Below are 72,089 nucleotides of genomic sequence, written 5' to 3' on the forward strand. Positions count from 1 at the left end.
GGCAAAACAGTTATAATGGGTGACTTCAATCTACTTATAGATTGGGTGAATAAAAATTGGCAGGGGTGCTGAGGAAGAGGATTTCTTGGAATGTGTGCGGGATAGTTGTCTAAATCAACATGTAGAGGAACCAACGAGAGAGCAGGCTATTTTAGACTGGGTATTGAGTAATGAGGAAGGGTTAGTTAGCAGTCTTGTTGTACGTGCCCCCTTGGGCAAGAGTGACCATAATATGGTTGAGTTCTTCGGATGGACAGTGACATTGTTAATTCAGGAACAATGGTTCTGAACTTAAAGAAAGGTAACTTTGAGGATATGAGACGTGAATTGGCCAAGATTGACTGGCAATTAATTCTAAAAGGGTTGACGGTGGATATGCAATGGAAGACATTTAAAGACTGCATGGATGAACTACAAAAATTGTTCATCCCAGTTTGACAAAAGAATAAATCAGGGAAGGTAGTGCATCCGTGGATAACAAGGGAAATCAGGGATAGTATCAAAGCGAAGGATGATGCGTACAAATTAGCCAGAAAAATCAGCATACCAGAGGACTGGGAGAAATTCAGAGACCAGCAGAGGAGGACAAAGGGCTTGATTAGGAAAGGGAAAATAGATTATGAAAGAAAACTGGCAGGGAACATAAAAACTGACTGCAAAAGTTTTTATATATATGTGAAAAGAAAGAAATTAGTTAAAACAAATGTAGGTCCCTTGCAGTCAGAAACAGGTGAGTTGATCATGGGGAACTAGGGACTAGGGGAGAATAAGTGTTCGGCACGGACTAGAAGGGCCGAGATGGCCTGTTTACGTGCTGTCATTATTATATGGTTATATGGTTATATTATTGAATATACAGGCACTGAGAATATATAGTTATAGTCATAGTAATACAGCGTGGAAACAGGCCCTTTGGCACAACTTGCCCACAACTACACTAATCCCACCTGCTTGCGTATGGTCCATATCCCTCCAAACCTGTCCAATCCATTTATCTGTCTAACTGCTTCTTAAAAGTTTAGATAGTTCCAGCCCAAACTACCACCTCTGGCAGCATGTTCCATACACCCACCACCCTTTGTTTGAAAAAGTTACCCCTCAGATTCCCATTTAATATTTTCCCCTTTACCTTAAACCTATGTCCTCTGGTCCTTAATTCACCTACTCTAGGCAAGTTACACACACCTCAAGAAAATCATTCAAACCCATAAGACTTTGATGCACCAAAAGACACGTTTATACTTTGTTCATATATACAGTACAACACATACTCAAGCAGGGTCTCAACCCGAAACATATATGCACTGAAGCCTTTTAAGTAGTAAACAATTGTAAACAAAACTCTAAACAGTAAACAATTTAAACAAGACACTAAACAATAAACAATTTTAAACAGTAAGTTTAAATTTTAATAGTCCAGTTCAGTTTATGTTGTTTGCCACCACAAACTGAGACCTTATCAACTAATACGATACGATACGACAACACCCATGGAGGGAAATTGGTCTGCCGACTGTCATGACACACAAGCTACACGAAAACTTGAAATTAAAAGTAAATATGAAAAGGAAAAGACAAGTGACTGTTGGTTGGCTGCCGTGTGCACAGCACCTTCATTGGAACAAATGAACAAACAAACAAACAAACAAACAAACAAACACAGACTTACAAGGCATAGCTATGGGCACGCGCATGGGCACGTGGCTAGCTATGCCTGCCTCTTTGTAGGGTAAGTCGAACAATCCTTGTTTGAGGCTTATTGTGGCCCTATCCCCGAACCCTACCACCGCTACATCGACGGCTGCATTGGTGCTATCTCCTGCACCCACACACAACTCACTGAGTTCATCCATTTCATCGCTAACTTCCATCCGGCATTCAAATACACCTGGACCATTTCCGACATTTCCCTACTATTCCTTGACCTCACCATCTCCATCGCAGGTGATAGACGTGTTACCGACACCCACTATAAACCCACTTACTCCCATGGTTATCTGAACTACATTTCTTCCCACCCTGCTTCCTGAAAGCTCTGCATCCCCTACTCCCAATTCCTCTGTCTACGCCTTATCTGCACCCAGGATGAGGTGTTCCACACCAGGGCATCGGAGATGTCCTCATTCTTCAGGGAACGGGGGTTCCCCTCTTCTACCATAGATGAGGCTCTCACCAGGGTATCTTCTATACCCATGACTCTGCTCTCAATCCCCATCCCTCCACTCGTAACAAGAGCAGAGTCCCCCTTGTCCTCACCTTCCACCCTACCAGCCGTCACATACAACAAATAATCCTCCGACATTTTCGCCACCTCCAACTTGATCCCACCACTTGCCACATCTTCCCATCTCCTCCCCCGTCTGCTTTCTGCAGAGATCGCTCCCTCCGCAACTCCCAGCTCAATTCGTCCCTTCCCACCCGAACCACCCCCTCTCCGGGCACTTTCCCTTGCAACCGCAGGAAATGCTACACTTGTCACTTTACCTCTTCCCTTGACTCCAGTCAAGGACCTAAGCAGTCTTTCCAGATGCGGCAGAGGTTCACCTGCATCTCCTCCAACCTCATCCATTGCATCCGCTGCTCTAAATGTCAGCTGCTCTACATCGGTGAGACCAAGCGTAGGCTTGGCGATCGCTTCGCCGAACACCTCCGCTCGGTTCACAATAACCAACTTGATCTCCCAGTATATATCTCCACAAACCTCTCTGTCCAGTCGATAATATCAAAAGAAACCAAGCTGAAAATAAATAAAATGCATTTTCCCAAAATATGAACCAAACTGCAAATTAATTCCAAAGGAAAAACATTACAGGCTATAGCTGTTCACCTATTTTAAATAGGTTGAGTCAGTGAGGTATTTTTGAGTCCGAAAGAATGTTCCAAGGATTGCTTCATTTAACATTTGGCCTTTTGACAAATGTTAGCAGTGAATTAATTGCCATCTGTAGGTGTGACCAAAGAAAAGCTGAAAAACAGGAACAACAGTTTAATGTGATGATCATGAAAAAGAAATATACCAAAATGAAAAGCTGGAAGTAGTTTTTTGTGGGTTAGGTAGTGATTTACGGTCAATAATATTTCATCAGAATTAGTAATGTAAAACGGAGAATGCTGATGAAAGATCATTGACCTGAAGCAGTAACTTTGTTTTTCTCTCCACATAATCTACCTGATGATGAGGATTTCCAGCATTTTCTGATTTTGTTTTGGATTTCTGGCAGCTGCAGTTTTTTTCATTTTTTAATAATTAGAGACATCTCATGTACAACAAGGCAGGGAACAAAGGCTTAGGACAGAACAAGACGAAACATAGAAACATAGAATCGTAGAAAATAGGTGCAGGAGTGGGCCATTTGGCTCTTCGAGCCTGCACCGCCATTCAATATGATCATGGCTGATCATCCAACTCAGTATCCTGTACCTGCCTTCTCTCCATACCCCCTGATCCCTTTAGCCACAAGGGTCACATCTAACTCCCCCTTAAATATAGCCAATGAACTGGCCTCATCTACCTTCTGTGGCAGAGAATTCCAGAGATTAACCACTCTCTGTGTGAAAAATGTTTTTCTCATCTCGGTCCTAAAAGATTTCTCCCTTATCCTTAAAGGATATGGATATAGAAAAGGATATGATCTGGTGGAAACAGGAACTATTTTAATGTTAAATGAGAAGAATAATACAAATAAGTAATCATATATGAAGTAACAAAGAAAGTAAATCAAAAAGTAGAAGTCAGGAGAAGGAATCAAGAACAATGCAGTTCTTGGTTCCTTCTCTAGGGCGGTCACGGTGGTGCAGCGATATAGTTGCTGCGTTACAGCGAATGCAGCGCAAGAGACCCAGGTTTGATCCCAACTACGGGTACCGTCTGTACAGAGTTTCTACGTTTTCGCCGGGTCCTGCGTGGGTTTTGTCCGAGATCTTCAGTTTCCTCCCACACTCCAAAGGCTGGTTTGTAGGTTAATTGGCTTGGTAAATGTAAAAATTGCCCCTAGTGGGTGTAGGATAGTGTTAATGTATGGGGGTTGCTTGTTGGTGCGGACACGGTCGGCCAAAGGGCCTATTTCCGTGCTGTATCTCAAAACTAAACTATACTAAACAATATATTCGTGATTTTGTCCACTGAATTAATGGCAGTAAAGTTGTTACAGTGTCTCTGCTGCAGGATGTGGGAGGTCAGGGGCATTGCTGGTGCTTCCGATAACTACACCTATAGAAATTGTGTCAAGGTGCAGCTCCCGAATGAACATGTTAGGGAACTGGAGCAGCAGCTGAATGACCTCAGGACTATCTGGGAAAATACGAGTTTCTTGGACAAGACTTACAGTGAGGTTGTCACACTGAGGATACAGGAAGAGCGAAGGTGGGTGACAACGAGGAAGAGAAGTAAACATGGAGTGTGGGAGCCTCCGGTGGCTGTACATATTTAAAACAGGTACAACCTCTTGGGAGCTGTCGGAGCGGATGGCACGACAAGACTCAGTGGCAGCCAGGGCTGTGACTCTAACCCTGGTGATGAGCCTCAACGGGGAAGAGTGACTTCAGGCAGAGCCGTATTGGTGGGGTACTCGATAGTCAGAGGTGCGGACAGGAGATTCTGCGGCAGCAAGCGAGACTCCAGGATGGTGTGTTCCCGTCCTGTTGCCAGGGTCCAGGCGTCATGGAGCAGCCTCAAGGCAGCCTCAAGAGCGAGGGGGAGCAGCTGGAGGTTGTTGTGCATGTTGGCACAAACGATATAGGTAGGAAAAGGAAGGAGGTTCTGCAACACATGTTTATGGAATTAGGTAGAAGACTGAAAAGCAGGACCTGCAGGGTAGTGATCTCAGGATTGCTTTCATTGCCTCGTACTAGTGAAGGTACTAAGAACAGGAAGATAGGGGAAATTAATGTGAGGAGTTGGTGCAGGGGGCAGGGATTTACATTTCTGGATCATTGGGTCTCTTCTGGGGATTGCATTTTCGGTTAAGGAGGATGTCGCGGCAGTGATCAGAGGTGACATTACAGACGATTTTTCTAGCGAGGCTATATGGGTGAAGCTGAGGAACAATAAAGGGATGATCACTTTGTTGGGAGTGTACTACAGAACCCCAAATATCCCAATATAGACTGGGAAAATCATAGTGTGAATGGTTTAAATAGGGTGCAATTCCTCAAAAGTGTTCAGGAGTATTTTCTTAAACAGTAGAGGCCCCCACATGTGAGAGGGCAACACTGGATCTAGGATTGGGAAATTGGGATGGGTAAGTTAATGAAGTTTGTGGAGGAGCTTTTTGGGACCAGTGAAGCCACTTTGATTAGGTTTAAGATAGTTATGGATAGGGATGGAGAGGGTCCACGTGTTAAAATGTCCAACTGGGGTCAGGTCAACTTTGAAGGTCTGAGCGAAGGTCTCACTCAATGTGACTGGAGCAGGTTATTTGAGGGGAAAGGAACATTGGCACAGTGGGATGTTTTTAAATGTATACTGACGAAAGATCAGGATATGTACGTCCCCGTTAGAGTGAAGGGCAAAGCAGGCAAACGTAAGGAAGCTTGGCTGATGAGAGAAATTGAGGCGTTGCCAAAAACAAGAAGGATGCATGGGACAGGTATAGGCAGCTGGGATCAAATGCATCCCTAGAACCAAGGTGTAATCTATAGAAGGAGATCAGAAGGGCAAAAAGGGCCAGGAGATAGCTCTGGAGGGTAGCATTAAGGATAATCACAAAAGATTTTTTAAATACATAAGGGGGGAAAGTGTAGCTGGAGAGAGAGAGCACGGGGCCTCAGGGATCAAAGCGGTCACCTCTGTGTGGAGCCACAGGAGATGGGCAATGTCCGCAATTACTATTTCTCCTCTGTATTTACCGAGGAGAAAGGCAGTAGGACGGAGGAACTTGGCATTGTCTTGTCAATGGAAGTGTCTTGAGAGCACTCAGTGTTACCGCTGAAGAAATACTGAAGGTACTGTCATGTATGAAGTTAGACAAATCTCCAGGGCCTGATCAGATATATCTGATCACACACAGAAGGATCGCCGACTGCAACGCCATGGTATTCACTGAAACATGGCTCAAGGACAACATTCCAGACAATGCCATTGAGCTGGAGGGACGCACTGTCTTCAGGGCCGACAGATCAGTGGAGGACTCCGGTAAGACCAAGGGCGGCGGACTATGCATTTATGTGAATAACACATGGTGCACGGACGTTGTTAAGATTGGTAGTCACTGCTCTGCTGACCTGGAATACCTGATGTTAAAGTGCAGGCCCTTCTATTTGCCCAGGGAATTCACATCAACTGTTATCACTGCAGTCTATGTTCCCCTGGACACTAATGCCAGGCTAGCAATGGAAGAGCTGCAAGCTGCTATCAGCAAACATCTATCTGCTCACCCAGAGGGGGCATTTATTGTTGCGGGTGATTTCAACCACTCCGACCTTAAAACTGTACTCCCCAGGTTCCATCAGCATGTTTCCTGCCCAACCAGAGGAAACAATGTTCTGGACTTAGTTTACACTAATATTACTGAAGCCTACAAAGCCCTCCCCCTCCCCCACCTTGGACAGTCTGACCACCTCTCCCTGTTCCTGCTCCCCAAATACACACCTCTGATCAGACGTGTGAAACCTACCATGAGGACAGTGAAGGTTTGGCCTGAGGGGGCTGTCTCTGATTTACAGGAGCAGTTTCAGCAGACAGACTGGAGTCTTTTTGCTACTCAGTCCACCTTCAATTCACAAGTGGACATCAACTCGTACACCTCAACAGTTCTGGACTATATAAAATTTTGTACCAATAATGTCACTACCCACAAGGAGATAAAGACCTTCCCTAACCAGAAGCCATGGATGAGCAGGGAGGTCAGACTCCTACTGAAGGCTCGCGATGCCGCTTTCAGATCTGGCGACGCTGAGGGATACAGCTCATCCAGGGCCAATCTGAAAATGGGAATTAGGACTGCTAAACTCAATCATAAACGGCGGATTGAGGAGCATTTCCAGAACAATTCTGACCCCAGGCGCATGTGGCAAGGAATCAAATCCCTTGCCAATTACCAGAAAGTTAACACCCCTCCCCCAGACAACGCCACCCTCCCTGACGAGCTTAACCACTTCTATGCTCGCTTTGACCGGGACAACAAAACCCCAGCCATTAAAGTTGCTCCACCCCCGAATGAACAACCTCTCAGCCTCTCCACCTCTGCTGTACAAGATACACTGAGCAAGGTGAATGAGCGCAAGGCTGCCGGCCCCGATGGCATCCCTGGCCAGGTGCTTAGGGCATGTGCTGGACAACTATCCCCAGTCCTCGCCGACATTTTCAATCTCTCACTGGCCCAGGGTGTTGTCCCCACTTGCCTCAAGACATCAACCATCATGCCAGTGCCCAAACAGTCAGGGAGTCTCAACGATTTCCGCCCAGTGGCACTCACCCCTGTCATTGCTAAGTGCTTTGAGTGGCTGACCTTGGCTCACCTCAAAGCCTGCCTCCCCCCCACACTGGACCCCCATCAGTTTGCCTACAGGTCTACAGAGGACGCCATATTGGCGGCCCTACACTCTGCCCTGACCCACCTGGACTACAACAACTCCTACATCAGGCTGCTGTTCATTGATTTCAGCTCTGCCTTTAACACCGTCACCCCCGCCAGCTTGATCACCAAACTCAGTGGACTTGGCATCTCCACCTCCCTCTGCAACTGGACACTGGACTTCCTCACTAACAGACCACAGTCTGTTAGGGTCAATAACCTCACCTCCTCCACTATAACACTGAACACCGGAGTGCCACAGAGCTGTGTGCTCAGCCCTCTCCTCTACTCCCTCTTCACCCACGACTGCATCCCAAAGTACGGATCCAACGCCATTATTAAGTTTGCTGACTATACCCCGGATCCTGACCAACTTTTACCGCTGTACCATAGAGAGTATCCTGACCACCTGCTTCACGGTATGGTACAGCAGCTGCACTGCTGCGGACAGGAAGGCACTACAACGGGTGGTGAAAACCGCGCAGCACATCATCGGTGCCCCGCTCCCTGCCATGGATGCCCTCCACCGAAAACGGTGTCTGAGACGGGCCGGGAAGATCATCAATGACCCCTCACACCTCAACCATGGACTGTTTGCCCTCCTCCCATCAGGGAGACGGTACAGGAGCCTCAGGTCACGTACTAGTAGGATGAGGAACAGCTTCTACAACAATACAATCACATTGCTGAACTCGGAGTCCCGCCGATAGATTTCTCCGGTCCCTCCGTCCCCATTGTTTAATTATTCTGTATTTTTTGATTATTCTGTATCTTCCCTCTTTCTATTTTTTAAATTTCTTTATGCACAACTACTACGGACTGACGCAAAACTGCATTTCATTGTACTCATACTTGTATTTGTGCGATGACATTAAAGTTGAATTGAATTGAATATCTGAGGACATTTTATGAAATTAGAGAGGAAATTGTGGGAGCCCTAGTTGAAATTCACGAGTCGTCCTTAAATACAGGAGAGGTGCCGGAAGACTGGAGGATGGCAAATGTTGTGCCTCTTTTCAGGAAGGGCTGCAGGGAAAATGCTGGGAACTATAGGCTGGTGATCTTAACATCTGTAGTTGGAAAATTACTAGAGAGAGAATACTGAGAGAGAGTATCTGAGAGAGAGTATCTGAGGGATAGGATATTTGGATGGGCAAGGGCTGATTAGGGATAGTCAGCATGGATTTGTACGTGGGATGTTGTGTCTCACAAATCTGATTGATTTTTTTGAAGACGTGAGCAAAAAGGTCGATAAGGGCAGAGCTGTAGGTGTTGTGTACATGGATTTCAGTAACTCTGGAAGGTTAGTTCACATTTAGCACTTCGCCAATGGTCTGTCTTTGTCTTTTTCCATCTTAGTGTTTTTAGTTTGTTGTAAAATGTATGTTTCAGTTTATCTTTAGTTTTGTATTATGTGGAGGGTGGTGGGGGAGAGATGTGACTATTTCCATGTCGTATCTCCTTCTGCACTGTGGCCTAACATCGTGGAGTTGGCGGTCTCTTGTTTGGGACTTCTACAGCTCCAAAACCGTGGAGCCTGTGGACTCTAAGCCGCAGGAGTTTCGATCGCCCCGTTGCGGGAGCTTAGATCGCCTCGACGTGGGAGCTGGATCACCGGCTGTGGATGGTTCGACTTCCCCGACCGAGGAAGGAAAGGAGGAAAGAAGATAAGACTTTATTGCCTTTCATCGCAGTAGGGATTGTGGAGGAGCCGTTGTGGTAGATGTTTATGTCAAATTTTATGTAGTTGTGTGTTTTGTTGTTTGGTATGACTTTATGGCAAACCAAATTCCTCATATGTTGCAAAACATACTTGGCTAATAAACTACAATTATGATTGTGATGGGATCCAAGGAGAGATAGCTAAATGGATAGCAAATTGGCTCCATGGAAGGAAGCAGAGGGTGATGGTAGACATAAAATGTTGGAGAAACTCAGCGGGTGAGGTCGCATCTGTGGAGAGAATGAATTTGCGATGTTTCGGGTCAAGACCTTTCTTCAGACTGATGTCAGGGGAGGGGATAGGCCAAAGAAAGAATGTGGACGGAGACAGTTGGAATAGTGGGAGAATTGGGAAGGTGAGGGGGGATAAAGAGGGTGCAAGGGCTACCTGAAGTTAGAGAAGTCAACGTTAATCCCGCTGCGTCGAACAAGGGCAGGACATACACAGTAAATGGTCAGCCTCTGGGTAGTGTTGTAGAGTACAGGGATCTAGGAGTACAGGTGCATGGTTCCTTGAAGGTCATCGCAGGTGGATAAGATGGTAAAAAAGGCATTTGGAACTTTGGCCTTCATCAGTCAGAGTATTGAGTATAGAAGTTGGGAGGTTATGTTGCAGTTGTATAAGACGTTGATGAGACCGTATTTAGAATATCAGACGCTGGTTTATGCAACAAAATACTAATTTCATTAACATGACTTTGCAGTGTCCCAAACATTATGGTGCTCTGAAATGGGGTGTCTATGTCTAAACACTGCTGTAATTTCTACGTGGTGAAACCAAAATGTATAAAGATGGCCTTTATTAAAATCTGACAATGTGCACTTTAACCACATGTAATTTTTTTTCTATTACAAATCTCAAATTTTAGAGTACAAATGAGAATATCCTAGTTAAGTAATAATTGAAGTGTAAAATATTTTATTAAGTAAAAGATTGGCTAGCCTTTTTTGGGTTCTGAATAAGCTGAAGTTGTTATTCTGTAGTATACTAGAGAAGCTGTGGGAATCATGAAGTTAGAGGCCTGACTTCAAGCTGTTCTGATAGTGCTTCCTGGTATGCCCAAGTAAAAGACCATTAACAATAGTGAGAGTGGATGCGTTTCCTGGGGGCCAGGATTTTCTGTAAACAGAAATCTTCTTGCTGTTACTGATAGCGATGCTTACATTGTTAAGATGGAATTGCAAATGTTGGGCTTTTTACTTAGTTCCTGTTGTTTATAATGTGATCAACAGTTTGTGATTGACATAACTATAGTATGACAAGTGTATTGTATAGTGACAAGTATACTTCAAATGGGTACAGCCTGTGATTGATTTGTGTTAAACGTCATTGCTGCAACTCTGCATAAACATGTGGCTACATTTCCAAAATACTATAAAAGATGCTGTATGTCTTCAATCATTGAGTGGTAACTCAGGGAGAGTAAGTGTCTGTTGCATACTTGACTCTGTATCCTTGACACTCTCACCGGCTGATGATCAGTAAAGGTTGGGTTTGCTGATGATCAGTAAAGTGTTGATTTACCTAACCTATTGCAAGTTGGCTGTCTTTAAGCAATGAACCTTGAACATAGAAACATAGAAAATAGGTGCAGGAGGAGGCCATTCGGCTCTTCGAGTCAGCACCACCATTCATTGTGATCATGGCTGATCATCCCCTATCAATAACCCGTGCCTGCCTTCTCCCCATATCCCTTGACTCCACTAGCCCCTAGAGCTCTATCTAACTCTCTCTTAAATCCATCCAGTGATTTGGCCTCCGCTGCCTTCTGTGGCAGGAAATTCCATAAATTCACAACTCTCTGGGTGAAAAGATTTTTCTCACCTCAGTCTTAAATGACCTCCCCTTTATTCTAAGACTGTGGCCCCTGGTTCTGGACTCGCCCAACATTGGGAACATTTTTCCTGCATCTAGCTTGTCTAGTCATTTTATAATTTTATATGTTTCTATAAGATTCCCCCTCATCCTTTTAAACTCCAGTGAACACAGAGGCAAATAAATAATGATGGGTCTTTGGCCCAAACATTATGGAGGGCACTGTATGAAGAAAGAATGGGTCGACTGAGCTTGTATTCACTGGATTTAGAAGGATGAGAGGCATTTTTATCGAAACATATAAAATTCTTAAAGGATTCGTCAGGCTAGATGCAAGAAAAATGTTCACAATGTTGGCGGAGTTCACAGTTTAAGAATAAGGGGTAGGCCATTTAGGACACAGAGGAGGAAAAACCTTTTCACCCAGAGAGTTGCGAATCTGTGGAATTCTCTGGCACAGAAGGCAGTGGGGGCCAATTCACTGGATGTTTTCAAGAGAGTTAGATCTAGCTCATGGGGCTAAAAGAATCAAGGGATATGGGGAAAAAGCAGGGACGGGATACTGATTTTAGATGATCAGCCATGATCATATTGAATGGTGGTGCTGGCTCGAAGGGTCGAATGGCCTACTGCTGCCATTATTTTTCCATGTTCTGGAAAGCAATTTGACTGTGTCTGTGAAACTTTTGTGCAGTGATTCTTCATTGGAACTCTCCCACTTTCTTGCTTTGAATTTGTTTTCCAACCTGAGAGGTTTTGCCATTTACCAATTTCTCAAAGATATTTACTGACTTACAATTTGAGGTCCCAGCAGCTATTGGGTACTCCTTGGGTACTCCTTGTGTACTGCTGAATTGAATTTCTGTCTCCGATGACACCCATTCTTGCAACTGGAATAAAATCAGATTTCTTCTTCATGACCACTGGGAAGTTATTGGTTTTAAATCTTCATACTGTCTTTTCGAGTATTATTTGGAATTTTAAGAAAAATATATTTATATTGAATTGAAACTAAGGTGCCAGGAGTGGAAGTACAGTGCATTCAGAAAGTATTCAGACCCCTTCACTTTTTTCACATTGTGTTACGTTACAGCCTTATTCTGAAATGGATTAGATTATTTTTTTTATATCATCAATCTACACACAATAGCCCATAATAAAAAAACACAAAAACGAGTTGTGTAAAACACGCAAAGTAATTAAAAATAAATAACTGAAACATCACAATTACATAAGTATTGAGACCCTTTACTCAGTACTTTGTTGAGGCAAATTTGGCAGCGATTACAGCCTCAAGTCTTCTTGGGTACGACGCTACAAGCTTGGCACACCTGTATTTGGGTAATTTCTCCCATTCTTCTCTGCAGATCCTCTCAAGCTCTGTCAGGTTGGATGGGGAGCATCATTGCACACCTATTTTCAGGTCCCTCCAGAGATGTTCGATCGGGTTCAAGTCCGGGCTCTGGCTGGGCCACTCAAGGACATTCACAGTCTTGTCATGAAGCCACTCCTGCGTTGTCTTGGCTGTGTGCTTAGGGTCATTGTCCTGTTGGAAGGTGAACCTCTGCCCCAGCCTGAGGTCCAGAATGCTCCTTTTCATCAAGGATCTCTCTGTACTTTGCTCAGTTCATCTTTCCCTCAATCCTGACAAGTGTCGCAGTTCCTGCTGCTGAAAAACATCCCCACACCATGATGCTGCCATCACAATGCTTCAGCGTAGGTATGGTATTGGCCAGGTGATGAGTGGTGCCTGGTTTCTTCCAGATGTGATGCTTGGCATTCAGGCCAAACAGTTCAATCTTGGTTTCATCAGACCAGAGCACCAGAGAAAACAACACTTCTGCAAACTCCAAGCGGGCTGTCCTGTGCCTTTTACTGAGGAGTTGCTTCCATCCGGCTGCTCCAGCACAAAGACCTGACTGGTGGAGTGCCGCAGATATAGTTGTCCTTCCGTAAGGTTCTCCCATCTCCACAGAGGAACTCTGGAGCTGTCAGAGTGGCCATCGGGTTCTTGGTCACCTCCCTGACCAAGGCCCTTTTTTCCCGATTGCTCAGTTTGGCCGGGAGGCCAGCTCTATGAAGAGTCCTGGTGGTTCCAAAGTTCTTACATTTAAGAATGACGAAGGCCACTGTGTTCTTCAGGACCTGCAATGCTGCAGAAATTGTTTTATACCCTTCCCCACATTTGTGTCTCGACACAGTCCTGTCTTGGAGGTCTATTCAGTATTCAGTATTCAGTATTCAGTATTTACTTTAATGTCTTACATACACAGAAGAAACAAAAAATTGTTTCTCAATCAGTTCCCATCAATGCAGTTAATAAAAACAGAATAAATACATATAGCTTTAAAATTAATATTAACATATCTAAAATAGGCCTGAAAATTGAAATAAAAACAGATATTCAGACCGAACAGGGGCTTTGCTTTGACAGGTGCCTAGCTGTCAAAGTATGGGCGAGGTTAGATCAAGCCAACTCAAGTCAAGTCAAGTTTATTCGTCACATGCACATACGAGATGTGCAGTGAAATGAAAAGTGGCAATGCTCGCGGAATTTGTGCAAAAAGACAAACAAACAAACAACCAAATAAACTACAAACAGAATGGAACAGATTCACATATTCTTTTACATATTAAATATTGTGGGCGGAAGGAAAAAGGGAAAAAAAACACAGCAATTACATTTTTTTTTTTAAAAAGCAGTAGCGTGGTACAGTAAAGTTAGTCCCTGGTGAGATAGGAGTTTACAGTCCTAATAGCCTCTGGGAAGAAACTCCTTCTCAACCTCTCCGTTCTCACAGCATGGCAACGGAGGCGTTTGCCTGAACGTAGTAGCTGGAACAGTCTGTTGCAGGGGTGGAAGGAGTCTACCATGATCTTATTGGCTCTGGAGTTGCACCTCCTGATGTATGTTGGTGTTGGTGTATGTTGGGAGGGGACACAGTCCGTTAACCAGTCTTATTGCCTGTGGAAAGAAGCTGTGTAGCATCCTGTCTACAGGTAATTCCTTCATCTTCATGGCTTGGTTTTTGCTCTGACATGCGCTGCCAACTGTGGGACGTTATATAGACAGGTGTGTGCCATTCCAAATCATGTCCAATCAATTTAATTTACGACTGGTGGACTCTAATCAAGTTGTAGAAACATCTCAAGGATAATCAATGGAAGCAGGATGAACCTAAGCTCAATTTTGAGTGTCATAGCAAAGGGTCTGAATACTTATGTCAATGTGATATTTCAGTTATTTATTTTTAATTACTTTGCAAAAATTTATAAACACCTGTTTTCGTTTTTCATTCTGTGGAATTATGTGTCGATTGATGATAAAAACAAGTAATTTAATCAATTTTAAAATAAGGCTGTAACGTAACAAAATGTGGAAAAAGTAAAGGGGTCCAAATACTTTCTGAATGCACTGTATGAATTGCTAGCCCGTGAAAATAATCCACATTTTCATATTTTAAGAAAGAGAGCTTTAACACCTCAGTCTGGGATAGATTTGGACCCAGTCTACAGAGGTAAAAGACAGCAATCATGTCATGGTGCCAACCAGCCATTTTATCTGTAATTTTCCTTGCATCATAATAAGTCTTAGGTATGATCAGTATTTTATTTTTGCCACAACGTGAACGATTAGGGCTTGTGGGTTGAAGATGTGGAACAGTTAAAATATTTTTTGCATTCAAAGCAGCATTTACATGGATTATAATGCAACCACACCTATGGAGAGTGAGGTAATGCAGACTATTACTGATGCCTTGCAGGAGGCCTGGGGAAATCCAAGCAGTTCATATGCACCAGGTATGTGGTGAGTGGTATGTATACAGCTGTATTGTCTCAAACAGAAGATGGTCTGGTAACAGGCACTCAGATCATAAAATAATGTGAATGTTAGGCATTGTCTGTGGCAAGGGAAACAGTTTATGTTTTGAAACTGCATGATGCTAAATATTGTGGATTTGTCGAGATTGGTTTATACTTAATTGCAAACCTTTAAATTAGATTTCGATCCAAATCAGATGGATGAAGTGTTGATTTTCTTGAGTGACACAGTGGTGCAGCGGTAGAGTTGCTGCTTTACAGCACCAGAGGCCCTGGTTCAATCTGTATGAAGTTTGTACATTCTCTGTGTGACCATGTGGGTATTCTTCAGGTGCTCCGGTTTTTCCCCACATTCCAAAGACATACAGGTTTGTAGTTAATTGGCTGCTATTAATTGTCCCTAGTGTGTCGGTGTGATTGCTGGTCATCGGCAAACTTGGGCCGAAGGCCTGTATTTGTACGCTGAACGCTGTATCTGTAAACTAAACATTTTATTTCGAAGTCACGTGAGTGACTACGTGAAGAGCCCGCCAGTCCACATGCGCGTCAATTCGCGAGAATGCATGCGGTGGGTCGCAACTACTCTGGCAGGTAAGTGAATTTTACTTTCAGCGGGCCACTGTGACAGCGGTCTCAGAGTAGCTGATGGAGGCGGCCATTTTGGTGGCTGCCGCCATTGAAGCTCCGTACGGGAGCAGGTGGCCGATTTATTGGAGGCTGCCGTGGAAGCTCCAGAGGAACTCGGTTTCATTATTGCCGGCTGGATTTTAGCCACCATGGAACTCCATTAGGAGTTGGGGCTGCCGGTACGGCTTGGGAGCTCGCTGCTAAAAATAGCAGCAGACAGTGTATTAATATAGCGGCTACATTTCGTATCGCTGCTAAGTTTACAGCAACCGGTGTTATCTGCGGCCAGGGCAGCGAATGGCTGCCATAACGCCTATATAGATATTAAACATAGAAATGCTGCTGAGGCAGCATATGCTGGTTCAGCTTTATAGTCTGGCAAAGCGCCTAAAACATGTTAAATAGAATTGCTGCTGAGGCAGCATATGCTGGTATCAGCATTACAGTCTGCCATAGTGTCTATAAATTTAAACATAGAAATGCTGCTGAGGCAGCATATGCTGGTATCAGCATATAGTGTGTGCTCTATTCATAGTGACATTTTGATATATTACACAAATTAAAGGATTAAGGTAGTTAATGGAGCTGGCAAGTTGCTGTTTGGTCACGTTTGTGACTATCGCTGCAGGTAGGACATTTATTATCATACTCCATATGGTGTAGAAAAATTTGACTTGCTTTTGATAGAGTATGGGATTCCATTGGAGTGGGTGGCTGTTTGGAGGAACTCCACTGAGGCTCCAGAAAAGAGCTCCTGGCTTGGGAAGCCTTTTTCAGCTGTGTCTATCAGACACCTGTGGAGCTATATCTAGTGCAGGGTTGCAGTATTTCTCCCACTCTGTCTAGCGGACTATCGAGAAGAGGTGACTCCGATTATAATGCCGACTCATCTGAGTCATATGGGGGCCAGAGGCGCTCCAGTCCTTCCCTGTAATACTCCGTTGGGGCTCCAGAAGGGAGCAAGGACTCGGAGTCACTAGCAGGTGCAAGCTGTCTGGTGAGTATAATGATGATACCGACAGAGCACCGATCTGCACAGCTCGTCCCGGTTCGGTTCCTAGAGGGAGCAGCCTGACAACCCCGAGTCGGGGCAAAGTCAAAGCCAAGTCTGTGGGACAAGTCCTGTCGGCTGATTTGGGTCAACGGGATTCTGTCCCCACATCTATGGCAGATGTGATTGGGCGTTTGTCTCAATTAGAACATCTGATTAATGAGATGGTGGCACAAGAAATTCTCCGTGTTATGAAGGCATGTCAGGCAGCACACACATGCCTGAGGCAGCTCCTGGTTCAGGGTTGCGATATTCCTCCCACTCGGGTGAAAGAAGTGATGAAGATAGTGCCAAATATTATGCTCCGTATTACGGAAGTATGCACAGGCAGCTCAAGTCATATGCCTGTAGCTACCCCTGGTTCAGGGTTGGAATATTCCTCCTACTCGAAAGACTATTGGAGATGGTGTCACAAAATATGCTCTGTGTTACGGAAGCATGGACAGGCAGTCTGAGGCATCCGCATGTGGCAACGCCTGGTTTGGGGTGCACTATTTCTCCCACTCTATGAGAGTGTCAGAGATCAGTATGGAACTGAACATGACTCCGAACATGACTATGTGCCTGAATCCCATGCTTTAATGCATGATGTGCGAGAATTGCATAGGAAGAGCTGCTTGCTCTTGCCTCTAAATTTGCTGTTCCCTCGGGGACGGACAAGCCACTACAAGAGGAGTTGGCCAGCGGCAGCAGCTATCTAACAGATATGACAAGCATGACAGACAGGGTCTGCAAATGGAACCTCGCTGAAGCTCCAACAAGCAAATCGACCCGGGGTCAGACACGCTGGTAAGTAAAGTCTCGTTATTAACCTCCGTAAACTCCAAAATGGAGCAGTCTGTCGGCCCAGGTTTGGGTTTACTGGCAGCATGGGCTGTCTAGTGGGTTTTTACTGTCTCTGGGATAGATCAGGTTGATGTAGAAACATTGACAGGGTGCCTTGCACAGTAACCTCTGTAAGTTCCAAGTAGGAACAGTTTGGTTACCTTGGTTCAGGGTAGACCATCATGGAACTGGCTGGCCATATGGGTCACATTGACCAGGGAAGCACTGCCTCATCATCTGTGATTGTGGTTATCAGACTGCTCAGTAGAATGAAGTAGTTGAAGTCTTCCTCAACACATGGTTTATTTCTCCTCAGTTAGTAGAGCTGCTGGTTCATTGGAAACATCATTGCCACCCTCTCTGGGATAGGTAGTTACCAGCAGGAAGTTGGTCTGGCATATAATATATTTTTTATCTGACCTGCAGGTTCATGTTGTGAATCAACAATGTATTTATAATAATGCATAGGCTCTCAATACCAGTATTCCTGATTGAGTGGCGGGTTGAAGAGATTGTGTTGAACACTCTGGTGACTTAGACATGTGGTTTCAGTCAAAGGACTGCGAGGTAATTCCTGATTCAGCCTTGCATTATACTAATTTCCACTCTGAGGGAAAACGCTGAGTATTCGTGGTGACTCTTAGTCAAGAGTTGACAGGGAACTCGTATTCCCACAACAAAGGGAGACTGTGGTTTCAGCTCTAGTCATTAGGTTCTGATTATATGTTATCAGCGAAATGTATGAATAATTAGATAATGCATCTTCCGCGGCAAGAGAAGCCAAAAAAATTACAGTCCATATGGTCAATGGAGGAACAGGGATTCCGAGTGCAATCAGTGACAGCTCATCTGAGGATGAGTGGTCTGTCCAAGGACTAGAGGGGTATATTTCTGATACTTCTCAAGATTAAAGAAACATGGTGCAGGCCGAATCAGGTTAGCATTTGGCTAATCTGATCATGGGTTTAGTTACCCAGTTTAAGATGGATGATTGGCTTCCAGCAATTTAACTGATTCAGAGAATCGATCTTGTAGTTGCATACTCTGCCACATCTATACACATGAGGCACAGATTCTGCTGTTTTGATAACAAAGCTAGAGGTGAAAGCCAATGCTGCCCTACTCAGATTAAAGGGCATTGTGTCATCAAGTTTTAGGTAATATGCAACATTTGCATCTGATAAAATTTATGGGTTATCAGTAGATACCTTTTGCGATATTAAAAATGAGGCAACATGAAATTTAACAGTTCCAATTTTGCCTATTCATTCATGCCATGGTAAGGCGGCTGAAGCAACTCTTATTTACTCAGTCATTAGTGACGGCTGGGGAAGCCTGTCTTCTTGGGCAACAAGCTCTGCACGATTGTATGAGAAGCTTGTGAAGAACGTATGTGAATTATTTTTAAACGGAAGTAACAGAGGTTTGTGTGGCTTTCAGTTTGAGCCTCGAGAAGCGTTTATGTTATAGCACAATTGACATTGCTTGTGTTGCATTGTCATTCTCTATAGTACCTTAAGTGGGACAATAAATGATTGGTTATTCACCCACTGTTCACTAACGTTATGCAGGGTGTCTTTTATTTGACCACTCTAATAGCCGACACTCATTATGGTGTGCGATGTATATCAGTAAATTATTATGCAAATATTCTTCTACTATTTCCTAATGGGAGCAGTATTTTTAAGATGATTATGCTTTCGGCAACTGATCTCAGCACAAAGAACACAGCCTTTACACAATCTCTGGCTTGGTCTCTACGTCATAACTGACATTAGGGTAACTTGTTATGGGAATGATCTCATAAGAAAAATGAGCAGGATTGCATACCTTTGAAGTTGACAGCATACCCACCAGAGCAGAGATCGGGGTTGTCATTAGGTATACGTGCACTGAGTCTGCTAGCACCTATGAGATGAAAGATAGTTTCTTTCTTTTAGTCTCAAGATAATGCTGATGGCTCATTAGCAGCCAATAGAAAGGATTTTCCTTTTCAGATTCAGATTCAATTTTAATTGTCATTGTCAGTGTACAGTACAGAGACAACGAAATGCATTTTCATCATACAGCAAGAGGCTTACGTACATAGTGTGTGTTAATAAATTATAAAATTTGGTTGAATATGTCTGAATATTTGCAGATGGAATTCTGCATAGTGTTGCATGAGTAATTGTCTAACTCAACAGTCTATTGGGACTATGGTCCAGTTAGGAACAATAGCCATGTATGCAAGTTAGCATCATGATATTAATAACCCATGGTTTTTCTACCGTTAATGGTTTATCTGTTTAAGTGTTTCACACACAGATTGGGTTACTGCATGAAACCACAGAGCTTTGTAGTCTTCACGTAGTCACTCATGTGACTTCGAAATAAAATAGAAAGATTAAACAAGCTCACCTATACTGGTCTCTATTCCATACAGCGCCAGAGGAGAAGGGGTGATCTTTTAGAGGTGTATAACATCATGAGAGGAAATGACCAGGTAGATGAACAGAGTGTTTTGCCTCGAGTAGGGGAATCGAGGACCAGAGGACAGAGGTTCAAGGTGAAGCGGAAAAGTTTTAATAGGAATCTGAGGGGTAAATTTTTTACACGATGGGTGTTGGGTGTTTGGAGCAAGCTACCAGAGGAGGTAGTTGAGGCTGGGACTATCCCATAGTTTAAGAAACAATTAAACAGGAACATGGATAGTACAGGTTTGGAGGGATTTGGACCAAACACAGGCAAATAAGACTTGTGTAGCTGGGACATTGTTGACCGGTGTGGGCGAGTTGGGCCGAAGGGCCTGTTTTCACACTGTATCATACTATGACTCCATGATAAATAAGTCAGTGCTGGATGCGAAAGTGAATTAAATTGACTGGCGACTGGGACATTGATGCAGATTTTCGGCCCAAAACCTGGACAATTCCTTTCCTCCCTCTCACAGATTGTTTAATCCTCTCCTAGTTCTTACATTGAAAACCACATGACTGCCATATTCACTGCTTGTATTATTTATGTGTAATAAGCTTTGGGCATGGATGCATTAATTAACTGCAAAGAATCTTTTAGCATCAGTAATTACCTTTTGAGGTAAAGAATATGCATATCATATATATATCTCTTTCAGCTATGTTATAGCTGACATTGTCCCAAAGCAACATAAAGTTCAAAAAGTCAAAAATAATTATATTGTTCTGTGTGCAATGCCTCCTCTAATAATTAATGAGAATTTGAAACTCCTCAGCAATTCAGCAGAATATGAGTAACGTTTTTGTATTCTTCAGGATAATAATCTAGACATTCATACGGCAGTCAAGTATTTCTGGGACCATCAGTGCCATTTGGCACCGAAGGATGGGAGAGTCGACATTGGTGGGAATGTTCAAGTATTACCTCACATTATTACATCAAACGTCGAACATGACTCGGTGCACCTGGTGGTAGAAAATCTGGTCAAGGAGGGAAAAGCAAGTGAGACATTACTGATGATGTTTTATCTTTAAGTGCAGTTCAGCTCCTCTTGATCTGAAACCTACAACATTTAAGTTTGTGACTATACATAACATGTAAGATTGCATCAGTATATTAATAATATGATAAACAATGATTGTGTTAGTTGTGATGTGGTCACCAAATTATCTTTGAATTTCAGCAATTGAAAGTTTATTTGTTTTGTTGAAGGTAAAAACAAATTATCTATTTCTTCCTCGGCCCAAAGCAAATGACTGATCACTGGGGGAACTGGCTTGCACTCTGGGACAGAGTAATCTATTTAAATATATTTCTTGTCCACCTGGTATATTGTAACTCGTTTCACCCCAGTGAACCACAAACAAGTTTGGTGATTAACCTCTGCCAGTTCAGAGCCTATATGGACACCTGAATCCCTGAACTTGCAGCTGTGTTAATCAGTCAATCACTGCACTTCACATCCAGTGGCAAAGAGTGAACTTGCTAAAATTTCCTAGCACTTAATGTTAGTTCAGTTTAGTCTATAATCGTCATATGTGCTGAGGTACAGTGAAAAGTTCTTGTCTGCTATACAGTCAAAGAAAAGACTATACATGAGTACAATCAAGCTGTCCACAGATAAAAGACAAATGGTACAACATTTAATACATAAATATTGTGAAATGTTAAGTTCACTTGATACTTGCAGGGTCAATTATTTTATTTCTCCTTTGAAGAAGCTACATTTTTGCCTGTTTCCAAAGTAACTGGATGCATTCAAATTGATGATGTAACAAAGCTGCTATTGGGCCAAGCACCTGCCTTATTTTTATGCTAATAATGAAACAAGACTTCTCATGGTAATTACTTTCTTCATTTTGGTTTGCGGTGTTGTTCTCATTTGTAAACCTGGTTTCTATTATCCATACTTGTACTAAGAATGTGGTGATGGGCCTTATTCTTAAACCATTGGTAGAAGGGTTGTGTAACAGTTTGCCACCCTGAGGCTAATGTTATGGGAAACTAAATAGCTGATGCCAGGAGTCATGAATAGGTTTCCTCCTTGAAAGAGCTTTGTGAATAAATTGGGAATTGTGATATGAAAAATAGAAAATATAGTATATAATTGGACTGTGTAGCACCTGTGAAGCGAGAAACAGTCAGTGACCTTTCAGCGATCTAAGTGTTCTCAGTTCACAAAATGCGGTTTTAATTGTGAGAAAAGAAATAAGAGTAGACAAGACTACGAAGCATGGTGGAGAAGACAGGGTAGCGAAGACAAATAAGGTGAAGACCAGGAAAGCTGAATGATGACACTGTGATAAAGGTTAGTGAATAATAAAGTTGTCTCTAGGTGAGCTGTGAGCAAGAGAGAACAAATTATATCTGATGTTGCCAAAAGAGCAGGTGGGCTTTTGTGACTCTAATGAAAGACTATTGACCGTATTGATTAATTTTTCTCACCATAGATGTTTTCTAACTCACTGATTATTTCTAGTATTTTTCACTATTTTTTTTGTTTTCCACCTTTAGACATTGTGACAGCCTGATTGTTTTATCATTTATTTTATTGAAATGTCCTGCATTCCTGTACCTTAGGTTTTGCTGTTGTTGTTATCTTATCTTGCTCCAAAGCTCTGTTCAAGGATGAAGGTCCTTGTCTGTATTTCAGGTAAAAACAGAGAATGCTGGAAATACACAGCAGGTTGAGCAGCAGATAGGAAGGAGGAAAACGTTTCAATTTCCTTAAAAATCAAAGAAATCTGTCTTCTCTCAAGCGATTTCAGAGTTAATTTGTCTATTTCAACATGAAACATTATCTCTCTTTCACTTGCTACAGTTGCTGCTTGACCAGCTGGTTATTTTCTGCATTTTCTTATTTTATTTAAGATTTCAGACAGTTTTCAATGTTGTAATTTAAACTCCCTCCCAATGTCTGTTCTGATCTGAGGCTTCTGTTTCCCCTCATCCTTTCCTGTTCCTCAAGAACTATCCCTGCTCCTTCTGGCCATCTCCCTTGCTCCCGACACGTATCCTGCATCCCCATTCCCCGATTCTCCTCACCTGCCTCCTCCTTCCCCATAAAAGACAAAACTGTTAGATTTGGATTATTTAAGAAGATTCACTATTCTTTAGTTGTTTAACAGGACAGATATAAACTTCAATTAGCTCATGTTTTATCATTTGATAACCCTGATATTTACTCTGTACAGTGGCATATTCCTGCATTTATTGTTAGCGGAAGTCATTTAAGAATCTGGCTTTTGTGTTTTATGACCTGAGTTATCTAGATTGTATTTGCTTTGTTTGCAGCCGATTGCAGAGATGTATCAGCGAGTGAAGATTGTAAATCACCAGAGAGGCAAGCAAACATCCAAGATTCTGCTACATACAGACGTCGCCCAGGCACTTGGCAAACTGCAAGTTGATGTGCAGGATCTTGGTGTGGATTACTTTACCGTTGTGGGACACAAGGTAAAACATCCCCCTTGTAGACATGTTGACATTTTTTTAAATTGCTGATGCCTGAAATCTGAAACAAAACTAGAAAATATTGAATACTCAGTAGGCCAAGCTGAATGGGAAGAGAAACAGTCATCATACCTTTCTTCCTCTCCTGATAATGCCTTTTTTGTGCAATCTCACCCTCGATGTCCAACACAGAGCATCGCCAAGAATCAAATGAATTCTCAACAAACAAAAATCTTTGGATCATACAGGCATGGAGAACTTTCAAATACATGTTGTACACTTTGTAAAATCACTGCCTTGGCATGTTTCTCTCAAACCTAAAAACTTATTCAATCTTCAACGTACAGTCTTTGTGCACAATTTAATTTTAGGAACTACTTTGACTATTCTGATTATTTTACCTATAATAAGGAGGCAACTCTGATCAACAGCAATAATTTAACATAGAAAGGTGTCACAAAACACTTGAGTTCTATTGCAGGGAACAGAAGATATTAGGAAGGGTGATATAAAAGTCTGGTTGAAGAAGGGAGTTTTTATCTAAAGCTCAAAAGCTCAAAATACAAGTTTTTCTGCTTTCTCCAAAGAGCAGACAGCTTGTGGTTTCTGTTTTAATTTTATGGTTCACTGAATTAGAAAGCTGTCAGGAATACATATACACACAATGAGTGCTGTATGAAAATTAGAAAATATCAAATTCTTCAGTCTAGTTTGTCTGTACCTTTTTTGTCAGACACAGAAATGCATAAATTCATATTCCAATCCTGCTTCATTTAATTTCTCCATTGATGTCAATTAAAAAGATAACCTGAAGAGCGCTGTTATTGTTTTCCTTTCCAGGCCAATTCATGACTGTACACGTTCATACCAACATGTGAGAAAGTTAATAGCTCTTCCAGTTTACTACGCCTAACTTAGAATGCTCATCACTTCACTGGAAATTGGTTTAGAATATATTATCTTTGGTGTTATGGTTGGTATGACATGGAACCTGCATGGCATGATTTGTTTGGAAACCATCCAAACAAAACATTTCATTATATTAAGGTACATGTGACAGTAGTATATCAGAACCAAACACACAAATCATATTTCTATATATTTTCAGCACAGAGAACACTCCAATGGTTGCAGGTCTCAAGAAGGTAAATTACGCTTTAAAGCATGCCTTTTGTTACTAATGTTGAGCAAGTTATATCCTAGACATGGCAAGCGTAATTAAACCTTACTTCACTTTGAATCTGTGATGGAGCAATAGTCTTTACTGCTGTTATCTGTGCACCAGTTCACATACAAATTCAAAGACAGATGAATCAAGCCTTTCATTCTTCTCTTCAAACTCAGACCATGCAATTGAACATTGACATTGACTAAATATGAGTGAGCTCCTGTGTGCATTATGATGTATATTTCTGATCAACAACATTGTTAAAAAACACATACAGAGAAGGGGATAGAGGAAGCTCAAAGATTCTATCTAATGAACATCGAAAGTAGGTGATTCAGGTTTGAGTTTACGATGGGTGTTGTTCGGCAGCAGTAATTTGTGCAAGACCTGAATGATCACAACTGACATTTCTTTGAGTTAAACTAAACTTACGTTTAATAATAAATGAACAAATCCTCCATGCACTGGGAACTGAATGTGAAGGAAACTTGTTGATAGCAGCAAAACAACTCGAGAGGAAGTATAAACGGCGGGAGAATAGAAGAGAAAGAAGCAGGTTAAAACAGGTTGTGAGTTATGTTTACAACAGAGATGTGAGTTATGGTTACAACAGTTGCTGAAAAGCTGAATGGACAGTGATGTGAAAGCCCAGCAGCAACTTGCATCGGGGTATTGAATATTTAAAAAAATTACAAATGTTGCAAATATGAAACAACAAACATTGGAGCAGGTCAGACAATAAATCATGCAGATCTTATCAATAAATCAATAAATTAAATAATGCAGATCTTATGTCCTGACATCAGCATTTGTACCTGAACACACGGTAGATCTGCAGAGTCTAATAGGGAGGCACAAATATCCACAGAATTTCCAGTTATCAGACTGAGCTTGCGGTGGTATTGGGATAAATCTGGTGAAACCATTCAAATCTTCTTCTTCTTGCGTATCGCGTGCACAGCCTCAAGTTGTAGGATAACTTGTTCTATTTGAACATATTTGATTGTGCATGCCGGGTTGATTGCCTTCGTCGAAACTGGGTGGACCACGTGAAGGTTGCAATCTTCCACCCCACCATTCAAATGAATGGAAGCCATTGGATACTGGGAAAAAGGTGCTTTTTTTAAGGTTAGTTTCAATATTTTGCACTATACCTATTTATTGAAAATTACTGCTAATTTCTTCTTTCTGGCCATTAGCTATTATTGCGCCCATACAGTCCCCTTCATCCCACAGTTTTAACTTCACCAAAATCTGTCATATGAGTTTGATAAACTAGATCATCAAATCACATTGCAAGTAATCCAGTTTACAAACCTGTCTTTAAAAAGTACATTATTGCATTGCAAACCAAGTTCTACATTTTATGTCATTCATTCCTTCTGACACCATCCTATCACACACATTCCTCGTATGTTGCAAACTTAGCTAATAAAGTATGATTATGATTCCCTTTATTTTCTCTGCAACATCAAATGGATTTGATATCTACTCTTTTTCCAATTCTGATTAAAGGTCATGAATCTGAAACTATTTCACTTTCCACCATTGCCGATTTCTTTTCCTGTAACGTTTTTCGGGAATTTTCAGTTTTATTTCATATTTCTAATATCTAGACTTTTTGTCATTTCATTATGTAAATTATAAAATCTGTACATTTTGCAGTCTTAAATAAGTGGAAACGAAAGTGGAATTCTTGCTATGCTGTCAATAGTCACCTGTTACAAAGAGACATATTACATGACGGCAGTTGTTGATTCCGGATCTTCTACCCTCCCTAGTCTGGGTCAGTAAAACACGAATCAAACACTGGAGTCCAAACCCTTCTTTATTAGTATTCACCGCGGGGCCGGCCTCCGATCCACTCACTCCAGCCCATGACAGCCTCATGCAAACAGAAACTAAGGGAGACAACCCACACACCCCAACAAAATGATCATCCCTTTATACCCCTATATAGTGGCGGGAAACTAACAGCATGAAAATACAGGGTGAGGCAACCCCTACAAACTAATCACAAATACCAACAGGAAGATACAGTGGGAGGCAACTCCTTTGCCCAATCATTGGTACAGAACAAGCGTCAGTATATTGAAACAAAATAGAAATCTCTTCAGGGGTCCAGATTTGTGACGACAGGTGGGTCACATGAATGGGAGGCAACCCCTCTGCCCAATCACAGATTCAGTGCATAGAGAAACATCTTCAAGAGCTTCAGTCTGGACCTCTGAAGACGTTTCAAGAAGCTTCTGCCCTTGTGGCCCACCAGTTGCCACTGAGATTCAGATCAGATTCGGATTCAGATTCAGAATTGAATCTGAATCTGAATCTGAATCTGAATCTGATCTGAATCTCAGTGGCAACTGGTGGGCCACATGGGCAGAAGCTTCTTGAAACGTCTTCAGAGGTCCAGACTTGGTGACGGCACATGGTGACGGCACACCTGGTGATTCTATCACACAATATGCTCCATGCTACAGAGTCACACTCAGGCAGTCTAATTCAAAAACCTGCTGCAGCTCCTGGTTCAGGTTTGATAATTTCCTCCCACTCGGATGAGGGGAGTTTCGGAGATCAGTATGCAGCTGACTACGAATATGAATGTGTGCCGGAGGCCCATGTTGTAATGCATGATACATCATGATGCATGCGTGATTCACATAATGAAGGGTTGCCCGCTCTTGCCTCCAAATTTGCAGTCCCTTCGGGGACAGGCAAGCCACTTCCAGGGGAGTTGGCTAGAAGCATCAGTTACCTAACTTCCCACCAGCTGAAGGAAGTGACTATGGTGGATACGGTGGCAAAATATCCCAGTCCGGAAAATTGTCCAACCTTAATTGTGCCCTTAGTTAACACCTCTGTTTGGGATTATGTTGGGGCCAATACGAAATCCAAAGAACTGAAGCTTCAAAGGATCCTGAGGCTATTGTCCGCAGGGATCATGGCCTTTGCTAGGTCAATCGATGATGCTTAATTGTCCGAAATTCAGCAGGATGTTATGGCACTGCTTTGCAATGCTCATTTTGAAATGAACTGTTGAAATGAAAGACGCCATCAAACCAGAACTGAATCCAAGGTTCGCACATTTATGCAAAGCCAGCAATATTCAGCTTCCAAAATCCCCCTTCGGAGAAGACTTGAGCAAACAGGTCAAGGACTTGCATGAGAAGTCAAAAGCTGTTGGCATGATCAAAGCATCTTTTACGAGCAAGACTCCCGTCCTCCGGCGTCAGCACCCCTCGCCTCTACCAGCAAGAAGCGGTTTTCTGAGGCCAGTGGGAATTCCAGATTTGTCCTACCCGGTCACAGGTCTTTTTTAGGCCAAGGCCCATCCCGCCCATCCTGGAAGATGCAGCAGCCTCACGTCCTGACAGAACCTTTCAGAGCGAGGGAGAAAAAACAGAACCAAAATTACGATCCGCTGGGCCCGGTGTCAAACCACCTGTAACCTTTGAGGTAGGTGGGTCTGGTTCTATCGGCCACATGGGGTGTGCGGAGGAATTTCAAGTCGGTGGCAGGTTAAGTTTGTTCTTGCATGAATGGTGTCAGATAACTTCAGATCCGTTTATATTGCACAGTATAAAGGGTTTCAAAATTGAGTTTTTGCCAAACTCATTTCCACCCACACTAGATACGCTGAGTCAGTCGTATACTTGCTCCAAACTAGAGTCTTTGGATATGCAAGCAGAAATACATGCATTGCACAAAATCAATATCAATATTTATTACATGTCGTTTGAATCTCAGTGAGGCTCAAACGAAACTCTGTTTCCACAGCCATACAAACAAAGACAATTTCCTACAGACATACACGCTATTCCATTTACAAAAACATCCGGAAGGCAAAGTCTTTTCTCTCCCCTGTTTTCCATTTCTCTCCCGATGTCCAAGCCGCAAGCGGGCGATGATAAGTCCCCCGGCTATTTTAGGTCGCGCGGGGCGATGTACGGCCCCGCTCCAGGTCTAAATGTCACAAAGTTGGAGTCCCCGGCGGGCGCTGGAATGTCCCCCGCCCCCCCCCACATATACACAGTTAAAAAACTATTAAAAAACACAAACAACTACATTTAACTAGACAAAAAAAAAAAAAAAAAAAAAAAAAAAAAAGACTGTAGGGGCCGCTGCAACAGTGAGTCGCGCTGCCTCTGCTATAAAAGGAGTAATTGAGAGATCAATTTATGAAAAATACATCTCCAGGGTGAAGAGAGATGGTGGATGCCGTATCATCCTTGATTTGGCAAAATTCAACTCGTATGTGCAGTAATTTCCAAGGGCTGCTTTATGGCATGCATCGATCTCAAGGATGCATATTACTCGATTCTGATTCACAAGGATCACCGGAGATATCTGAAGTTTAGCTGGATGGGGCAGCTGTGGTAGTTTAAAGTGTTACCTAATGGTTTAAGCTCAGCCCCTCGGTTATTTACCAAACTGCTTAGACCAGTGTTTGGCTTGCTTAGAGCTAAAGGGCATATTATTATGGGCTATATAGATGATATTCTGATCATTGGAAGAACACTGCATTTGGCAAAACTAGCTGTTTCAGCAGCCAAGCTCATTTTTTGAGAAATTGGGGTTTATCATCAATCCAGACCAACCAAGTTTGATACCAACGAGGTCTATTGACTTTTTAGGGTTTACTATCAACTCAGTGGAAATGTCTGTGACCCTGCCCATGGGGAAAAAACTAAATTTAATGGAAGCTTGTTATAATCTTCTGATTACAGAAGAGCCATCCATTTGCCAGGTGGCGAGAGTAATTGGCAAAATAGTGGCTGCCTTTCCAGCTCCACGGTTTGGGCCTTTGCATTATCAAAATCTGGAGCGTGCAAAGGATCAGGCAATTAGATTCCACAAAGGTCATTTCGACAGACCTATGCAGTCTAAAGTGGAGTTACAATGGTGGATGACCAATATTCAACATTGCTCCGGAGGTGTTTTGTCTAGTAAACCTATAATAACTCTGCAGAGTGATGCAAGTGTACTGGGATGGGGAACTACTAACACCATCTCTAGTTGCGGTGGCATATGGAACATAGAAACATAGAAATTAGGTGCAGGAGTAGGCCATTCGGCCCTTCGAACATGAACGAGTTACCATTTCGCCATCAATATGGTATCAATTACCCGGAAATGCTGGGGCATTTTATGCCTTGAAGGCTTATTGTGGGAAATTACATGATGTGCATGTTAGACTTCAAATCGATAACACTCCGGCTGTAAGTAAGTAAGTAAGTAATTTTTATTTATATAGCACTTTTAAATCAAATCACGTTGAAGCCAAAATGCTTTACAAAGAAGAAATAGATTTCCATACATCCATATAAAATAAAAAATAAAAAGGCAGTACTCTATAGGATTCAACATGAAACATCCCCCCACAGCAGAATCCACTGTGAGAGAAGGCACCAAAAAGTCCAGATTCTCCTCCTCATAGTCCACTCGAGGTCGGGGCCTATTTGTGGCCTCCTCAGCCAATCCGACGTTTACTCGTAAATTCAATGATCACACTGAGTGGATGTTAGATCAAAAAATATTTAACGACATTATTGCTCGTTATGGAACACCTGATATTGATTTGTTCGCCTCCAGGCTTAATCACCAATTACCAAGATATGTAGCATGGGAGCCAGACCCAGGTGCGGAGGCTATAGATGCATTCTCTATAGATTGGGGGGGGATGTTCTTCTATGCTTTCCCTCCATTCTGCCTCGTTGGACGATGCTTACAAAAAATCATGCAAGACTTCGCATCGGGTATTTTAGTAGTGCCTAACTGGCGTACACAACCATGGTTCCCTTTACTATTCGGAGTATTAACGGAACCACCCATGGTTGTTCATAGACATAAATATTTGTTTATTCAACCCGTTTTTCGGGAACCTCATCCGCTACATGACAGAATCAACCTGTCAATTTGCAGAATCTGAGAAGACCTTTCTTGGGGCATGGATTATCCGACCGGACGGTGTGCGTAATCACTGCAGCTTGGCGGGATGGCACTAAGAAGCAGTACATCTTGTACATTAAACAATGGGAAGACTATTGTGTCAATAGGCATATAAGTTACTTTACGGCAGATATAGCCAATGTGTTGGAATTTCTTTCAACCTTATATTTTGACAAATAATTGAGTTATAGCGCTATTAACACTGCTCGTAGTACTTTGCCATCATATTTGCTGCTGGGATCTGGACACCATTCTGTCGGCTCTCACCCATTGGTATCCAAATTTATGAGGGGCATTTTTTAACGAAAACCCTCCCAGGCCCAGATATCGGGAAGTATGGGACATTAATATAGTATTAAAGTTGCTTCGCAGTTGGGCACCAGTTGCATCTTTATCTTTGGCCCAGCTCACCTATAAATTAGTCATTCTCATGGCGCTCGTTTCAGCGCAACGAGTCCAGTCATTACAGAAATTAAGGCTAAGTAAGGCAGTTATATCCAATAATAAGGTAACCTTTTATATAGATGAGCTAATTAAGCAAAGTAGATCAGGTGCATTAGGATTTAAGTTGGAGCTCTTGGCGTATCCACCAGATCGCAGGTTATGTGTCGTTAAATATATTAAAGAATACATAAAGGTTACAAAAGACCTACGAGGCAGCGAACTGGCTGTCTTCGTCAGTCATAAAAAACACATAGAAGGGTAATGGTGCAGACCATTTCTAGATGGTTAAGATGTGTATTAGCATTCGCAGTAGTAGACACTGATGTATTTAAATCTCGCTCTACCAGGGCTGCAGCCACGTCGGCAGCGAGAAATTTAGAAGTCCCGCTGGATCACATTCTTGCGACAGTGGGATGGGCGTATGAGCAAACTTTTCAAACATTTTATAATAAACCTATTACCAGGCCTGGTTTATTTGCTAGCAAAATTTTAAGTTCTGTTAATTAAATCAATTGTTTATCCCTGATATGAAGGGAATATTTTTTCCATTAAAGCATGGACATGTTTAAAGTTAACATCATGTTTCAATGAAGTATGTTTATTCAGCCATGTCTGGTCAACTGGAGCAGTGTGTCTGCATGGAAACTGGTTTACTGCATGAAACCACAGAGCTTTGAAGTTTTCACATAGTCACTCACATGGTTTCGATATAAAATAGAAAGATTAAACGAGAACTTATCATTTGTAGTTTGATCTTTATTTTATGAGAAGTTGAAGTGAGGGAATACATGACCTCCACTCCCAACACTACTTCTCATAAAGATCATTCAGTAGTTCTTAGGTCGATAATCTTCCTGTAGCTTAGGTCAGCAACTATTCTGTGGTTTCATACAGCTGTTCTAAAGTTTGACACGCATGTTGACTGGCGGGCTCTTCAACTATTCCCTCACTTCAACCTCATAAAATAAAGATCAAACTTCAAACGGTAAGTTCTCGTTTAATCTTGCTATTAACATGATCATTAACTCCCTCCCTCCCTCCTTCACTCTTTTTTTCTTATCTCTTTCTAACCCATCCGAGGTCTGTTTGTACTCCCATTCCTTATTCCTTATGAACACAAGTACATTTTCTTTTCATTGTATCCATAGGTTTGATTAATCCTCTTTCTGGAAGCTCTATCCCCAGTTTCAGAGCCATTCTTGCTAACATTTGCTAACATTGCTGCTTCTTTCTGTTCCCATAGTTCTTGATAATGTTTTCTCCAGAGACCAATAAGCTCCTTAGCAGCAATATTTTGACGATACTTCCAAATTATCTTCACTATGTATTTCACACCTTCCAGGGTTCCAACTCCTCCTTCAGGCCACAATTCACTCCCTATTTTTTTTATTCAAAGCTCCAGACAACTGCTTCAATTGTTTTGTTTCATCGGGATACTTAGCACACAGTATCTGTAGTGGACTCTCGGGATCAGTAGTAGTATCTAGGTAATTACCCATTGCAGCCAACGATGTACGCAAAATACAATACAGCTAATATTTCACACACACTTATCTCCTTGCAAACGGAGTAGACAGGGCCCATACACACAATTCACACATCGTATTAAAGCAACATTACCTCCTTAAGGGAGTAATAGGCGGGGTCCACACACAATTCACACACAATCCACAAAGCGTCTTATATTGATACTTTAAATGGTAATCACACAGCATATTAAAGAGATATTACCTCCTTAAGGGAGCAAGCAATCACAATACAATAGCAAAATCACCCAAATTTAATCACATGGATTTAACCAATAGCATCAAAATCACACGAACTTGAACAAGAACATATACAACTATAATACAAAAGCAAACTATAAAATAACATATGAGCATACAGATTGATTAGTAGGACTGGATGTTACAATCCCAAAGAATTTCACTACAATTGACATTCTTGGGGATGACCACTAGGTGATTTTGCTACCAATCAGACACATCTTCAGTTGTGTACCTCAACGTCACTGGTAGTTTCGGCCTTTTATCACAAGACACCCTCAGTCGAGGCAGGCTCACTGCAGGGTGATCAGACCTGGGTGTGTATCTTATGTTTGCCTCTAGATGATCACGTGGCAGCCCAGACAGCATCTTTTCTCTTCAGCCACAGCCAGTGACGCTCCATTCGGCGGCATTGGCAGGTTCTTTTATTGCCCTCCTTTGTGCCTGCTCTCTGACTCCTACTTCCCTCAGGAGCCTTGTGGAACTATAATACAAGAGTAAATTGCACAATCATACACATTTAAGCAAAAGCAAGCGACTATAATACAAGGGTAATTATACAACCTTCTGACCAACCCTCAATAATTAATTTTACCGACCCTCAGTTATTAATTTTACTGACCCTGAGCAACCCTGTGCTATTGACCCAATACCAATCCTACTACCAGTGCTTGCCAGGCTAACGTTGACTGACCTCGTCGTGAATTCCACGCGTAAGTCAGCGAATGACCAATTCATTGTCAGATTAGCGGAGCGGGGAAAACCGATGTAGCAAAAATACTTACACTGAGGGCCCTATTTCTCCTCCTGCGATCCGAGATGATTCATATCCTCGGCTGCAGACTCTCGTTGGCAATCCTTTGAGATCCCGGACGAGCCCCCAAATGTTAATTCTGGTTCTTTTACCCCCTAGTCTGGGTCAGTAAAACACTGAGTAAAGCACTGGAGTCCAAATACTTTTATTTAACACCAGTGGGGTGATTTCAGATCCACTCACTTGAGCCCTGAGCAGCCTCGTGCAAACAGAACAGAAGAAAGACAATACCCCAACTAAACAATTATCTTTATACCCCTATACATGGGGAGGCAACCCCTTTAGACCAACCATGGCACCTATTCAGTACATAGAGATAAAGTAGAAATATCTTCAGTGAGGCAACCCCTCCGGACCAATCACAGGTATCGACAGGAAGGTACAGATACAGAAACAAAGTAGAAACATCTTCAGAACATAGAGAAACATACAGTGGGAGGCAACCCCTTTGCCCAATCATCGGTACAGGACATTGAAACAAAACAGAAACCTCTTCAGGAGCCAGACTTAGTGGCAACAGGTGGTTCACATGGGCAGAAGATTCCTGAAATATCTTTATAGGTCGAGACTTGGTGGCAACAGCTGGGTCACATGGTTGTTGCACCCTACAATGTCACCAACAGTGAAGTCAACTCTCACAGATACCTGCCATTTCTCAAAGCACACCAATCCCTGCATATTCACACCACCACCACGTAAAGATGCCAATCCCAACCAAGGACAGCTACCACCTGGTCACAGGTGTGAGTGGAAGACCTGGAAGTTCTTCAATAGGATTTGTACAGAGATTAGGGGTGACCTGTACAAAAGGGATGGATTACACCTTAACCGCATGGGGACCAACGTTCTGGCAGGCAGGTTTGCTAGGGCTACATGTGTGGGTTTAGAGGTAGAATAAATGCCACAAAGATGATTTTCCTTCCACAAATCCTGTACCTATTTCAATCAATACCGATTTTTCTCCCTAAAAACTTTTTTTTTTAAACTCGACTGCGATTAAAAACTTTATCTGGGATTACAAAACTCACAGAATTCATAACAACATTTATGCAAGCCTAAAGAAATCGGCGGACTGGCTTTCCCTAATTTTATTTACTATTACTGGGCAACGAACATTAAAATTTTAATTTATTGGACGGACGATAAATGCCAACAAGTAAACTGGCTAAAAATGGAGAGGGAAGATTGTTTGCCTTTCAATATAGGCGCAATTCTTCTCTCTCCAATAAATCTGAAGAAATCAACATAAGACAAATCCGAAAATCCATAGCACCTTACGAATGTGGAAACTGTTGAAATCAACCCTTAAATTGAGAAATTTATCTCTCCTCTTACCAATCGCCAATAATCCCTCATTTAAACCGTCTACTTTAGACAAAGCTCAGGAACTAAAAAGCTGGGAGATCTTTATGAGATGGGGACTCTCCTCTCATTTCAAGAATTACAGTCAAAATATCAACTGAAAGGTAGCCAATACTTCAGATATCTTCAAATACGGAACGGGGACGAGGGGCAGGTACATCTCCACCTTTCTTTTTCTCTTTCTATGTTCTGTACAGTTACTCCCTGGTGAGAAAGGCGTTTACAGTCCGAATTGCCTCTGGGAAGAAACTCCTTCTCAACCTCTCCGTTCTCACTGCATGGCAACGGAGGCGTTTGCCTGACCGTAGCGGCTGGAACAGTCCGTTGCAGGGGTGGAAGAGGTCTCTCATGATTTTGTTTGCTCTGGAGTTGCACCTCCTGTTGTATAGTTCCTGCAGGGGGGTGAGTGAAGTTCCCATAGTGCGTTCGGCCGAACGCACTACTCTCTGCAGAGCCTTCTTGTCCTTGGCAGAGCAATTCCCGAACCAGATGGTAATGTTCCCGGACAAGATGCTTTCCACCGCCGCTGCGTAGAAGCACTGGAGGATCCTCGGAGACACTCTGAATCTCCTCAATTGCCTGAAGTGGTAAAGGCGCTGCCTTGCCTTAATCACCAGTGCTGAGGCGTGTGATGACCATGTCATATCCTCAGAGATGTGGACTCCCAGATATTTAAAACAGTTCACCCTATCCACAGGATCCCCATTTATACTCAATGGAGTGTACGTCCTCGGATGATGTGCCCTCCTAAAGTCCATGATCAGCTCCTTCGTTTTTTTGATGTTCAAGAGGAGGCTGTTCTCCTGGCACCAGAGTGCTAGATCAGCCACCTCCTCCCGGTAGGCCCTCTCATCATTGTCTGAGATCAGGCCCACCACCACAGTGTCATCAGCAAACTTAATTATTGAATTGGAGCTGAACCTAGCCACACAGTCATGTGTGTACAGGGAGTACAATAGGGGGCTGAGGACGCAACCCTGGGGCAATCCTGTGCTCAGGGTGAGGGACTTCGATGTATTCCCTCCCATCTTGACTACCTGGGGCCTGGCGGTGAGAAAGTCCAGGACCCAGGCACACAGGGAGGTGTTGAGCCCCAATTCCAGTAGCTTCCCGGCCAGTCTGGTGGGGACTATCGTGTTGAAGGCTGAACTGTAGTCCATGAACAGCATCCTCACGTAGCCCCCCTTCTGGCTGTCCAGATGGGAGAGAGCGGTGTGCAAGACCTGGGAGACCGCATCGTCCGTGGACCTGTTCGGACGGTATGCAAACTGCAACGGTTCCATGTTCCGAGGGAGGAAGGCGCAGATGTGATTCTTCACCAGCCTCTCAAAGCATTTCATGACTACCGAGGTAAGGGCCACCGGACGGTAGTCATTCAGGCAGGCTGGGGAGGCATTTTTTGGTACCGGTACAATGATGGATTTTTTGAAGCAGGCAGGGACCACTGACGTGTCCAGGGAGAGGTTGAATAATGTAGTGAGCACTGGAGCTAGCTGCGTAGCACAGGACTTGAGTACTCGCCCCGAGATGCCATCGGGGCCTGCAGCATATTAGGCGACATATTTGGCGAGTTTAGGAGACTCTGTGCTCACCACAAGATCTCCACATGGTCCCTACATGGTTGCAGGTGGTCTCCTTCATGGTCGGGAGGAGTTCCCGCATTCTGGGAAATAGTCGCGGCCTCAGTTTGGTCGGCTAAACGTGTTGTGCACGTAGGCATGTTGAAAACATTTCTGTGACCAGAAATTGGTCACCATGGAGAAAATCGATACTTTTGTAGTCGTAGGTCTAGTTGAAGTGGGGTCGTAGGTAATCGTAGGTCGTCGTAGGTAGTCTTAGTTAATCACCTTTGCTGACCGGTCATTTTCATTGGCTCATTGAGCAAAAAAAGGTATGTAAACAGCAGCATGTGATGCGCTGTCATTTCAGTGCACGTCATTGCGCAATTATTCTTTTGGTGGATCAGACAGTGTGAGACATGGCTCTTAGGAGACGGCTTCAGCACAGGGGCAGGGCACAACCCTCAATGCCACACACCAGGCTGTTATCAACATTTGTTTGTAAGACTTTTGTATGTTTCTTTACCAATAAAGGAAATCCCTGAATTTTAATCTCAAATTGATTATGAATATCATTCTTTTTCATAGTAGTCCCTCATGTCATCACTTATACCTCATGATTCATTTCTCATATATTTAGATCATTGAAGCACACACAAACGCAAGGAAGGAATGCACTGTATTTAAAATTTGACTTTTCACATTTATTTTGATGATGAAAACAGACACAAGCACTTCAAATACACTGCATTTAAAAGGATTTTATTATTGAACATCTTGATACATCTAACACTAAAACAAGCAATACACTGAATTTTAAAGAACATTTTTATACATTTCGATAAATCTAACACTAAAACAAGCAATACACTGAATTTAAAAGAACATGTTTGAAAAACATTTTTTAGGTGATCTTACAACAAGCTACAACAGTCCTAGCCAGTTGTAGCTTGTCGTAGCTTGTTTTCTGTAATCGTGGGTGTAGTCGTCTGTAAGTTGAAGGTGGTCGTCTTCAGTCCCCACTATTGGGTCAGTCACGATTGCATCAGCAATTAAGTCGTAAATAGTCGTAGCGTGTCCTACATAGTCGTAGGATGTCTTCTACATAGTCGTAGGGTGCGTTTGATACATTCACTTTTTCAGTGATTCAACAAGACTATGCCAGTCGCCTGCTCTCGCAAAAGAAGTCGCCTTAGTGGGACAGGCCCTTTACAGAGGCATGGCTGCAAGAAGGCCAGGGGTGGGACTGAATATTCAAGGGTATACATGCTATCGAAAAGACAGACAGGTGGGCAGAGGGGGTGGGATAGCTCCGTTGGTGAGAAATGAAATTCGGTCCCTTGCAAGCGTTGACATTGAAACGGGAGATGTGGAGTCAGTATGGATAGAACTAAGGAATTGTAAGGGTAAAAGGATCCTTATGGGACATCTACAAGTCACCAAACAGTAACCTGGATATAGGGTGCAAGTTGAACCAAGAGTTAAAATTGGCATGTTGTAAATGTAATGCTACGGTTGTTATGGGAGATTTCAAGATGCAGGTAGACTGGGAAAATCAGGTTGGTACTGGACCCCAAGAAAGGGAATTTGTGGAGTGCTGCCGTGATGGATTCTTAGAGCAGCTTGCGCTGGAGCCTACCAGGTAGAAGGCAATTCTGGATTTAGTGTTGTGTAATGAACCAGATTTGATAAGGGAACTTGAGGTTAAGGAGCCATTAGGAGGTAGTGACCATAATATGATGTTTTAATCTACAATTTCAGAGGGAGAAGGGTAAATCGGAGGTGTTAGTATTACAGTTGAAAAAAGAGAACTATGAAGCCATGAAGGAGGAGCTGGCCAAAGTTGACTGGAAAGATACCCTAGCAGGGATGACAGTGGAACAACAATGCTTCTGGGAATAATACAACAGGTGCAGGATCAGTTTATTCCAAAGAGTTGCCACTATATAACCATATAACAATTACAGCCATCTCGGCCCTTCTAGTCCATGCCGAACACTTACTCTCACCTAGTCCCATTTCCTGCACTCAGACCATTCCTTTCCCGTCCATATACCTATCCAATTTATTTTTTAATTATAAAAACGAACCTGCCTTCACCACTTCCACTGGAAGCACATTCCACACAGCTACCACTTTCTGAGTAAAGAGTTCCCCCTCATGTTGCCCCTAAACTTTTGTCCCTTAATTCTCAAATCTTGTCCTCTTGTTTGAATCTTCCCTACTCTCAATGGAAAAAGCTTATCCATGTCAACTCTGTCTATCCCTCTCATAATTTTAAAGACCTCTATCAAGTCCCCCTTTAACCTTCTGCGCTCCAAAGAATAAAGACCTATCTTGTTCAACCTTTCTCTGTAACTTAAGGGCCTGTCCCATGAGCATGTGACTCCATGCGGCAAGCGCGACCAAACGTGGTCGCTTGAGCTGTACGGCCTCGCGGGGCCGGTCCCACTTCGATCGCCGGAGTCGTGCGGAGCTGGTCCCGACATCGCGCGGGGCTCCAAAAAACTGACACTGTTCAAAGATTCCGCGCGGCAGCGGCCTGCCGGCCCGCAGCTGCCTCGATGCCGTACGCATCACCTCGATGGGCATATGCAGCGTCTCAATGCCGTATGCAGCGTCTTGATGCCGTACGCAGCGTCTTGACGCCGCATGTCACGCGCAAACATCCCGTGGACTTCGCTCGAACTTCACATCACTCACTCGACCTCTGCGCGGCCCCCGCTTCCGGTTTGGTTGTGCTCGCCGCATGCAGGTGCATGCTGGTGGGACCAGCCCTGTACGGGGATCACTCGACCTCCGCGCGACCCCCGCTAGGCCCCCGCTTCCAGTTTGGTCGCGCTTGCCGCATGCAGTCGCATGCTCATGGGACAGACCCTTTGGGTGCTGAAACCCAGGCAGCATTCTAGTAAATCTCCTCTGTACTCTCTTTATTTTGTTGACATCTTTCCTATAATTTGGCGACTAGAATTGTACACCATATTCCATAATTGGCCTCACCAATGCCTTGTATAATTTTAGCATTACATCCCAACTTCTATACTCAATGCTCTGATTTATAAAGGCCAGCACACCAAAAGCTTTCTTTACCACCCTATCCACATGAGATTCCACCTTCAGGGAACTATGCACAGTTATTCCTAGATCCCTCTGTTCAACTGCATTCCTCAATTCGCTACCATTTACCATGTACGTCCTATTTTGATTTGCCCTGCCAAGGTGTAGCACCTCACACTTATCAGCATTAAACTCCATCTGCCATCTTTCAGCCCACTCCTCCAAATGGCCTAAATCTCTCTGTAGACTTTGAAAATCTACTTCATTATCCACAACCCCACCTATCTCAGTATAATCTGCATACTTACTAATCCAATTTACCACACCATCATCCAGATCATTGATGTATATGACAAACAACAGTGGGCTCAACACAGATCCCTGAGGCACCCCACTAGTCACCGGCCTCCAACCTGACAAAACGTTATCCACCATTACTCTCTGCTATCTCCCATTCAGCCACTGTTGAATCCATCTTGCTACTCCACTATTAATACCCAACAATTGAACCTTCTTAACCAACCTTCTATGTGGAACCGTGTCAAAGGCCTTACTGAAGTCCATATGGACAACATCCACCGCTTTACCTTCATCAATTACCCTAGTAACCTCTTCAAAAATTCAAGAAGATTAGTCAAACTTGACCTTCCAGGTACAAATCCATGTTGACTGTTCCTAATCACTAAGTCTGGCTCCTGAAGAGGTTTCTGTTTTGTTTCAATATACTGACGCTTGTTCTGTACCTATGATTGGGCAAAGGGGTTGCCTCCCACTCTATGCTTCTCTATGTACTGAAGATTCCAAGGGAGGTAAGGGGCGACCGTGGCTGACAATGGAAGTCAAGGACAGTATAAATATGAAAGAGAAGAAGTACAACATAGCAAAGATGAGCGGGAAGCCAAAGGATTGGGTAACGTTTAAAGAGCAACAGAAGAAAACTAAAAAGGCAATACGGGGAGAAAAGATGAGGTACAAAGGTAAGCCAGCCAAGAATATAAAGGAGGATAATAAAAACTTCATTGGGTATGTGAAGAGGAAAAAATTAATTAAGACCAAAGTTGGACCTTTGAAGACTGAAAAGGGTGAATTTATTATGGGGAACAAGGAAATGGCAGATGAGTTGAACAGTTACTTTGGATTCATCTTCACTAAGGAGTACGGAAACAGTATTCCTGATGTACTAGCCAGAGGATCTGGGGTGACGGAGAAACTGAAGGAAATCCACATGAGGCAGAAAATGGTGTTGGGTAGACTGATGGGACTGAAGGCTGATAAATCTCCAGGGCCTGATGGTCTGCATCCCAGGGTACTTAAGGAGGTGGCTCTAGAAATTGTGCACGCATTGATGATCATTTTCCAATGTTCTTTAGATTCAGGATCAGTTCCTGTGGTTTGGAGGGTAGCTAATGTTATCCCACTTTTTAAGAAAAGCAGTAGAGAGAAAACAGGGAATTATAGACCAGTTAGCCTGACGTCGGTGGTGGGGAAAAATGCTAGAATCAACCATAAAATATGAAATAGCAACACATTTGGATAGCAGTAACAGGATAGATCTGAGTCGGCATGGATTAACAAAGGCTAATCTTGGCTAATCTCCTGGAATTTTTTGAGGATGCAACTAGGAAAATGGACAAGGGAGAGCCAGTGGATGTAGTGCTCCTGGACTTTCAGAAAGCATTTGACAAGGTCCCACATTGAAGATTAGTGGGACAAATTATGGCACATTGTATTGGAGGTAGAGTGCTGACATGGATAAAAAATTGGTTGGCACACAGGAAAAAAAGAGTAGGGATTAACGGGTCCCTATCAGAATGGCAGGCAGTGAGTGACTAGTGGGGTAGCGCAAGGCTCGGTGCTGGGACCGCAGCTATTTACAATATAATATTAAAGGTTTAGATGAAGGGATTACAAGTAACATCAGCAAATTTGCAGATGACACAAAGCTGGATGGCAGTGTGAACTGTGAGGAGGATGCTATGAGGATGCAGGGTGACTTGGAAAGGTTGAGTGAGTGGGCAGATGCATGCATGGCAGATGCAGTTTAATGTGGATAAATGTGAGGTTATCCAATTTGATAGCAAAAACAGGAAGGCAGATTCATATCTAAATGGTGTAAAGTTGGGAAAAGGGAAAGTAGAACAGGATCTGCGGGTCCTTGTTCATCAGTCAATGAAAGTCAGCATGCAGGTACAGCTGACAGTGAAGAAAGTTAATGGCATGTTGGAGTTGAGTATAGGTGCAAAGAAGTCCTTCTACTGAGACCACACATAGAGTATTGTGTGCAGGTTTGGTCTCCAAATTTGAGGAAGGACATTCTTGCTATTGAGCGAGTGCAGCGTAGGTTCACATGGTTAATTCCCAGGATGGCGGGACTGTCATATGCTGAGAGAATGGAGCGGCTGGACTTGTATACTCTGGAATTTAGAAGGATGAGAGGGTATATTATTGAAACATATAAGAATATTAAGGGTTTGGACACACTAGGGGCAGGAAACATGTTCCCAAAGTTGAGGGAGTCCAGAACCAGGGGCTGCAGTTTAAGAATAAGGGGTAAGCCATTTAGGACGGAGATGAGGAAACACTTTTTCATACAGAGAGTTGTGAGTTTGTGGAATTCTCTGCCTCAGAAGGCAATGGAGACCAGTTCTCTGGATACTTTCAAGAGATAGGGCTCTTAAAGATAGCAGAGTCTGAGGATATGGGGAGAAGGCAGGAACGGGGTACTGATTGGGAACGATCAGCCATGATCACTTTGAATGGTGGTGCTGGCTCGAAGGGCCGAATAGCCAACTCCTGCACCTTTTGTCTACTGTCTATGGTCTGCTGTCCTTGATAAGTGATGCATAAAAAATCTAATCTTTGCTACCAGAATGACTTGGAGGGCACTGCATTAAAGGCTCAATAGACATTGCTTGAAGTTCATGTATGGCACTATCACATTGCCCTGATGGGCACTGCATTAAAGTTTTGATCGTCACTCTCTGATGGACATTATTATTCCTGATGGGACTAATTCAAAGTTACCTGTGGTCATATCCCATTTTCCTCATGGGGATACCATTAACATCCCAACGGATTCAACATTGTCATCCTGGTGCCACAGCTCCAGAGTCCCTTTGTGAACGTTATCCAGCTCCTCTTGTTCCCGATAGATGCTGAATTACTGTCCTCATAGGTATCACCACAAGGAACGGGTGGACACTGCATATTTCTGCTGTGAGCACGACTTACTATTTTGGCTTGGGTACAAACATGATCAACTGATATCCAAGGGAGACATAAGTGAGATTTTGGTCCGGCCAACACTGTTAAAAACATCTGTGAGAGTGAGAAGGTAAGTCATGAAATTAAACCTATAATACGATTGGTTGTAAAGTGGCATCACTTTATAAAAAGTGTCAGCATTCACATTTCGCTGCCAAACTCCAAGTCCATGCTAATTGGCGCTGCCATCTATGTTCATAACAGAAATGGGGTATTAGGAGGATATGAAGGAATTACCTGCTCCAAAGCTTTGAAACTCTGGATTCAATGAGCTTTCCTCTCATTCTGTATCTGTCCTTCCTTAACCAAATTCAACAGAACCTCAGCGAAGAGAAAATGAAGGGAGTGACATGAATAACAACCCATTATTTGGAATTCTTTTTAAGCTGTAATATTAACAAAACATACAAGAGATTGCAGCCAGTCGGGTAGCTTCTGTGGGACAAACAGTTAACATACAGGCCAATGAGACTTCATAAATGTTGTTTGAAAGTCTTTTGGCAATTATTCCCAATAACCTATGGAGTCAACCGTTTCTTCCACTAAGTGGTAAAGTGGCAGAAGTGGGTCTGCCATCTACTATATACCCAGTCAGTGGTTCCACCCCATTCAGGTCAAAGCTTTAAAATTGGTTCCATTCCTTCTGGTACTTTGATGAAGTGACAAATAGGATAGTCTTTATTGATGCTGTTGTTGGTTTTCATGCTTATCACACATTGGGCAAATCTTGAATGGTGTTATGACAATTTAAGCATGAAGATTGGAGACTAAATTGACATCAGCTGCATTGATTTGGTCCGGTCAAATTGTAAATATAAGGCTGGTGCACAAAAGCAAAGAATCCCCACTGAGATTACCGAATGGACTAATGTATCCGATCATGGTTCTTTAGGAGGGAATCAGGAGACTGTTCAAAATGAAAACGTAATTGCGAATCTCAACTCTCTGTTTTAATTGCCAAGCACAAACAGAGCAGTAATGGACAAAAAATTACTGGATCCCTTTTTTCATTTAATTTCAAATGCAGCTCGATAGCTTCTGTGTGACAGCTACCAATGTTCAATCATGTCTGGGGCTTTGCAAGCTATTTGATGTGACCTGTAAGCCATAATTTGGCTGTCTTAGTGTTTCTGCCATGGTGCCTGGGTCAAGGGTGCCTCTAAGTGACAAGAACCATCTCAAGGATGAGGGTGATCAACCAGGAGTCTTTGTGCATTTAGGTAGCAATATTTTAGGTAGGGAAAGGGATTAAGGTTTGCAGAATGATGACACAGTCAAGTCAAGTCAAGTCACTTTTATTTATATAGCATATTTACAAAACAACTCTCATTGGCCAAAGTGCTTTACATTTGTGGAGAGTTAGGAAATAAGTTAGAAAGCAGAACCTCAAGGATAGTAATCACTAGATTACTCCCTGTGCAACATGCTAGTGAGGGCAGGAATAGAGGTTGGCCAGATGAATGCACTCTTGGGGAATTGGTGCATGGGACACATCTTCTGATTTTTGGATCATTGAGGTCTGTTCTGAGGCAGGGAAAACATGTAAAACGATTACAGGTTGCACATAAAGGTTTAAATTGCATTTATTTCAATGCAAGAGGCTTAACAGGTAAGGCAGACAAGACAGGATTTGGTTTGGGGAATTGAGATGTACAGTACAGTGCCATAACAGAAACAAGGCTGAGGAAAGGGCAAGATTGGCAGCTGAATGTTCTAGATTACCAATGCTGTGGATGTGTTAGATATGTAGGTAAAAGAGGAGGGAGATGAGTGAGAAGTGAATCATTTCTGATGAGGGAGGACTTAACTACAGAGCTTAGAGGGAATATTCTCAGGAGATTGTCCAGTGAGACAATACAGGTACAAAATAATCTTGAAGGGAACAATCACTTCGATGGGACTGAATTATAGGCCTCACATTAGTCAGCAGGAATCATAGGAGCAGGTTTATGGGAGATTTCAACTCGAATATTCACCGGGTCTCCCATAACATAAAGGACTTGATAGCATGGAATTTGTTTAAGTGGGACCTAGGAAGTCTGTTATTCAATATAGCAAACAGTGCAGCAGAGGAGCGGCCTTCTGCGGAGCACAATTTCCATGCCAAACATGATCCCAAATTAAAATAATCTTCTTCAACTGCACATGATTCATACCCCTGCATATCCATGTGCCAGGATATTCTAAAAGCCTCTGAAATGGCACAATTATATGTTTAGAGGGCATGATATAAATCTCGAAGGCAAGGTAAAAAAAAATCCCAAATTCTGCAGGTATACGAGGAATTAAAGGATGGTTAGGGAGAGAATAGATCCCCATAAAGATCAGCATGCTCATCTTTATGCAGAGTTACAAGAGATGGGGGGGATTTAATTTAATATTTTTCATCAGTTTTTACTGAGGAGGAGATCATGCAAGCTAAGGTACTGGGGTACATAAGTTGTGAAGCCTTCGGCCATTTATGAATTATCAAAAAGTAAATGTTGATGCTTTTAACATAGGTTCAGGTTTAAAATCCCATGGCTTTACCTAGTGCCTCCTTCAATCGTAAGATGTTGGGGAATAAATTGCAGAAATCCTTGCAGAATGATTTATATCAGGTGAAGTTCTGGAGACTGGAGGGTGGCTAGTGTTGCACCATTAGGAAGGCAGCAAAGGGATGTCAAGAAACTTCAGGGTCAATGAACCTGACATCAGTGTTGGGAAAGTTGTTGGAGCAGTTTGTGTGTCTCACAAATTTATAGAGTTTTATTTCACCAAGAAGATTCATGAGTTCAGGACATTAAAGGTTTTCTAGATGGATTTAGCAAGGTCCCGTATGGTAAAATAATCTGATAGATTAGATGGCATGGAATCCAAGGTTACTATCCAATTTGATTCAAAATTAGCTCGGATCAAATTTAAATAAGGAAGGATATTGTTTTCTTCCACAGTTCCCTCCTTGTTGATCTTTATGATCAAAACTTGTTAAGAAAGGATATTAATATTTTCTCTCATTAATCAATTGTGAAATTGTAGCCATATATCTCAAATTATAATTTTGGTTGAACCTGTGAAAGAGCTAATAGTCAAATCTAATATAGTTTACAAAATGATGTGGAACACAATATGGAGGAAGGTTGTCTTTTTAATAAATACATTAAAATGGAAACCTGAGTAATAACACGTGCTTCTTTCAAGGCCTTAAAGAAACCAAGACAGAAAAAATAGCTGATGCTCCAGAGATGAGCAATAACTTGTTATTGAATGAGCTTGATTTGGACCCAGCTTTTCCTATATTCTGAAGGGCTATAGAATCTTTCAGATTAGGAAGGAGTGCTTTACAAATAAGAAAATAGATAACTGCACCAACTTTCCTTTGTTCTGTGAGTGGATCCCGAGAAGCACTGAGCAACGTTTGTGCTCTTTGTAGATCTTGCCACTCCCGTCTGATGAATCGATTAAATATTGGCTTGGTGTACCTTTAATCAGTTAGTAGTTGTCTTCTTTTAAGAAACAAACTTTTACACCTGTCCTTGAGCTGGCAAAGAGATACCTCCTTTTGCATGCAAAGGAATATGGGCACAGCTTCTAATCAGATAAGGAAGCTTGTTTACCTTAACCAGTGATTTATCTGTGTGGAAGTTGTTTGTTGGATTTCATACTCCAATGTCTCCATCTCCTTCCTGTTTCTTGTAACTACCTAGATGCGTCACTTCACCCTCATATCCTCCCTGATCCAACACAATGTTAGTATGTTCATAAGTATTTCATACTACAAAGATAGTTAATAAGGTATATGTCTTAAATACTATCACAACATTTTATGATTCTTGTGTTTCCTTCTCATTGAGGGTTGTGTTTGAATGATGCAGTTTACATCTGGTAGCAATTACCCATTTGGATTTTCTTTTACTTTTACAGGTACCTGTACTACCATTCGTGTTATTAGCATCAATTATGGTCCTTTCCATCTACGAGAGAAAGAATCTTTATTGACGGCTCGTACATAACCTGATCTCCTGGTTAAAACGGGTGCATGTTTCCTTCGACTGGAGGGACCTTTCCTGCTTAACTTTCTCATAGATTTTACCAACTATTTCACTTGTGGTTACCTGTGGTTTACATTATTGAAATAAATTTATCATTGATCAATGTCTCTACAGCCTTTCATCTTTGTCTTTCCCTAGATTTACACCAGTCAGTGCATTGCAGATACCTATCACTCTCTATGTAAACAACTTGACCAGCCCCCCAAGTGTTCTTTGCCCTTTCTTCCTCTTACCTGAAAGCTCTGCCGTCTAGTCTTTGACATCCACATCCCGGAAATAAGGTTGCGTCCATCAGCAATATCTGTGCCTCTCATAACTATATATACTTCTAACTGGTCTCCCCTCAAGCTGTGGTGTTTTGAAGAAAACAATCCAAGTTGTTATTAGAGATAATATCTCTAAACCTGGTGACATTGGGGTAAACCTCGTCTGCACACTTTTCAAATCATCCACATCCTTCCTGCAGATAGAGGGAGAGTGCTAGTGAGAGTGAAACATTGTGTCAGTGAATGAGAGAGAGGTTATGTCAGTGGGAGAGATGGGTGTGTTAGTGGAAAAAATGGAATGTGTCAGGAAGAGACATGTTGTGTCAATTGGTGTTTGATTCTAATTTTAATTGGACATGGGAATTGGAGTGTATCCAGATCCGAAGAAGTTGTCAGAAAAAAATAATTGTAACAATCAAGTGAATGTTTCACAAAGTCCTAAATCGCCGAATTATTATTCAATTCAATTATATACCTGTATGTAGTTGGACAATATAACTGGAAAAAATGTTCAATTAATGATCCACTTCCAACAATGACATTCTTTTTTTTGTTGGAATTCATGAAACTCCAGACATGCGCTCCATACGAAGTTGAAAATATACGCTCCTCGTCCTTTTTCCAGGGAGCATAGTACTTCTCCCAAGCAGGACATGGGATGGCGTAGAATCGTTCAATGTTCCATAAAGAGATGCCGTTGCATTCTTTGCCAATGAAGGCAATGATTTTATCCATCTGACACCATCTCTTCAGCACACGGGTAATCAGTTTAGGACCTTGTTGACCCCAAATATATGCATTGTAGTTGGCCACAAAATCTTTCATGCAATTCCAAAGAAAAGGATGGTGCCTGTGATAGAAACCCATTGCACCATTACTGATAGAATCTGAGAGCTGTGCACTTGTAAAGTTGCCAAATGGCAGAGACTGCATAGATATAATGTCAGAGTCCAGGTAGATGCCCCCATACTTCCACAACATTGCAACTCTACAGCCATCAGCAAGCACATGGAGCCAAAACCTTTCCTTTTTTGGGATTACCTGTGATATAATGGAGAAAGAAACATTATCTTCATTTCAACTCCTTCTAAACCTTCAGTCCTATCCCTCAATCGATGTTAAGCTGCCAGGTCCACTAGGAAGGAAACAACTCTATCCTCTCTTCATCCTTGTTCCTGACAGATAGAGAGTCATACGGTTAAAAAGGCAACTACTTTGTCAAATCACATCCACCCGATCACTGCACTCATCGATTCTACCCCTATTTATCTACAATAGATCCGTGGTGATTCACATGCTTACCGAAATCCTTCTTAAATACTTTGACAGTACCTGCCTCCACACCGATGTCTGGGCTAATTACCTTATCGATGCCTCTTATGATGTCACTCTACAGCCTCCTATACTCAAATGAGGAAATACACAGCCGATCCAGCCTCTCCTTATAACTCAAAACTTCTAGAACTGGTAACTTCCTTAAAAGTTTTCTTTACACCCTTTGCACTTTGTTATTTTGACTGACATGTTCCAATCCAGACAACACAGTGGTCATTAATATCTATTTTAAACATCAAATATTGCAGCAGCAAATAGTTAAAAATCTATCAATTCATGCTTTATAGATGCCCAACCATTAAACATTCACTGAATTATTTGGCAGAAAATCCCAAAGATTCACCACACCAAGCTCTGACCGAGAGAAATTCCTCCTTAATTTTATCCTGAATGACCAAAGTCCTATTTGGAGATTGTCATCTCCTTAATATAGACACATAGTCAGGGGAAACATCATCTCAGTATTTAACCCGTCATGCACCTTACGAATATTAGATATTTCCAGGAGATTACTTGTGGGTTTTCTAATCTCAGGTGAGCCCTGGCCCAAGATGCTCAATTTCTGTTATACAACAAACCTGCCATGCAAGGAATCAACCTGGTGCCACTTTACTGCACTCCATTTAGTGTGTTCATTCTTCTTCATTCATGGAGACCAGAATTGGACGCAAATTTCAGATAGACCGAGTCAACTTACTCCCAAGACCGAAATAGTCAACGCACACCCTACCTATCAAGTACTTGTCAAAATGTCTTTTAGGTGCTGTTACAGTAGCTGCCTCCAGCTCATTCCATAGACAGACCATTCACTGTGTGAAAAATCAGGCCTCACGATTCTATTAAGTGCATTCACCTGATGCATATCCATAATGACATTAGACGCGTCTATAAGATCACCCTTCTGTCTCCTTTGCTTCAAGAACAAATTCCTGGCCAGTCCAACCTCTTCCAATAATTTAGTCCTTGTTTCCTAGTTAATATCATGATAAAGCTTTTCTTCACTCAATCAAACTTAATGGAATCTTTCCTGGGTGATCAAATCAAAATCTGAAACACCTGGTGGGACCTCACCAACTTGAATAACTGCAACATCATCAACATCCTATCCTTAATGTATTCAATGATATAGACGAGCATGTTTCTTCGTTATCACCTCCTCACAGCCAAAAAAAATATCATTGGGGACCGCACAATTGCTTGGTCATTGGTGCCGCCCCAGATTTGTTTTGAACCTTTTCATACTCCTAGTTACTCTCTCCCCCATTCTCAGTCTGAAGAAGGATTTCAACCCAAAATGCCACATTCCTCTTAGCCAGAGATGCTGTTTGACCCGCTGAGTTACTAAAGCATTTTGTGTCTATCTTAATGTCTAAAACTTTTTTCACCACCCTGTCCAATTATAATGTTACTTTCAGTGAAATATGTACTTGTACTCCTATCTCCCTCTATTCTACAGCCTTCCCCAGGTCCCTAAAATTCACTGAGAAAGTCCTACTCAAGTTTGACAACCCAAAATGTAACACATCACACTTTCTTCTTATTGGTTACCTTTTGATACCAGAATTTCAATGGAGTATCTTCAAACAGTTTGGTAGCGTTTAAAGGGAGAAGGACAACATTCTTCATTGAGGAGAGCAACGGGATGAGTCTGTACTTCGGCTCTGGATATTGGCTCAAGTTGCCACTGAACCCCTTCATGAAGAAATAGATTGGTTTATCTGGGTTTTGACGAGCAGTAGACTCCACTGAGCACATCACCAATGGCTTCAGCTCCACATTGTCTGACGTTTCCAGAAAAATAATCCCAGGATTCAGGAATGGACGAGGATCATCCAGGGTAGCTTCATCTTCCACTTGTGACATTCTTACCATGTTCTTTTGAACATTTTGTTGTAATTTCAAATGCCAACTTACATATAGCAGAACACTAGCTCCCATTATGAAGCCAACGATAAATATGTTATGAATGGGAATCATGGTGTGGCAATGAGGTGCATCTCCAAAGGATCCTGTGAATTAATAAATCAAAAAATATTATTCCCACAGTGTGGAGGAGCCTGTTTTTTTTTTTTGATAGCTTTGGATAGGAGTATGCTAATAAATCTGAAACTTCAAAAGACAACAATTGTCAAGTAATTAGAACTGAATACTTTTTTTATTACCAGAATTGAGTGTGCCAGTGGAATCTATACTAAAATAGGTCCCGATGGCTATATCGGGAGAGATTCATTACGGACAACAACAGCAGATAGCAATGTTGGGAACCCTGTTGGGGATTAACAGCACCCGACCGACCATCCAGAATTTAATACCTTCTGCCTCACCCTCTCTTTGTTTGATTCAGCTCACCCCAGCATCGGCGATGTTGTGGTAGCAAGTCCTGCTTGTGAATCTTAGGGGAGGCGGTAGACATCAGCTGTGCACATTGAGGGTGGAGACGTGGAGATAGGATTGCCTGAGGATGGAAGATCGGTGATAAAGGCATTTTTAATTTTTGAATGGAGGGAGGGATGAAGTCTTCCAGGTGAAATAGTTAAGGCAAATTGAATTAGAACATATAAAAGACATTTGAACAGGCACATCAGGTTGGGAGAGGCACTCAAGCTTCACATTCACAATGGGAACTGTGCAGGGAGAATATCCATGACCTCCCTGGATTTGCCAATGGTCTAAAAATCTGAATCCCTCCCCCCTGCACGAGCTCCACAGCCACACGATCAAATGTCCCGTCTTCAGGAGCCAGAAACAAGATGTCATGTCTCAACCCCCCCCACCAAAACCACTGCTTCAACTGCGGTAATGTGCATTTGAATTGCAAAACAAAGGTGTCTGTTGAATGCATTGCCACGAGAGGCTGTCATTGGGGATTTGCATGAGAGGAAGAGAAAGAGCATGGAATGAGTGCAAAGGCTGTTACGTGACTTTTAAAACTGTATTGGAATAAATGTGGATTAATTCGATGCTCCAGGCAGAATAGGATCTGATTGAAAGATCCTGTTCCTCTGTAAATTTACAGTGCCTCTTGTGATTCAAGAGGCAGTATCTATTGTGAAATGAAATGAAATGATTCAATTTATTGTCATTGTCAGTGTACAGTACAGAGACAACGAAATGCATTTTTAGCATCTCCCTTGAAAGGGAGACACAGGGCGTCGCGGTGTGCCCGCGCCTGCCGCCGTAACATTCCATTACAGGCAAAGGTGGGTGAAGTGTCTTGCCCAAGGACACAACGACAGTATGCACTCCAAGCGGGATTCGAACCGGCTACCTTCCGGTTGCCAGCCGAACTCTTAGCCCATTGTGCTATCTGTCGTCCTGTATCTATTGTGTGTTACTTGGAAGCCAAACATCCACCTTTATTTAGATTATGTTGCAGGTTTTCACTGTGAAAATTGTTATTTCAAAGGTTTTCTGTTATTTGAAAAGGCTCTTAAGGAAGAGAGGTGCAGGCCCTTTTTGTATGTATCTCTGTTTTGATGTATCTGTGTTTTAAGTTTTTTTTAAATTTAATTTCTTTGGTGTTGTTTGCGAGAGACCATGGACACACAGCATTTGGAGAAACTGGAGTTTAGGGTATTTTTAAATTGTGAATTTGAATCTGGTATTTTGGAAGACTGGGGTAAAAAAGTTTATCCTTTATGATTTCATTTTATTAACCTTAATTCCTTCAATTATCATATTCCTTTAAGATTCAGTATTTATGTCCTCTCAAGCCTACATTCTCAGATAGTTTTAAATCACCAAGACGTGCCTTTATTTACATTAGTCCTGTCCCATATATTCTTCCAAGCTCCAAAGTTTTTGTTTGGAATTATAAGAGAAAGAGAAAATGATCAGAACATTCTATCCCTCCTTTGTCATGGAACCTAGTGCTGATCACATGGCACCAATGAAGTGTAACTTCTCGTCTACACCCCATCTTAAAATTGTGCTTGACATCTGGGTCATTAAAGCATTCATATCCATAAACATCCTAATGGAAAGAAAAAGATCTAAAAAGCTCCACGTTTTAACTTGGCTTCAGCAGAACAGTATTTGTTACATTCAAGTTCATATTTGGTAGTAAAACCAGTCAGCGACCATAAATTCCCATAGAGCAAAAATGAAAGATGTCGAACCATTGAAATCTTACTCATAACACGATTAGGCAAAATATACTTTAAAAGGAAACAATTCATGCAGAATATTGTATACAAACAGTGATATAATATTGGATGTCTAATGTTTAGTTGAAATTCTAGCTTGAATTAAATATCAGATAGGCAGAATGCTGGGGTTACTGAGCAGGTTGGGCAGCATTTCTGGGAACATTGCTAATGGCATTTTGGGTGGGGACCCTTCTTCATCATCCACACATTGTTCCTTTGGATCATTTGCTTTGATGTAATCATACTTTTCTTGCAGACAATTTTAATCACACTGGAGAACAGTGTCGGGTGTGGACTGCAAATGACACAAGGGGGTGAAAATAAAACAAAAGGGGGGCGGCTGCAGGCGTGCAAGATATATAAATGACAGAAGACAAACTGGTTATTAAAATTATAGTGTAGGAAGGAACTGCAGATGTTGGTTTAAAACGAAGATAGACACAAAATGCTGGAGTAACGCAACGGGACAGGCAGCATCTCTGTAGAGAAGGAGTGGGTGAGGTTTCAGCTCGAGATGCTTCTTTAAACCCTTCCTCAGACGAAGCATTCTTCAGACGCTGATAAAGGTTCTTGAGCCAAAACGCCAACCATTCCTCCCTCCAGAGTTGCTGCATGTTCCACTGAGTTACTCCAGCATTTTATATCTATCTTCAATTAAAAAGATAGCACAGATACAAATGTTGTTGATTGATTGTCTCAGTTGCTTAGTGAAATCAAGAATACAGGATAAGACATTCATAAACTACCAAGGCATGTTGCGAGCTGAAGAGAGACACAAAATACTGGAGTAACTCAGTGGGTCAGGTAGCAACTCTGAGAAAAGAAATAGGTGATATTTCGGGTCGAGGCCCTTCTTCAGATTGAGAGTCGGGAGAGGGGAAACGAGGTATGTAAAGGTGCAGAATAAATCACAGCAGGCACTGATAACCCAGTTACAGTGGAGACCACAATGGTCTAGTGTTGGCTGTGGAAGAGGAGATAACAAAGTGATACGAACAGTGAAACTAGCAGGACAACTAGGGTGGGAGAGGGACGGAGAGAGAGGGAATTCAAGGATCACTTGAAATTAGAAAAAACATTGATATTCCTTCGCTCCATAGATGCTGCCTCACCCGCTGAGTTTCTCCAGCATTTTTGTCTACCTTTGATATTCATTCATACCGCTGGGTTGTGAGCTGCCCAAGAGAAATCAGAGATGCTGTTCCTCCAATTTGCATGTGACCTCATTCTGGCAGTGGAGGAGGCTCAAGACAGAAAGCTCAGCATGGGAATGGGAATGGGAAGGGGAGTTAAATGATTGGCAATTGGAGGATTTCTAGACATTCCATTGTTATATTTTTTCCACAGATCGCTTTCCTTTTAAAGATATCAACAGAACCCGAAAATATGGGAAATAAAGCACGTTTTCCAAGATAAGAACCAAAGTACAGTATAATTCCAAAGTAAATATGTTTAAGAGCTTTGTCACTCACCTGTTTTAAACTGGCAGTGTCAGTGAAGATGTTTCGTGTGACTGTCCTCGGTAATTTAATTTGGCATTTGGCAACTCGAGTTTATGTTTGCATAACAGAATTTATGAATAATGGGTGTGCCCAAAGAGAGATTTGATCATTTATGGGTATGATACAAAGAGCAGTTTGATGGAAAACATGCAATAAGATGAGAAAGAATATATTAACACAGAAGAAATTGTGAAAGCAGGAAGTAATTTCAATAGATTAGGTGTCTACATTCAGTCAATGAGGAATGGGAGATGAACATTTTGCGTGCACAAAATCATGAGAGGAATAGTTTGAATAGATGTACAGAGTGTCTTGCGTAGAGTAGGGAAATTGTGAACCAGAGGACATAGGTTTAAGGTGATGGGAGAAAGATTTAATGGGAACCTGATAGGTAACGTTTTCACACAAAGGGTGGTGGGTGCTTGTAAAGAGCTGCCGGAGAACTTTAGAGAATTCTTCTTTAGTCTGGCTCTCACTGTTTTCTGTTCACATTTTCAGCAGCAATTGTCAAGTTAGTTAGTTCATTAAATATCTCTGAAAGCAAGAAAAAATACTTGGAGACCTCTGAAGATACTGTGAAGTTTTAAAGCAGAATAAGGCCATTTGGCCCTTCAAGTCTACACCATTCAATTGTGGCTGATCCATCCTTTCCTCCCAACCCCATTCTCCTGCCTTCGCCCCATAAAACCTGCCACCCATGCACCCATGGCAGTTACGCTTCCTCAGCAGCAGAGACGGTGGCATCATTCATTCTCAAGATGATTTAATGTCCAGATTTCCTTAATTTGAATTTATTTTTCCATTTCAATTTCTTATGGAAGCTTTCAAGTTGTCAATGTGATCTTGCCCACGTTTTCCACCAGTAGGGTGTCAGGGGATGACACCGGCTTCGGCAACGACCACACTGACAATCACAGTAGGTCACATGGTTTATTTTATTTACAGTGGTATTTAAAGCTGGGGCCGCATGGGGGCTCCGTCCCTCGTTGTCAGAGTGCATGTGCAGTAACGCTGACAATATCGGGCTTGTCCTGGCAGCTTAGTCCTGGTCTACAGAGGAGGCTTCTACGTTCAGGCTTCTTTGTTCAGTTCACCCTTGCTTCGAGAGGATGTGCGGACGGTACAGGATTCTTCCTGACAGCTCAGCGTTGGGCTAGATGAGGCGATGCAGGTGGTCTCTGGATTATCCTGGTGGCCATTCGTTACATCTGTGTGTGTAAGCAGAATCCCTCATTGTCTATGGGCAGGCAGATAGTCTGGCATTTTAGGCTTGCCCCAAGCCGCTCAGTCTTAGCCTCATGTAGAGGTGCTGGTGTCTCTCTCTTGTTTCCTTGCAGTCCAGTATTGACCACACGGTGGCTTTGGTGTCCTCAGGTCTGTTGCTCAGTCTTTCTCAAAATTGCGACGGGGAATGCAAATACTCTTGTCTGCCTCACATTCTAGAATGCCTGAGTTTTCATCGGGAGCAGGATGACAGGGTTCAAGTGGTCAACTAATATCTATCCCCTTACCTGTCTGCCAGGTAAGGGGATCCGAATGACATCCAAGGGAGAGGGCACTGTCACAACATATGATATTGTGCTTGGTTAATGTGGATCAGTCTCCTATTGGAGTTACTCCAAGATAGGCAACTGCGACACAGATGTTGAACATGTTCCTGAAATTGTACTCATGAAGCATTACCCTTTTTGGTTAACACTGATATTTCTCAATCTAAGTTTTGATCTCTGGCAGTCTTTGGGTTATCCTGGTGGCTGATCTGTGCGCAGCCCCTCGTTGCCCGTGGTCAGTGTAGATTGATGCTGTTCAGCCACTAACCACATGTTGCTACCTTCACTAACTCCATCCCATCACCAGAGCTATAACAGCACTCCCCTCCTCCTGCAGTCAGCAGATACTGCACGAGGTCCCAACGGCTGACAGCTTCCAATGCTGTGCTTGTACAACAGTGATTAAAGTTATGTTTGATCTAATGATCTATTGTCATCAGTCTCACATCATTTACATGGTGTAGAAGTGGGATGCGAACTGTTTACCGGTTTTTATTTGTATACTGAGTTTTTATTTCTCACCATCATGTCCTCGTGCAGAAAGCCCGACCCTCTAATCTTTGATGCTGATATCAGCGAACGCTGGGCCACCTTTGAAATAGACTACCGGCACTTCATCAATGTTGCACACCGGACTGACTCCGATGCTGTAAAGGCCACCCTCCTACTAAATCTCGCTGGGCCAGAAGCACTACGCCGCTCCAGAACCTTCAGATATGCCTCTGCGGCAACGACCAGGTAATAACTCCAGCGGAGTCTCCCGACGATTATAATTTGATTCTGCGTAAATTTTAGCCAGATATGCGATCTCCCACCCAACCATATCCTGGACCGGGCCAAGTTTTTCTCTCGTATACAGCTCCCTGGAGAGCGAGCTGACACGTTTATAACAGATTTATTGTACCTTGCTCAGCGGTGTAGATTTCAGCAGCTACCTGCTGAGGAGCTGACGGATCAATTAACTCGAGACATTTTGGAATGAGTGATCTCAAGCTCAGATCTGAGCTTTTAAGGAAGGTTGACCTCACGTTGGACGAAGAGGTGCACGCGTGTCGCACCGCAGAATTTTTTCGTTCCCTCTGACCCCCGGGAGAACAAAACTATACATCAGATAGGTCTCGTTAGACAGAGGGATTACTCAGATAACAGACGTTCCATGACCCAGGTCTCCTCCGACAGGAGACGCCCCACGACCCCTGCCAGCCAAGCGTCCCGCAACGACCCTCATAAGAGGTACCCGAATTGCAACTACCTACATGGAAGACGGGCTTCTTGCCCTGCCATGGGAAAAACCTGCAACTATTGCCAAAAATTCAATCATTTTGCCTCTGTGTGTCATTCAGCCGCTCGGTCCAGTGGGAACAGGCCTGCTCTCAACTTTCTACTGCAGGGTGATAACAGCTCATGGCCACATTCCGACCCCTTCCCCGGGCTCAGCCCAATTAATTCGCAAGATGACTCTTTTGGTTATACTGTCGACCCTACAGCTGTGCAGTGTTCAGACCCTGCTGTCAATATCTCTGTGAATGGATTTCAATTTATTGCCCATCTCCATACGGGCGCAAAAGTAACTACAATGTCTGTTTACCTTTTCGAGAAGATTAAAGCTAACTAGAAGCTCATCAAGGACAGCTCCACTCTCCATGCATTTGGCGGTGAAGTACTCACTCCCCTGGGGAAAACTACTTTGAAATGTACTAAATGTTGATTCTGTGACCCTCCTTGGAAACCAGGCCTGCCAAGATCTCGGCCTGATTGCTTTCGACAAAACAGTTCACCAGCTGCGCACCTCCTGGGATCCACTCACAGACTTCCCTGATCTCTTTGACGCCATCCCAGGCAGGCTACCTGGCACCTATAAGATTGTCAAGACCCCAATGCAACTACCGTTGTTCGACTATCTCACCGCCTGTCCGTTGCGCTGACAGACAAGGTACACTCCAAGCTCAAGGATATGGTCTCTGCTGGCATAATAGCAACAGTCAGCGATCCAACCGCCTGGGTCTCCACTATGATCTCGACCGAGAAGACGAATAAGGGTGACATCCACATATGCATTAACCCTAAGGACCTAAACTCTGCCATTAATCGCCCCTACCACCCCATGAAGACAGTGGAGGAAGTAGCGGCTAGAATGGGAACAGCCACTATATTTTCAGTTCTGGATGCAAATAACTCCTTTTGGCAGGTACCGCTAGACAAAAGGTCGTCAGACCTCACTACGTTCTCCACCCCGTTCGGCAGATACAAGTTCCTCAGAATGCCATTCGGTATCAACTCCGCTAGCGAAGTCTTTCAGAGAACGATGGAGCAGTTGTTTGCAGACCTACCTTGTGCCATCATTGTCGATGACATCCTTGTGTACGGGAAAGACGTGGCAGAGCATGACCGCAATCTCAAATTCGTTCTGGAGCATGCACGAAAAGTCAATCTCAAGCTCAAACCGGACAAGTGTAAGTTCAGGGTCCCGGAGGTCACTTATATTGGACACGTATTCACCTCTGGTGGCCTCAAACCAGACCCTCAAAAGACTGATGCCATCACCGAGATGCCAGCCCCCATTGATGTGAAAGCCTTCCACCGCTTCCTGGGTCTGGCGAACTACCTCGGCAAATTCATCCCAAACCTCAGTGAGCTGAGCTCTCCACTACGACAGCTTACGAAGAAAGATACCACATGGATGTGGCTCCAGCAGCACCAGGCGGCCTTCGAGGTGCTCAAGTCCAAGCTGAACAGTGCGCCGACCCTGGCCTTCTTTGATCTTGATCGTCCCGTGACGATCACCTGTGCTGCCTCAAAATTTGGACGGCGCAGCCCGTCTACAAACGTCCTCTGATGGCACCTTACAGCCCGTATCGTATGCATCTCGTACCATGACTGAAACGGAGCAACACTACGCGCAGATCGAGAAGGAACTGTTGGCTGTCGTATTCGCCTGCACCAAGTTCCGCGACTTCCTCTATGGGAACACTTTCACGATAGAGACGGATCATCAACCCCTGGTAACGATCCTTAATAAGCCCATTCATGCCGCTCCCGCTCGCTTTCAACGCATGATGCTGCAATTGCAGGGTTACGACTTCACGATTACTTACAAGAAGAGCAAAGACATCCACATTGCCGATGCCCTCTCTCGCGCCCCACGGGCTTCCTGCGAACAACACCCACACGAGCGAGAAATCTTCACGGTCCTCGGTGTCGACTTCGTCTCCAGGAGACAGCTATGCACCCTGGCTACACACACTGCTGCCGATGAAACACTTCAAGTCCTATCATCTGTTGTCAAGACTGGGTGGCCTGACAAGATATCCAACACGCCCATGGCGGTGCAGCCGTTCTTCCTCGTCCGTGACGAACTAGTTGTGCAAGACGGTGTCGTCGTCAAGGGCCACAAAGTGGTGGTGCCCTCATCGCTAAGAGATGAGTATTTCGCGGAGGCACACAGCGGACACCCCGGAGCTGACGCCATGCTCACGTGTGCCAGCGAGCTCTTTTACTGGCCGGGGATGGCGAAATACATCCAGGATCGTGTAGCCTCATGACCCGCTTGCAACAGCCTCGTGCCACATCAGCAACGACAACTGCTCCTACAACAACCCCCGCCAGCACTGCCCTGGACGTCGCTAGCGGCAGACATCTTTGAGTGGTTTGGCAAACACTATCTCGTTCTCGTCGACTCTTTCTCCAATTGGTTCGAGATCGACCAGCTGCACTCCCTCACATCCGAATCTGTCATACAGAAGATGAAACGACACTTCTCTGCCTATTGGACTCCGGTAAGCCTGCAAACCAACAATGGCCCCCAGTTCAGCAGCCACACGTTCAAGCTTTTTGCTGATCAATGGAACTTTCAGCACATCACAAGCAGTCCAGAGTATCCACAGAGCAACGGACTCGCTGAACGCCCCGTCAGAAACGCAAAGCACTTGATGGAGCGTGCACGTATTTTACATTCGGACATCTACCTGGACCTGCTGAATCTTCGGAACATTGCCCGGGATGGTGCCCTGGGCTCACCGGCTCAACGCTTGATGTCTCGCTTGACAAGATCTCCGATTCCCATTGCACAACTACAGCTGATCCCCCGAGTGCTCAAACCCGCTAACGTCCAGAGACGCCTCCAGGAGAAGAAAGACATACAGAAGCGGTCCCATGACCGTTCTAGCAAACCGCTCCAGCCTCTACTGCCTGGGCAGGTCTCCGCCTTTGCCCCACGACTGCTCACTCCCGCTTGGCCACTGTGATAAACTCGGCTGACGAGCCACATTCGTACAGGGCGGTGAGTACTTAAATCGGGCGCGGGGATTTATTTCACAGATGCCCGGGACTGTTGGAGAGTGTGGAGGAGGGTCAGGTCGGTGAGTACTTAAATCGGGCACGGGGCATTATTTCACAGAGGCGCGGGACCATTGGAGAGTGTGGAGGAGGGTCAGGGCGGTGAGTACTTAAATCGGGCACGGGGCATTATTTCACAGAGGCCCTGGACCGTTGGAGAGTGTGGAGGAGGGTCAGGGCTTACCAAAATCCGTAACGTTCAACACTCCATAGGGAGGGTTCTGGTGGAAGCCGTTGATTGATGGAAGCAGACTAGAGGAAGCAGCTGATTGGGTGCAACCTCAGGTTAGCATTTGTGCTTTCTGGTTAAAGGTACAGTGCTTTAGTAAAGGTACAGTGAGGTAAGGGTACAGTGGGCTAAAGGTGCAGTGCTTTAGTAAAGGTACAGTGAGCCAAGGGTACAGTGGGCTAAAGGTACAGTGCTTTTTGTTTATATAATCAAGGTGCAGTTTAAAGGCCAAGAGGGAGCAGCTGTTGTGAGTCAGATACCTGCTGATTTCTCCCAGCAGTTTCTATTGTATTATACTTGTATCGGATCCAGGGTAAGGCGGGAGAATGACAGTCAGCGCAGTGTACTGTTCTGGATGTCAGATGTGGCAGGTCATGGTGTCGGATGGCCCTCCAGACGTCCACATCTGCACCAGGTGCAGCGAGATTGGACTCCTAAGGGACCGTATTAGGATCCTGGAGCAGCAGTTCGATGACCTCTGTCTGATCAGGGAGAGTGAGGAGGTCATAGAGGGGAGTTATAGGGAGGTGGTCACTCCAAAACCACGGGAGAGAGACATGTGGGTCACGCTAAGGAAGGGCAAGGGGCAGAGGCAGGAACGAGTGAGTACTCCAATGTCAGTACACCTCGCAAATAAGTACTCCTGTTTGAGTACGGATGGGGCTGACAGCCTACCCGGGGGTAGTGACAGCGGACGGGCCTCCAGCACAGAGACCGGCCCTGTTGCTCCAAAAGGTAGGGAAAAAAGAGGGCAATAGTAATTGGGGACTCTATTGTTAGGGGGTCGGATAGGCGATTCTGTGGACGCAGTCGGGAGACCAGGATGGTGGTCTGCCTCCCTGATGCCAAGGTCTCGGACGTGTCTCAACGCATCCAAGATATCCTTAAATCAGAGGGAGGAGCCTGAGGTCGTGGTACATATAGGTAGCAATGACATAGGTAAAAAAAGGGAAGAGGTCTTGAAGGGAGGATTTAGGGAGTTGGGAGGAGATTTAAGGAAAAGGACCAAAAAGGTAACAATCTCAGGATTACTGCCTGTGCCACGCGACAGTGAGAGTAGGAATGGAGCGAGGTGGAGGATAAATGCGTGGCTGAAAGACTGGTGCAGAGGGCAGGGATTCAAGTTCCTGGATCATTGGGACTTCTTTTGGGGAAGGTAGGACCTGTACAGAAAGGATGGGTTGCACTTGAATCCGAGGGGGACCAATATCCTGGCTTGGAAATTTGCAAAGGCTACTGGGGAGACTTTAAACTAGAATGGTTGGGGCCAAATAGAGAAAGCTAGTAGACAGAATGGGAGGCAGGAAGAAGAAAAGGGAAGCACTCGGACACAAGAGGAGAAAGAAAAAAAAGGAAATAAACAGAGAATAAGAGACGGGGGGGTTTCTTAAATGTGCATATTTTAATGCTAGGAGCATTGTAAGAAAGGTGGATGAGCTTAGAGTCTGGATAGACACCTGGAAGTATGATGTTGTGGCGATCAGTGAAACATGGTTGCAGGAGGGCTGTGATTGGAAACTAAATATTCCAGGATTTTGTTGCTTCAGGTGTGATAGAATTGGAGGGGCAAGAGGTGGAGGTGTTGCATTGCTAGTCAGGGAAGATATTACAGCAGTGCTTTGGAAGGATAGATTGGAGGGCTCATCTAGGGAGGCTATTTCGGTGGAACTGAGAAATGGGAAAGGGGTAGCAACACTTATAGGGGTTTATTATAGACCGCCAAATGGGGAATGAGAATTGGAAGAGCAAATATGTAAGGAGATAGCAAATATTAGTAGTAAACACAAGGCAGTGATTGTGAGAGATTTCAACTTTCCACACATAGACTGGGAAACACATTCTGTAAATGGGCTGGATGGTTTGGAGTTTGTAAAATGTGTGCAGGATAGTTTTTTGCAGCAATACATAGAGGTACCTACTAGAGGAGGGGCAGTGCTGGACCTCCTGTTAGGAAATGAGATGGGACAGGTGGCAGAGGTATGCGTTGGGGAGCACTTCGGGTCCAGTGATCACAATACCATTAGTTTCTATATAATTATGGAGAGGGTCAAAACTGGACCTAGGGTTGAGATTTTTGATTGGAGAAAGGCTAACTTTGATGAAATGCGAGATGATTTAAAAGGAGTGAACTGGGACAATTTGTTTTATGGGAAAGATGTAGAAGAGAAATGGAGGACATTTAAAGGGGAAATTTTAAGAGTACAGAATCTTTATGTTCCTGTTCGGTTGAAAAGAAACAGTAAAAATTGGAAAGAGCCCTGGTTTTCAAGGGAAATTGGACATCTTGTTCGGAATAAGAGGGAGATCTACAATAATTATAGGCAGCATGAAGTAAATGAGGTGCTTGAGGATTATAAGGAATGTAAAAAGAATCTTAAGAAAGAAATTAGAAAAGCTAAAAGAAGATATGAGGTTGCTTTGGCAAGTAAGGTGAAAATAAATCCAAAGGGTTTCTACAGCTATATTAATAGCAAAAGGATAACAAGGGATAAAATTGGTCCATTGGAGAGACAGAGTGGACAGCTATCTGCAGAGCCAAAAGAGATGGGGGAGATATTGAACAATTGTTTTTCTTCGGTATTCACCCAGGAGAAGGATATTGAATTATGTGAGGTAAGGGAAACCAGTAGAGTAGCTATGGATACTATGAGGTTCAAAGTAAAAGAAGTATTGACACTTTTGAAAAATATAAAAGTGGATAAGTCCCCAGGTCCTGACAGGATATTCCCTAGGACATTGAGGGAAGTTAGTGTAGAAATAGCTGGGGCTGTGACAGAAATATTTCAAATGTCATTAGAAACAGGAATAGTCCCTGAGGATTGGCGTACTGCGCATGTTGTTCCATTGTTTAAAAAGGGTTCTAAGAGTAAACCTAGCAATTATAGCCCTGTTAGTTTGACCAGTGGTGGGCAAATTAATGGAAAAGATACTTAGAGATAATATATATAAGCATCTGGATAAACAGGGTCTGATTAGGAACAGTCAACATGGATTTGTGCCTGGCAGGTTATGTGTGACTAATCTTCTTGAATTTTTTGAAGAGGTTACTAGGGAAATTGACGAGGGTAAAGCAGTGGATGTTGTCTATATGGACTTTAGTAAGGCCTTTGACAAGGTTTCTCATGGAAGGTTGTTTAAGAAGGTTAAACTGTTGGGTATAAATGCCGGAATAGCAAGATGGATTCAACAGTGGCTGAATGGGAGAAGCCAGAGGGTAATGGTGGATGGCTGTTTGTCGGGTTGGAGGCAGGTGACGAGTGGGGTGCCTCAGGGATCTGTGTTGGGTCCTTTGTTGTTTGTCATGTACATCAATGATCTGGATGAAGGGGTGGTAAATTGGATTAGTAAGTATGCAAATGATACCAAGATAGGGGGTGTTGTGGATAATGAAGAGGATTTCCAAAGTCTACAGAGTGATTTAGGCCATTTGGAAAAATGGGCTGAAAGATGGCAGATGGAGTTTAATGCTGATAAATGTGAGGTGCTACACCTTGGCAGGACAAATCAAAATAGGACGTACATGGTAAATGGTAAATGGTAGGGCATTGTAGAATACAGTTGAACAGGGGGATCTGGGAATAACCGTGCATAGTTCCTTGAAGGTGGAATCTCATATAGATAGCGTGGTAAAGAAAGCTTTTGGTATGCTCGCCTTTATAAATCAAAGCATTGAGTATAGAAGCTGGGATGTAATGTTAAAATTGTACAAGGCATTGGTGAGACCAAATCTGGAGTATGGTGTACAATTTTGGTCGCCCAATTATAGCAAGGATGTCAACAAAATAGAGAGAGTACAGAGGAGATTTACTAGAATGTTGCCTGGGTTTCAACAACTAAGTTACAGAGATAGGTTGAATAAGGTAGGTCTTTATTCTCTGGAGCGCAGAAGGTTAAGGGGGGACTTGATAGAGGTCTTTAAAACGATGAGAGGGATAGACAGAGTTGATGTGGACAAGCTTTTCCCTTTGACAATAGGGAAGATTCAAACAGGAGGACATGACTTCAGAATTAAGGGACACAAGTTTAGGGGTAACATGAGGGGGAACTTCTTTACTCAGAGAGTGGTAGCGGTGTGGAATGAGCTTCCAGAGGAAGTGGTGGAGGCAGGTTCGTTGGTATCATTTAAAAATAAATTGAATAGGCATATGGATGAGAAGGGAATGGAGGGTTATGGTATGAGTGCAGGCAGGTGGTGTAGGTGTTTTGCGTTTCCCTTTATTTCCCTTCGGGCCCAACTGCCCGAGTTATTCTCTCCCTTGTCGGAGGGTCAAACGGCCACCACTCCACTCGAGCAGATTCCAAGAGAGATAATACAACAAAAGGGATTCCCCTAGGTTCTAGACCTCGGAATTATGGTGGGATATGATAAAAGGTTGAATTGACCAGAGTGTGCTGATGAGGGAAAACAGAAACCAAGATGGACTCAAAGCAAGTCTAAAATTTACAGGCTTTATTGAACAATGAGAAATCGAATCTCACCAACACTACAAAATACGTGGCTAAACTTATGCTTTAAACTAAAACTATGGACGGAAAACTATCGGTCACGTCGTAAAACTTACTTTACACACTTTTACCTGCAAGTATATTCCCCCACCCCCCCCTTTATCTCAACAATGCTATCCTATTTCGGGAATTTCACCAGGTCACTGGGATACTTACAGTTTGGGCTCACGAGCCGTCCAGCAGAGCAGGAAGAAGAGAGTTATAGTTGGGCTCACGAGCCGTCCAGCAGAGCAGGAAGAAGAGAGAAAGAGTTCTGGCTTGACTTCTGTTTTATACCTGAGCTTCCTTTGAAACCCCCAGGTGGTCCTCTGGATGAAAAGGGTTCTTTTGATGATTCCCAGTTTCGATCTGGCATGAACAATAGGCTTCCGATGATAAGGGGTTTGCTGATGTCATGATCCCTCAGCCTGATCGTTATCCCATCGCCTGGACGGGTTCCTATTGTCTCGATGGATGGGTCATCCTGCTGAGGCTTGGTTCCTTCCTTTGTGTATCCAAGATAATCTTGTTATCTCCGTCTCAGCCTTTCCTCCCCAGCCTTTCCTCCCCACACCATTCGCCCAGTTGTTTGATGCGCAAGTCCACATGCCAGACAGGTTTGTGGATTGGAGGTTATTCCGTTGCAGCCAGCAAATTTGTCTTTTTAAAATGTCCATGTCCTTATCAGAGTTCTTCCGTGATTTTGGAGGATTTGCCCCAATAACTTACAGTGGGACTAAGGGAAAAAAAGTTGTTCGGCACGGACTTGTAGGGCCGAGATGGCCTGTTTACGTGCTGTAATTGTTATATGGTTATATGGTAACATTGTTGATTGTGATGGAACTGTTTACCGCAGAAGCAGACAACATCTTCTTGCTGTGAGAGAGCTGCGACCGTCATCCACTGGTCCATATGCTCCTCTGCTCCAGTTCCAGTCGCCATCTCCTGCATCCTCCCCTCGCTCCCGCATGCCTCCGACCACTCCGCGGCTCACATTTACTACTAACAATGGGGCCTCGCCCGTAAAATCTTCTCCTTTTCGGTCTCCACAGACGGGTTCGGTGACGTCCTCGCCTCCTGGTCTTCGTTCTCCTTTTCTCGATGAGGGGGGGGGGGGGGGGGGGTTTGGTTCGCACGCGCTCAGGCCGTGTGTCGACCCCCAGACAGATATGGGGAATATGTTTAACATGTGCATGCCACCCCATTGTTTGACGAGTGTTTTTCATTCTAAAAGAGGAAGGATGTAGATTGATGCTGTTCAGCCACTAACCACATGTTGCTAGCTTCACTAACTCCACCACATCAACAGAGCTATAATGGCACTCCCCTCCTCCTGCAGTCAGCAGATGCTGCACGAGGTCCCAACGGCTGACAGCTTCCAATGCTGTGCTTGTACAACAGTGATTAAAGTTATGTTTGATCTAATGATCTATTGTCATCAGTCTCACATCATTTACAGTCAGGAATAGGCACTTGCATGTCAGGCTTGCCTTGCCACTCAGCCTTAGTCTCAGCAGAGACCCTGGCTGTCCAAGGCATTTTCCCAGCAGCTGTCTTGCCCACTCATTCTTCTTGTCCTCTTTATCCTGCTCATTCTCCCTCTTTCTTCTTTTCTCTTTTCCTTTTAATTCATATTTTCTCTCTCTCGGGAAAAGGTGTTGTAACACAATATAAATTAAACGATGAAATTTACCATTGTAAGTGAGCTGGAATGAAGTGAGATGTATTACTAATGTAAGAATTACTGGGTATTGAATTTGGAAAGTTGGCTTTATTAGTCAACCTCATATATCTGTCAAAATGCCCCTTATTCAATCTTAGGGCAAGAACCTTCTCACGATCCAGACTTCTATAATGCATGGCCCATATTGTGTGGCTGAGAAGGCAGCTACCATCTTGCCTATCATCCTTGCAACCTGCCGTATAGTAGGCTTCTCATTTTCAAGTAAACCTGTGCATGCAACTACATTATTCTGTTTCTTATCTGTGGGTAGGGTCACAGACATATCTGAAGAGTTTACGCCAAATCCCAGATATGCGATAGTCGGCTCTAGCATGGACTTTCCTGGATGAATAATAAATCGTAGATCTTTTAGAGGTGGCTTGGTTGTTGAAACAGCTAACTCAGTGACACATTTTGTCTTTCCTACAATGAGTATGTCATGTATAAACCCCATGACAATATGCCCTTCATATCTGAGTCGGGCAAACAATGGCTTCAGAATCTTTGTAAATAGCCTTGTAAATAGTACTCAACCCATTAAGGGCCTGTACCACTTGGCAATATTTTCGGCAACTGCCGGTATCATTGACTAACGTATCAGGTCACCAAAAAATTTGCAGCGTGATGATGTATTGACGCTCGGTGTTTTGTCAAGTGTCGCATCATTTTTTTGTCGCCGCTGGATTTTGAAATGACCAAAATCTTTTGGTGACACTGATATGACGCCGACAGTCGCCAAAAAAATTGCCAAGTGGAACAGGCCTTTTAGGTATAGCCTTAAATTGCCACAACTGGCCTTGCCAAATAAACGTCAGATATTTCCTGTGACTCATGTATTGGGACTGAATAGTATGCATCTTTGAGATCGATTGAGGCCTATAAAGCAACCCTCTGTAATCAGCTGTTTTGCTGACTGAAATTTATCCATCTTTAAATGATTATATTCCAAGCACGTGTTCAGACTAGCCAAATCACTCAGTACATCTCATGCAGCTGTAAGAATCATATTCACCTACCTCAACGGCCTTAGGTGGTAGATCGATAGAGTTTGCTGACTCTAGTTTTTCTTCTCTCCCCTCCCTTTTCACTCTGGCATCATGGCCTGCTGGGAGTCGAAACTCAGTGTATGGAGCACTCTTCCTCCATGGTGAGCGCTGTGAACCTGTGCATAAAAAAATGAACCTTGCAAGTCTTTTGCTTGCTCAAATCTTCTACGAAAAGATACTTTGCAGACTACACATTGCTTGCCTTGCACAAATGAGCATATTTTCGGTTTATCTCAGGCCTTATACAATCCTTGCGAACGCAATTGAGCTCAAACTGTGCATTACGCAGTAGTGCTAAAGCGGCTTGCTGCAATCTAGACAGTTGAGTTCCATCCACCGACCTTGCAAATGGCGTAATCCCTCTTGTGAGAAATCTCTAAATTCGCTGGAGTTTTAAGTCTTTTGACTTTGTTTTGCCATTCAGATTGTCCCAAATGGTGGCATCAAGTGTCTGGCAGTTAGCTGGACTAGCATACTTTTCTGCACTGTCCTGCATATTCTTTTCATTCAACTGGTGGGAAGTCAAGTAAACAATGCTACTCACAAGTTCTTCTTCTCAAGGTTCTCCTATCCCCGAGGGGATGGCAAATTTTGTCCCGATTGCCGCACGCAACATTTTAGTCGTGAGTTGTAAGGTATCATCTGGTTGTTGAGGGAATTCTAGTTAATTGTCCACTTCCACGCAATCAGTGTCTACTGGATAATAATTCTCAAATCTCCCTGCCTCTGAGCAGAAGATATGCTTAATCAGCACCTTGACCAGGTAAAGCCGCCGCAGACGACTGAATTGAACTACCTGTATCAGTCGCATGTGTGCGGTGCACATTTCCTTTGACCGGTCTCTCAATCAGGTTTTCCAATTTTGATAGCTGACAGTTGACATCCTCATTGGATGTTGAGGCAGTAGCTTCCTGCCAAGTATTGTCCTTTTGGACAGTCTTTGCCAGTTTAGCTTGTCTACCCTGCAGGTCCAGCTTTTCAGTCTTCTAACCAATTCCATAAACTGGTGTTGCAGAACCTCCTTTCTCTTCCAACATAGATTATTCGTGTCAACATACACAACAACCTCCGGCTGCTCACCCTCACTCTTGAGGATGCCGTGCAGCTGCTCCGAGACGTCCTGGACCCTGGCACCAGGGAGGCAACACACCATCCTGGAGTCTCACTTATAAATCAGGACACAATGTGAAAACAGTTTGGAGAAACAAAACTGAGGATTTCAAGTCCTGCGAGTGTTATAAATCTCCACAAACTTCTCTCTCCAGTCGATAATATCAAAATATACCAAGCTGAAAATAAATAAAATGCATTTTCCCAAAATACCATATAACCATATAACAATTACAGCAGGGAAACAGGCCATCTCGGTCCTACAAGTCCGTGCCAAACAACTTTTCTCCCTTAGTCCCACCTGCCTGCACTCATACCGTAACCCTCCATTCCCTTCTCATCCATATGCCTTTCCAATTTATTTTTAAATGATACCAACGAACCTGCCACCACCACTTCCACTGGAAGCTCATTCCACACCGCTACCACTCTCTGAGTAAAGAAGTTCCCCCTCATGTTACCCCTAAACTTCTGTCCCTTAATTCTGAAGTCATGTCCTCTTGTTTGAACCTTCCCTATTCTCAAAGGGAAAAGCTTGTCCACATCAACTCTGTCTATCCCTCTCATCATTTTAAAGACCTCTATCAAGTCCCCCCTTAACCTTCTGCGCTCCAGAGAATAAAGACCTAACTTATTCAACCTATCTCTGTAACTTAGTTGTTGAAACCCAGGCAACATTCTAGTAAACCTCCTCTGTACTCTCTCTATTTTTTTGACATCCTTTCTATAATTGGGCGACCAAAATTGTACACCATACTCCAGATTTGGTCTCACCAATGCCTTATACAGGTGCACAACCTTTTATCCGAAAGCCTTCGGACCAGACACTTTTCGTAATTCAGAATTTGTCTGTCTTCGGAATGGAATTTTTTTAGCGTAGTGTTCGGCTCATATCCGCAAGGTCGCGAGTTTGCGCCTTGATCCCGGCAGTTACTAGGTCGCAAGTTTGAGTCTTCAATGTCGTTTTTTCTTGCAGAATAAATGTTTGTATGAAATGCAGTGTAGGAGAGGTGTACTGACTGTGTGGGCAGAACTTTGGAAGTGATTGCCCACCAGTCTAAAAAGCCGCTGTGTCTCCCTGGTCCTGGGATAGCAGGGGGCGATCAAACAGCACAATACCCCCCTCCCCCTCCAACTCCAGAGGAATCCGCTCCCCGATGGGCCGCTACGGCGACAAGTGGCAGTTTGCCCACAGCCCGAGCTGCACCACCCCAAGAACACCTTGCACACCATCAGCTTCTGCCCCTACGTGTTCCTCTGGAGTTGGAGCGGGGCTGGGCTGCAGTTGCTGCTGGCTGTGGGTCTCTGGGATCTCCGTGCTTGCAGTGGGCCTGGGGGTCGCTGTCCCGTTGGTCCTGACGTCTCCAGCCACCCCCCTGGACTGGAGCTGAGACTGGGAACTGTACCGCCCTTGCCCCCTCCCTCTGCAACTGCAAACAACCCCACTCTCCTGCAAGGGCGGTACAGTTCCCGGAGGATAGCAGGTGGCCGGAGACGTCAGGACCAACAGGAACCCGCTCCCCGATGGGCCCCTACGACGCCCCGAGCTGCGCCCCATCATCCGCAACACAGGTTCCTCTGTAGTTGGAGCGGGGCTGGGCTGCTGTTGGCTGTGGGTCTCTGGGTTCTCCGTGCTTGCGGTGGTCGACGTCCAATTGGTCCTGACGTCTCCGGTGACTGCACTGACCTGCTGCCATCGCCGACGTGAAGACAGTACAAAGCCCCCGCGCCGGTGCAATGAGCGGGGAGCTGGAGAGGGGAGGGATGGGGTCACACACATGGCCGGGGAGCAGAGGGGTGTAGGTGGGGTGAAACTGAAGGGAGCAACAATCTGCTGCTGCCTGCACGCTGAGTTAAAAAGTTCCCACGCAAGACACTGTGCATCGTGTCTACCGTGGGAACTTTTTAACAGCGGGCAGGTAGCAGCATATTGTCAATTATTAACCCTCTCACGCAATATACCCTCACCTTCTCTTTTATGGATGGGGATTTAGTTCCCCATTCTTCGAGGACCGACCGGAGGTTCCGCTGTCACCTCTGCGGGCCGCCCTCGGTGAACGTCCTGTCTCCCTGTCCCTGGAATAGTAGGGGGCGATCAAACAGCACAATACCCCCCTCCCCCTCCAACTCCAGAGGAATCCGCTCCCCGATGGGCCGCTACGGCGACAAGTGGCAGTTCGCCGACAGCCCGAGCTACGCGACCCCAAGAACAAGACGTACCCCTTGCACACCATCAGCTTCTGCCCATACGGGGAGCGTGTTCCTCTGGAGTTGGAACGGGGCTGGGCTGGAGTTGCTGATCTGGGATCTCCGTGCTTGCAGTGGGCCTGGGGGTCGGTGTCCCGTTGGTCCTGACGTCTCTGGTGACTGGCACTGTGCTGCTAGCATCGCGACGTGAAGACAGTACAAAGCCCCCTCGCCGGTGCAATGAGCGGGGAGCTGGAGAGGGGAGGGAAGGGGTCACACACATGGCCGGGAAGCAGAGGGGTGTAGGTGGGGTGAAACTGAAGGGAGCGACAATCTACTGCTGCCTGCACGCTGAGTTTAAAAGTTCCCACGCAAGACTCACGATACACTGTGTATCGTGAGTCTACCGTGGGAACTTTTTAACTCAGCTGGCAGGCAGCAGCATATTGTCAATTATTAACCCTCCCGCGCAATATACCCTCACCTTCTCTTTTATGAATAGGGATTTAGTTCCCCTTTCTTCGAGGACCGACCGGAGGTTCCGCTGTCACCTCTGCGGGCCGCCCTCGGTGAACGTTTTCAAGGACCTTTCTTCAAGGACCGAAAAAATGTCGCTATTCGGAGGTTTTCGTTATTTGGATCTACGGATAAAAAGGTTGTGCACCTGTACAATTTTAACATTACATCCCAGCTTCTATACTCAATGCTCTGATTTATAAAGGCTAGCATACCAAAAGCTTTCTTTACCACCCTATCTATATGAGATTCCACCTTCAAGGAACTATGCACAGTTATTCCCAGATCCCTCTGTTCAACTGTATTCTTCAATTCCCTACCATTTACCATGTACATCCTATTTTGATTTGTCCTGCCAATGTGTAGCACCTCACATTTATCAGCATTAAACTCCATCTGCCATCTTTCAGCCCATTTTTCCAAATGGCCTAAATCACTCTGTAGACTTTGGAAATCCTCTTCATTATCCACAACACCCCCTATCTTGGTATCATCTGCATACTTACTAATCCAATTTACCACCCCTTCATCCAGATCATTGATGTACATGACAAACAACAAAGGACCCAACACAGATCCCTGAGGCACCCCACTAGTCACCTGCCTCCAACCCGACAAACAGCCATCCACCATTACCCTCTGGCTTCTCCCATTCAGCCACTGTTGAATCCATCTTGCTATTCCGGCATTTATACCCAACAGCCAACAGTTTAACCTTCTTAAACAACCTTCCATGAGGAACCTTGTCAAAGGCCTTACTAAAGTCCATATAGACAACATCCACTGCTTTACCCTCGTCAATTTCCCTGGTAAACTTTTCAAAAAATTCAAGAAGATTAGTCAAACATGACCTTCCAGGCACAAATCCATGTTGACTGTTCCTAATCAGACCCTGTTTATCCAGATGCTTATATATATTATCTCTAAGTATCTTTTCCAATAATTTGCCCACCACT

The 72,089-nt window shown here is 43.6% G+C and overlaps 1 protein-coding gene and 1 long non-coding RNA gene across 11 annotated transcripts in view; one reads left to right on the forward strand and one right to left on the reverse strand.

Moving 5' to 3' along the window:
- The first annotated feature begins 20,655 nt into the window (after nucleotides 1-20,655).
- LOC129703509 (uncharacterized) lies at nucleotides 20,656-25,373 on the forward strand. The gene is made up of 3 exons (XR_008724574.1): nucleotides 20,656-20,836; nucleotides 21,553-21,675; nucleotides 23,129-25,373. It is a non-coding gene; the product is annotated as an uncharacterized LOC129703509 (long non-coding RNA).
- A 20,041-nt stretch (nucleotides 25,374-45,414) lies between these two features.
- The window catches only part of LOC129703510 (alpha-1,4-N-acetylglucosaminyltransferase-like), a 31,885-nt gene continuing 5,210 nt past the window's right edge, over nucleotides 45,415-72,089 (reverse strand). For 3 of the 10 annotated variants that reach the window (XM_055646036.1, XM_055646035.1, XM_055646039.1), the window contains 5 exons: nucleotides 67,291-67,436; nucleotides 53,923-54,486; nucleotides 50,652-50,757; nucleotides 49,851-50,311; nucleotides 45,415-48,008 (listed from right to left, as the gene is read on the reverse strand). In XM_055646036.1, coding sequence (XP_055502011.1) covers nucleotides 47,406-48,008; nucleotides 49,851-50,311; nucleotides 50,652-50,715 — 1,128 coding nt within the window. In that variant the 5' untranslated portion in view covers nucleotides 50,716-50,757; nucleotides 53,923-54,486; nucleotides 67,291-67,436 and the 3' untranslated portion in view covers nucleotides 45,415-47,405. Of the gene's footprint in view, nucleotides 48,009-49,850; nucleotides 50,312-50,614; nucleotides 50,758-53,922; nucleotides 54,487-64,728; nucleotides 66,258-67,290; nucleotides 67,437-72,089 lie in introns of those variants that run through there. The other 7 variants (XM_055646042.1, XM_055646043.1, XM_055646037.1 and 4 more) reach the window with 6 other exon arrangements.

The sequence above is a fragment of the Leucoraja erinacea genome, chromosome 14 (assembly GCF_028641065.1).
Source record: "Leucoraja erinacea ecotype New England chromosome 14, Leri_hhj_1, whole genome shotgun sequence".
In the NCBI taxonomy this organism is placed as follows: domain Eukaryota; kingdom Metazoa; phylum Chordata; class Chondrichthyes; order Rajiformes; family Rajidae; genus Leucoraja; species Leucoraja erinaceus.